General features: G+C 35.9%; 5 protein-coding genes and 1 non-coding gene across 6 annotated transcripts; all 6 read right to left on the bottom strand.

The window, feature by feature from the left end:
- Positions 1 to 477: 477 nt before the first annotated feature.
- LOC145221771 (small nucleolar RNA U3) lies at positions 478 to 680 on the bottom strand. The gene has a single exon (XR_013859230.1). It is a non-coding gene; the product is annotated as a small nucleolar RNA U3 (small nucleolar RNA).
- A 21,075-nt stretch (positions 681 to 21,755) lies between these two features.
- Positions 21,756 to 24,824, bottom strand: LOC145217356 (uncharacterized). Its single transcript, XM_080084610.1, has one exon. It carries the CDS (start codon positions 23,938 to 23,940, stop codon positions 22,996 to 22,998), a length of 945 nt encoding a protein of 314 aa, XP_079940736.1. The 5' UTR covers positions 23,941 to 24,824; the 3' UTR covers positions 21,756 to 22,995.
- A 5,652-nt stretch (positions 24,825 to 30,476) lies between these two features.
- Positions 30,477 to 33,144, bottom strand: LOC145217367 (uncharacterized). Its single transcript, XM_080084629.1, has one exon. The coding sequence runs from the start codon at positions 31,468 to 31,470 to the stop codon at positions 30,766 to 30,768; it is 705 nt and encodes a 234-aa protein (XP_079940755.1). The 5' UTR covers positions 31,471 to 33,144; the 3' UTR covers positions 30,477 to 30,765.
- Positions 33,145 to 34,898: 1,754 nt separating this feature from the next.
- Positions 34,899 to 39,387, bottom strand: LOC145219352 (uncharacterized). The gene is made up of 2 exons (XM_080086726.1): positions 37,587 to 39,387; positions 34,899 to 36,022 (listed from the first exon to the last, which is right to left on the bottom strand). The coding sequence occupies exons 1-2, from the start codon at positions 38,273 to 38,275 to the stop codon at positions 35,242 to 35,244; spliced, it is 1,470 nt and encodes a 489-aa protein (XP_079942852.1). The 5' UTR covers positions 38,276 to 39,387; the 3' UTR covers positions 34,899 to 35,241.
- A 20,410-nt stretch (positions 39,388 to 59,797) lies between these two features.
- LOC145219351 (intelectin-1a-like) lies at positions 59,798 to 62,100 on the bottom strand. The gene is made up of 10 exons (XM_080086725.1): positions 61,969 to 62,100; positions 61,638 to 61,697; positions 61,312 to 61,457; positions 61,114 to 61,233; positions 60,737 to 60,872; positions 60,585 to 60,676; positions 60,365 to 60,527; positions 60,082 to 60,236; positions 59,947 to 60,022; positions 59,798 to 59,881 (listed from the first exon to the last, which is right to left on the bottom strand). The coding sequence occupies exons 1-10, from the start codon at positions 62,066 to 62,068 to the stop codon at positions 59,871 to 59,873; spliced, it is 1,059 nt and encodes a 352-aa protein (XP_079942851.1). The 5' UTR covers positions 62,069 to 62,100; the 3' UTR covers positions 59,798 to 59,870.
- An 8,128-nt stretch (positions 62,101 to 70,228) lies between these two features.
- Positions 70,229 to 71,561, bottom strand: LOC145217378 (uncharacterized). Its single transcript, XM_080084643.1, has 2 exons — positions 71,245 to 71,561; positions 70,229 to 70,935 (listed from the first exon to the last, which is right to left on the bottom strand). The coding sequence occupies exons 1-2, from the start codon at positions 71,307 to 71,309 to the stop codon at positions 70,407 to 70,409; spliced, it is 594 nt and encodes a 197-aa protein (XP_079940769.1). The 5' UTR covers positions 71,310 to 71,561; the 3' UTR covers positions 70,229 to 70,406.
- Between the last annotated feature and the right edge of the window lie 528 nt (positions 71,562 to 72,089).

Raw genomic sequence — 72,089 nt, 5'->3', positions numbered from 1 at the left:
ACATAATAAACACATACATCATTCACTTAACATGATTGGTTTTTAACTGTTTTCGATTGAATAGTATGTGTGATCGATAGGAAAATATGGTTATTGTTTTCTTTTTCATGTTTGTGTTATAACAAAAACGATTCAATGATTATACACATTTTAAATGACGAATTATAATGAATCCACAGTGGTGTTGCGTGACCCATTTCCATTCATTGTGTCATGTCCTAATGACACTCAACGTGCCTGGTACTCCCAATAAACTGGAGTGTCGTTTGATAGCTACAGCCTACTAGCCAACACGACTTATGTTTTTTCACCAGCTGCACTAATGAGACCTCCTTATGGATTGAAACAGTTTGATCTGTCTGCAACTTATTCATCATTATTGGCTTGGTGCTTTTGTAATAATTTACATTAAACCTTTACTAGAATAAAACAAACCTAATGATGTCGTGAATGAAGTCAAGTAAACAACAATGGTCAACTGATCAGAACACGAATCCCTCCTCTTGCAACCAACAATGGTGGCAAAAACAATCTTCAAAGTGTCAGACAAAGTCTTAAAACTCTCTTCAACACCAAGCTTCATGCTCAGAGGAACCCGCTGCGTCTCACCATCGCAGTTGATAGTCTGTCATACTCAGATGACGTTTTCAAGATACATACAATAAAAAAAATGTTTTCACGGGGTTCGAAACCAGGACACTGCCGGGGACAAATCTTGATCAAGACATTTTTTCTGTCTGTGCATGGGTCAGGCGCGCCTGACCATTCGGCCAAGTTCCTGCCTAGAAATGATCCCTAAAAGTGTGACCTTAACCTTTGAAATCGTATTTGGCATCCAAAGGCACTTTGAATGTTTTTTGTTTGCAGTGTATCAATGGAATCTTAAGGATTTGGCTTGGTCACGGGTTGTTTTTCATTCCTGGTTTGCTAAAATGTTTACAATTATGATGTTTTTCATTTCTTTTCGTCGAATGGTAAAATGACAAAAGTTTTACTGGTTAAGTTACTTGTTTAATATTAACACTAAATTGAAATTGTTTGATCATTACTAAACAGTGGTGAGTTTTCTACGGCAAAATGCTCGACGCAATCACCTTATGATCGCAAGAATGTGAGTTTTAATCCCGCCTCGACCTCTTGCTTGTCAATGGGGCAGAAATTTCAGCGACATTGCTCGGACCCAGTGGAATCTAATGGTTAACTGGATCGAATATCCTAACCCTACCTAGTCGACGAAATGTACGAGAATCTACTATGTGTTTAAATCATAGTACAACAGGCATATTAATTTCGCAGCACCGAATCAAGCCGGTCTCCCAAGCATAGCGTGATGAGGCAGAGGTTAAAAACAAATCTAGCATGCGGTGAGATTCAAATACACGTCAGTAGCCTTACTGCATGCTGGCATTCAACGAACTCGCTGCAGAGGCCCTGTGGTAAGTCCGTTGAAAGTCGAATCACAATCACCGTTGTCTGCCTCGTATGCTGCACATGTCAGCTTCGTAGTAGGAGAGTGCCAGACTTACCAGTATCAGTTAAGATTAACATAAATTCATTACTCTATCGGTCCTTAAGCGCCCAGCAAACATCACAGTACGCATATTATTGGGTGTTCATCAGATATACATTTATTCGACCGTGGTCTGATTTGTAAGCTTACCTCATCTAGGATAAAAGTGAACAAATAACAAACAAGAGCAACAGGGTTACAGCCTTGAGGTATTCTCAGATTTCAGTTATATTGTTTAATACACATTCTTACAAACTAACGTTTGAAGTGTCGTTATTAGTCACCTTTTGCTGTTTCTTAGTGATTTATATAAAATTTTCGATTCTTTACTCACGTGACAAGTCACGGCACATTGGTTAAGGCGTCATAAACACACGCAACCCAAATATTGACATTTGTCTCGTGAAACAACGCACTGAGTTGAGCTGATAGTGTGTGGATAACAAGAACATTAAGAACTGATCACTAGTAATGTTGAGGCAGAGTACTTACCAAAAGCGAATTTAATTTTACGTTGAAATGTAGTACACCAGATTTATTATAGGTGGTATACCAATTCAACTGGTCTTTTGCGCTTTTTAGGCCTTAAAATAGGCCTACAGTTCAATGATTTATATAGTGTGCCGTGATTGTTGATTTACATGATCGCTTCATAGCTGCTTCTAGTTATGATTTTCAGCTCATTTTAGGCTAGGTTAAATTACTGTTGAGTTGAGTTTAACAAGCAGTATTAGTTATGCAAGGTATGCAAAAAATATTTTAATAAGCATTTTTCTAAGCGGTTGTCAAAACAAAAATACTTGTCATATAGGATATTGCCGAGTCTATACCACTCCTGGCTGAAGTGTATAAAACTCAAATTGTGGCTGTAACGCGAAAAATCTGTTTTAGTTTTCCAACATGCAAAATAATTTCTGCAAATTGATAGGAAATTGTAAAAAGTGTCCTTTTTCATCACAACAAAACGAAATGTGAAAATAATGGCATTTGCAGAAAAAAGAGTTGAGTACAATTGACAAATTTTTTTTATAACTTTGTTAAGAAAAATTTAGCAGAAAAAAAGCGACCAAAGCATATGTCAACATTTTTTCTTGTGTTTCTGTCAATTTTCGCTGTAGCGAGTTTAACGTTGACGGTGACGTCATTGGCCACGCCTGAGTGGGTAAGCAACAACTCGTCTGGTTTTTCAACTGGACTCAACACGTATTGCAATTTTACTCAATGCTATAGTTGTGGTAAAGGTAAGTTTCCGAACGAGTTTAAAGAAATCTAAGAGTCAACATAAAGCAATCAACACAAAGCATCTACTATTTTTACTAGTTACGTTTGCGGAGGTTTTAGAATTCCCATTTGTGTGAACTCTCGTTCACGTTTTAACGTTGCGCAGCTATTCCTAAGTAGTCGATTTATGTTGTATAATTTTATGCCTACGTTTTTTTTTTCACCAAGCGTAATAAACTCATCTAGGTGGGTAGGTAGATAGTTTGTATTTGCACGTAAATGAGGAAAAAGTTACAACAAAAATATCCATGAAAAACGCAAAGTGCAGGACAGCGAAAGACCGTACGGTCAACGTGTCAGCCACCCCTTCAAAGCAGTAGTAATCACTTTTAATGAATAAAAACATAAAATTAGCGTAATATATGGAGCGTTCTTTGCAAATATGGAGCGTTCTTTGCAACTGGTTTCTTCATATGGATGGCTATCATGTTGCTTTTCGGAAATGTTGTTTTTCATTCCACTGTGACGTTCTGTTCCTGCAAGAACGATCTTGAGTTGAAGCGAAATGTAAAAGCAAGTTTAATTGCGTTCGCACTAACAGGTGAAAACAATTTGGAAGCTAAAACAGTAAAATTTTAACCATTATTTCTAACCTATCATTCTATGATGTTTAATGAATTGCTAATTGTCTTTTGAATGCTAATCTTTCACAGATATTAATCTGCAAATCTTTCACCACATCAACAAATTATTGTTTTGGGTATATTGTTGTTTAACATCCAATTTCAACCTAATATCTTTTAGGTTTGCCTGGAATCATTGCGATGACAATATTCACAATAGCTTACCCCACTCCAGCATTTACATGCGGTTATTCCTACTACCTCGGTTGGTCTTCCTGCTGTGTCAATTACACATGCTCTCTACTGTGTCTAGGGATTATTTTGTGTCTCATATTTTCTTCTGAGAAAACCCCATCTATTGATGTTGAATCAAATGTCTATTGGTTGAAGCAAAACAAAAAATAATGATTAATGAAAAAGACTTTTTAATTTCTCAATAATGTTATTTTTTTTTAGTTTGCATTATGTTTGTTAAGCGTCATGTTAGTTGCATAAGTTTCACAACAAATCTATAATGGTTTTATCAACAATTACTGTATTGAAAAAAGTAATGTCACACTTATTTCACGGCCCAACTTACTGAACTTACCGATGCGGTTTTGTCACTCGGTAATAGATATTAAGAATTATTTTGTAATATAAAAATATTGCATCAGTATATTTGCGTTAAGGCCCGTTTACACTATGCGTAACGCGCTCGCTCAAACCTGCGTAAATTTGTTTGTTTCTTTTTTTCTGTCTGGTTTCGCGCTTGACTGATTTCGGGCGCTCAAGTCTCGTAGAAATCAGCGAGCGATCGCCCACCGAGCGTTTTTCTGCGTATCAAGCTGCTTGAACCTGCGAAAACGGTTTGTGTTATCGCTGCTTGCGGGTTTGTAATTGAAAAAAGTTGGTTCATTTGCCGAAAATAAATGATGGGCGCTATTTGCCTCAAATTTAATTATTTATTACATTGTTATGATTGTATGTTGTGTTTTTTGTGTTCAAATATTGTAATTAAGTGCATTTAAAATGTACATTCTACCCAGTACAGGGGACTACATGCTATAAAAACATGAAAGTGAGATAAACATGCCGTAAATATATACTAAACAATCCTGTATGATTTACCGAGATGCAAAATCATGTTTACTAACAAAATATCATTTAATTTAGATTCATAAAAATCTTTTTCGAATCTAAAATAGGTAACAATGAATTTATGTGATGAATTATGGTCATCGATAGTTGCTGTGAGCTAAAAATGACGTCGGGTATGTTATTTAGTACACTTAGGTACGCGCCGAAAATCGTAGTGTAAACGGAAGGGGTCGCAAGGTTAGGTTAGGCGCCGCTAAGCACAGTGTAAACGGGCCTTTAGGTATGTTAAGTAAGTTAAGTGTAGGCAATACACCGTTTGTGTTTAAACGCCCAGAAACGTATTTGCGTAAACCACAGTTCCATTTTTGTTCTTTTAAAGATTTCTGTAAACATGTGTATTGCAACTAATACAGCTCTCATGTGTCTTTCTTCCAGGTGTTCTGAACTCTGTCAATTAAGTTCCATCACGCTCAATCTGATATCTCGCTGAAATGAACATGCAAGACGTTGTCAACGGTTTTTTAAATCACGACTTGCAAGCTTATTACATTGGTCAAAGTCCTTTGCAGAACACTTTATACTGTACATGTCACAGCAAACGGATATTTTATTTAAGGCAGCAAACACGAGTTGCAGGACATGAAAATCGGTGCCCCCATAAAGTCCCAATATGACTTAAACTAAGTTAAGCCCACACTGTAGGTTAGTGTAGCCACTTAACAGTAAAAAGTCTTAAAAACCATGGACCCAAAATGGTTTGTGATGCAGAGCATGTAGCTCAGTTATTATGTGATGAGTTCACGATGTGATATACTGATATAAACTTACTAAGGAATAAAATGTGGAAAATAAGCGAAAACAAAAAATGCCACAAAAAATGCAAGGAAAATGACACACGAATACATATTTACCCAGTTTATTAAACCTCTTATATCGTTTGAAGCTTCGACAATTTTTTTTATAAAATGTGAAACACACAAACCCTGATGAGATAAAGTAAATTCGAAAGCTTAATAAAAACTCAAACTAATATAGTAAGAGTTATATGTTTGTAAATATTCAGGACTACTGACAAATTTCATACCCAATAAAAAAAAACTACTTTGTGATTGGTTTAACTATAACCGCACACTTTACTTACTACTTCCGCAGGAATAGCGTGACAGCAAAAAACGCATTTTGCAAGCTTTAAGTTGTTCTTCTGATAAAAGTACAACACGATATTACCGCAAATTAGGAAAAAAAAGATGCAAACGAGAACAATGCAAACGAGAAAAAAGCCAATACAAATGCTTCAAGAATTGAAATACATTTCTTATTGTTTACGCAGTCAACCTGAGAATGATTGCAATCGGCCATTTATGACCAACTTATAATTTAAGCCTGGTCGTCACGTAAGACGTAATCAAACGAGATACAAGACTGCAAATATATTTATGATGCAACCACCAATTAACTGCCATTCCCAACTTCCCCATTTACTCATTATTTGAATCTGGTGGCTCAAAGTGTTCAATTCGTTCCAATACAAAGGGTTGCGCAGGTGGTTTCTTCCTACGTCCTTTAACAGTATTGGGTTGCTACCCAGATCCGTCACTCTTGCATGGGAAGACTTTCTTTCTGATGACGTCATCCATGACGCAGTACAGGAGGAATACGACGATTCCCTGCAACCCGTTCACTAAGCTGTGCATGTACATAAACGTCACGTTTGAAGTGTCGTTGCCGATTCCTGTAGAAACAAATATGCTTTTTACAGCAGTGATTCACGTATTAAATTTAAATAAAACTATGATATATAAAATAAGCTTTTCTTTTAGGGGTGCAACGTGACATTCACTAAACCATTAAATTCAAAGTTGGTAAATAGGTTTGCTGCGACATAGCAAAATATGTTTTAAGGTACATTTTACAGGCTGAAAAACCAAAAGTTGTCCTAAGATGTAAACGTTTGGTTATCTAACAAAAAGAGGATATAGCGTTGTAATGTACACAAACGTTACGCATCTTGCCATAAACGGGAGTTAAAATTGCACTCTGCCAAAACGAATACTACGCTCCACACTTCAGTTTGGGAAGTAAGTTTAGAAAAAAGTTGTGTATTATAAAACCAAAACCTGTGAAAAATGCCAAAGTCCATGTTCCACCCAGCATGAGGAAAAAGATAATGAACGATTTTGCTGCCCTCAATGCGTCTTCCGTTCCAGGATCTTCACCTCTGTTGCGCATCCTTCGTGAGTTGAAAATCACATGAGTCGTCTTCACGATGATCATCAAGTTGATAAGGAGGACGAGAGCAAGAGGAGCGACGACCGTTGAATAAAATATCGGGGTACCGGGATCCAACCAGCATCTGTCATACTTGGGAATGGATGAAGACTGGTTTGAATACTTGTGACACTGTTCGTAGAATGGCTGGTGCTTCATATAGATATCGTAGTGAAAACCCACTCCCGCAGATGGCATCACGATGAAAGCTGGAATGACCCAGCCCATCAGAATGAAGATTTTGAGACGTTTATCGGGTTCTTGGCTTCTGAATGTGTAGGGAAATGAGGTGGCCATCAGAAGACGGATGCCTTCCACAAGAAACCAGAATCCTTAAACACAAACAAGTTTCAAGATGAGCTTTAATAGATTTTTGTTCAAAGGTATACTGTAACTTAGACGTATGAGTATTGTCGTTTAACGAAGATGAACAGATGAAGTTACCCTGAAAGGTTCATGTAGACCAACTAGCACGTTACCATTATACACAAATCACAGTACGGCAGGCCCATTCACATGATATTCGACATGCTTGGGATATAAGCTTGAATTGGTATAAACCCTTAAAAAGGCTGGCGCACTATTGTCGTTAGTTTATGATTTACATGCATCTTACCTAATAGTTTATGATTACATGCATCTTACCTAATGACAGCAAGCAATAATGGTTAGCCACAGTAAATACCATGCATGAGGTTTCATGCAGGACGACAAGGTCATGGGATATGTTCACTGCGTGGAGAAGCAGAAGAGCCACTGACAAGTTGATTTGAACTGGAACCCGATCGTTTTCGCCTTTGAAATGGTGAAGGATTGTTATTGTGATTATCAATGCCACAATGGAGGCAATTTCAGTGGTGTAAGATGTGATCTGCATTACATAAAACCTTAAAACATTTGTTTTGAGCTAAATTGATTTGGTAACAGCTCATCAGCCTAATAACATCATCAACCTTAAATAATTCTTTTTTTGCAATACTGCTGTTACCTTTACGCCATGAGGGAGAGTGACTGTTTCCATTGCCATGAGAACACTAAAAACGGTCAGGTGGTTGCACACGCAAGTGACGTCACCTGTTACGTCATTAGTAATTGTGGCGCAACCTAAACCTGAATATTTCCTTAAAGCTGTATCGAAGAAGCGACAGACGTGTTGAAGCTTTGTGATCCTCAGGTTGCTTGTGTTTTTCATTTCTTCTTCGATCTGCTTGCAGACTGGTTGTGTCGATGGTGGGGTTACGACAAAGCTTGCGTTTCCTGGCAACTGATCGCTTCCTGCAGTGTAGTTGGATGCAGGCAGGAAGCTATGGGCATCCCAACCAGCAATAACAATAAACGATGAGTTATCTATAGCAATGTACCGCGTGATAGCGAGTGAACTTCGACTGGGTGATTCGGTATCTACAGTTTTGGTTTGATTGATCTTATAGACAAACACAGCAACAACGATTCGACTAACGTTAATTGTTTGTAGCGTAAAATCGATGTGGGCTAATTCAAGGTCGAGAAGGGAGTTGTATGTCTCTTTATCAATATCGGTAACCACGACATGTAACTGGGCATCTGTCAGGTTGTAGGTTGTTCCGTAGGTATCGGGATGATTTCGGCCAAACTTCTCAATGATGTATTCGAGGTTATCGAACCCAACCCAGTCAGTCGGTTTCTGAACTTGTAGCTTCTGTAAAACTTCTGCAAGAATGTAACAAGTCAAAAAACACTTTTATGGGTTCATCAAATGCACAACTGCACCTTTTCAAACACTTACATTTACAGACCCTTTGGAACATTTGCACAAACTAGGAGTTTTCAACCCGATTGGTTTAAATTTCAATTTTAAATACAATGGTTTCAACTTTAACCCGTTTTTAATTTGGATTTAATTTTTGTAGCATGTATTCTCAGGAAAACATGTTGAAAGTCTAGAACTTTTCTGCTGCTTGCATAGGTAAAACGGGAACTGTTGAATAAAATGTTCTAGAACACTTTAAACGTTGACCTTTTCTCAAGCAAACTTACATCTTAAAAACAAATCGAATTAACATATGTTTTGAAGAAACACGCTACCAATTATCCAATTAGGAAACACGCTACCAATTGTTACCTTCAATTGGAACTGGACAATCGTCGTATTCGATGAATACAAAACCTGAAAATATATATTTATACACTCTGATATCATGGTGTTAACGTGTGTAAAACAAAACTTACTAAGACTGCTGGCGATCACATCTTCAAATGATGAACTAATTGAAAAAATGGTCTTCTTGTATCCTAGTTTGCAAAATGCTTCGGCTGAAGTTTCGCTGACAAATCTTCTACATTTTGGATCTGTAAAAAAATTTTGGTAATACAAGCACCCAGATAATTAATTATAAGTAAGCCGCAGATAGCAAACACTGTTTCCACTTACAAGGCCCAAGTTGTGCGGCTGGTGAGAAGACATTGGGCATTTTGGCCAGTGTAGCCATACAGCACTCTCACACCACAGTTTTTGGGAGTAACACGCTAAAAAGCCATGCCTCGCCAATTCTGTTAGATTCTTGTCACCAGCTACACTGATAAGACCTTCAGTCGGGATCAATTTACCCTACACTGTCCGCAGCTCACTTATATTAGATATTTATTCAAATCGCCTAAGAAGACAGGTCGTGTTTTAGTATGATTTAACGCTGAATGTTTTGTTATAATTCTACGATAGTCAATATAACTCAAAGGCTTAATTCGGCCACTGTTTTCAAAAATTGTCTGGTTTGGAGCGGTTCTGTACTTTCAGATTCACGTAATGAAGTTAGAGCCGCTTACAGGCAGGTATAACTGGCGTTTAAATTGTTTCGTTCTCGCAGCTATCAAAATTGAAAATAATTGCTATTTTGAATTCACCCGAAGTTCACCCGATTCCCTTTGTCAAAAAACAGTAAATTTTTTTGTTTTAAAAATTGTAAATTGTTCTGTAGTTGTGTTGCGAGTCTACTTTCCTTTAAAGATGCGTTTCCTTTCAAGGTAAATACTGTATTTGTCCAAAAGATGTGAATATAAATTAGTAAAGTATTATGTAGAAGATTTTTTATGATAATGTATAATAATATTTTCGTCAATACAGAGTAGTCGCAATCCTAGTAGGAACAAAATGTGTAAAAAGGGCTGTATTATTGATTACAATTGAAGCTTCTGCATCAAAGTGCGTCATTGTTAGCATCGTTATGGAAGCGTTTCATAACGGAACGGAGCGGCACATGGAAACGAAATAAATAATTATTTATAACTATCATTATTATTTTCAATCATCATTTTGGCTTAAATACCGGAACGAAATAGCGTTGTTCACTATTCCTTTTTTTTCGACCTGCGAATTTAACATGAAAAAAGTGCTGACAAATTGCGCCGAATTACTGCAGAAAAACGTTGTAAACTTGTTTCGGTCAAACCGTAAGGAAATGAAAATATGGTTCAGGAACGATATAACGAAATAAATAATTTGGACAGAACACATAACGTCATCTCGTTTCGTTTCGTCCCCGTTCGAGACACAAGATAAAAGGTTGTCAGCAATAAAACTTACACATGTCAAACGTAGACGAGCCAGTATTACTTTCAGACAGTTTATGAACAAACTAGCTACTTACGAATGAACTTGGTGCAGTTATCCAAGCAGTATTTTTTCCAAAGGCCAAATCCTGGTCCGCACCTGGGTCCTGCACAGAATATTAAACTTATCTTCATATCTGACATGTAGGGTAAATGTATGGGAACACAACTACAGGTTTAAAAACACTAATGAAAGCTCAGCAAGTAAAATTCGAATCCCAAAGTAAAGTTTGCAAAGATTAGCGTTCTCCAAGTTGGGTCACCCAAAAATATCACCCTTTTTAGGGGGCAAAAGGGGTAAATACTGGGACTACAGGGTTAAATGCAACAAACAGCTCTTATAAACAACAAATTCTATAAGCTGTCCAAAATTCATTATATTCCGACACTGTTTAAAAACTCACCCATTTAAGGGGTTAGCGGGGTAACTGATGGAGATCTACATCGAAAAGTGTAAAATATAAAACCACAATGACCCTATCAACAATCATGTAAAATTTCATCCAAATTGGACAATGTTGAAAATTTTGACCATTAGAGATGTTGTAAGCAACATGCGTTAATGCTTCTAACGTCATAAGGCTGTTAACACCCCGTAACTTCCATGTGCGAAAACGACCACCAAGCAATGCACAAACACAACTACCGTATGTTCTGTTGCCTTAATTAAACCTTACACCACAGAAATCTTTTGTTTGTGGTGCGCAGCAACATACAAAAACGTTTTACATTTTTGGGGCTAGCGGGGTAAATACTGGGGATATCAAGACGAACAAAGTGGGATGCATATCTAGATGACTATATCTAACATCTGTGAAAGTTTTATTTAAGTCCACCAAAGATTTCATGCCAAAAGGGCATGGACAAACTTCACCGGAGAAAAAAGAAAAAAAAAACATAGTGAAATCAAGATGCGTCCCCTTCAGGGAGGGGGACCCATAATGAGGTAACTGGTCTTAAACTTCCTTTGCGTGAGTATATTTTTTTTGTTAATTACATTTGGTATGTCAAAATATTAATTTGGATTTGACAATGTGTGTATATTTTGAATGAAAGTGCCCAGAAAAACGGGAATAGATCAGTTTATTTCCAAGGTTTAAGAATTCAACTCCAAGGATTAAATCAGGCATAAAATAATATTCAAATGAAAATAAGAGTGTGGTAGCGAAATTGCACTTACCATTGTATTCTGTTCCCGTTTCTGCATCTTAACCACAAACATAAAAAATAGTTTAAAAAACAAAAAACGAAATATTTCGTTGGTTGTTTGTTTTAAAAATTTATTAATGATATGGCGGCTTGCGACAGTGGTAAAAAGTATTTCAATACAGTTTTAGTATATGGTTGCGCCGGGGGACCAATCATCGCACTTTGCTATCATTTGACTAATCACTAATGAGTTTTTACTCAAAATTGACACGCAGCATTATCAATTGGTGCGATAATTTATCACGAAGGTAGGGCAAACGTCTGTGAATACATATTTTAAAAGGTCTAAAACTACTGTTTTTTTTCTGAAGCAAACTTTTATATAACCAGCAATATAAACCCAAAAGCAATGAATGCTTGCGGCCTTTTTACTACTAGTGTTCACATGTATGTAATAGTGCAATCTTACAGGTTAAATGTCACATGTAACTGACATGTAATACATGTAACTAACCATTGCAAACGATGGTACTTCCTATCAGTGGCTCGATAAATGCACTTCGTTTGGAGTGGTTAATGGGGTCGCCTAAACACATTGTTGGTAAGTTATAACTATGTACTTTTTTACATTGGAACACAAGTATATTGAAGCAGAGCTGACTTTCCTCAAACCAAAAGCAGTTTTTTCAAGTATATATGTCGTTGTAGAACGGGTTGTTAAGAGTGCGTTTTTATAACAGCTTAACTCGAAATAAGAAATATTTTCTGCACAAAGCTAGTTTGAATTACAAATATCGCAAGTAGTCAAAAATTTCTACCTTGATTGCATCTGTGTTTCTTGAAACACTCTGAATTTCCATTGTAACTCTGAAACTTGGGGCATTCTGAAAAAAAAACTGCAGTTTTACATTTCCGTTTACACGCTTCGTACATGATGCTGGAAACTGGATTTTACCTGCAATCGTTCCGCTCTCCTCAATGTCACATGGGCTCACGTGAAAGTTCATAATTAGGTTTCCATCTACAAACACAACATGCCATATAAATAATCAAAATAACGATTTTTGATCAGTAAAAAGGCTTAAAATCAACAATGTGTTGACGTTTACAAAACAAAAGATATTCCACAAATTGTGCCCTTTGTTTTTGGCGCAATAATGTTTTAACCGTGGGTGGATATTTCCGCCCCAGTGGTTGTTTAAGTGCAATTGTATCGCAATGTTTTTATTCACATCACAAATATAATTCAACTCAACAATCTAATGAGTACTTAAGTTAATCAATACCCTGTGCAAAACGGTGCTTTGCAGTAACTTGTTAATGCTAATGAGTCGTAAAGACCCTACTTCGGTTTTGTTACCATTAGTGTTAAATGCAAGAAACTGTGTTGTGGAAGTAATTTGCATCTACCTAAAATTACCTATTTTTAGTGAAAAAGGAAAAAAGTTGAATTTTAACATTAAATTTTAGATTTTTTAACAGATATGAACCAGACTGCTAAAGATTTCCATTTTGACTAAAAAGTGTTCCCAGCCTCAAACGCAACCTGTGAACAAAGATCATTAAGTTAGAATTAATACTCTTACTTTTTTCTTCTGTCCAGTATTCTGCGATTTTGAATTTGTAATAAAGTGTTTTATTCACAGACTTCCAAATGTTTATATCTTTAAGTTTGCACTGATGATCTTCTCCTAAAAGCAACAATTTGTATTTTTTAACCGTCTGAACAAAAATGTGCAGAGTTTGTCCTAAAACTTTAAAAGCTAAAAAATAGATAAACGATTTGTTCAATTACATGAGAAAAACAAGGTTTTGACCAAACAAACCAAAAGTTGAGGTAAAAAAGTTATTACTTAAAATAGTTAACACTCCTCTGTAGGTATAATTGTGAAAATTATAATTGTGAATATAATTGTGAACATGCAGAAAGTGAACACTGTTCCGACCGTGACAAAACATTGGCTATATGGGATAGTGTAGCCACCTAACGGTACAACAGTTTTTTCAGATTTGCACGGTTTAAAACCTCAATGCAACCCTTCTTTTTTGTAACCAGACAACCGATTTAAACACTGTACATTTTTAAAGTATGTTTTCTGCTGTGAAGAATAAACGGTTTTCTTCAGAATGCAATAAATAGTTTACCGTCTCGAATTATTCCATTTTCTGATGGATCGTAACATGCCTTGGGGTAATACGAGTAGCAACATTCTAAAAGTACAAGCAAAATTGGACGTTAAAATAACATAAAAATTCAATGAAACTTTCTTTCGCATAATTAAACAAATCAAACTGATTTGTTTGAAAAAAATCAAATAAACAATTTTTTTTCGCCAAAAGCGCGCCATCATAACCTTAAAAAATGCTAGCAGTTTTGCAGTAAACCTCAAAGCACACATTTTGGAAGAATATTATTTTTACCGCTTCAATAGTTTTAGATATCAGATTGTTGTTTCAATTAAACCCTAAATAAGTGCATCTGGCGCATAACATGCAAAATAAAATTTTGTTCTTGCCCTTCTTTGTCGATTCAAAGATGTTTTCGATTGCATAACTATCTTTGTAATTGCCATTCCTGTCAATAGAATTGCCGTTCGAACGCTCATTGGAGTAGCCTGTTAAAACAATGTGTATCAGTGTTGTAAGTAAAGATGATGTAGCCACACTAAGCTTACCAGTTAGATCAGTACAATCTACACCTTCTGTGCACGAACCACTGGGTCCAATAATTTTTGGAAATGAAGTCTCAGTTGTGCAGTAAATTATCTTGTACCCTGAAAATCAAAACAATCACAACTTTAACTTCTTGATGTAAACCATTTGCGTGGTAGCAACAAAACGAATTATCAGAAGATGTTTTAGTGTAACATCCACAATCAACGTAACAAACAGCACTAAAAATAAAGCGAAGTCGATATTTTTATCTGTTTTATAAAACAGATTTTGATTTGAATTTTTTAAGTGTTTCGTTTTATGTAGTTAACAGTAAGGTATAACCACTTAAAGTAGTAAGCATACTATAATTTGTGAACATTATGCAGACTGGTTTTCGGACGCCAAATTTCACGCAACTATAAATTACAAAAGCACCAACCTTTTATTTCCAGAAAACAGCAACCAAGAAAAAGCTGAAATATCAACTTTCTCATTTTGCTCAGTTTAGTAAAAGTTTAATTTTTTCTTTTTTAAATACGAAAAACAAAGGAACGGTGCGGAGTGATCAGGTGTAATTTGTGTAAAGCTAACACGTATTTTAAGTATAACTGTTTGCTTTGCCCAAATTAAACTATTTGTTATCCTAAACTTTTTGCAACAAGATATTCTGTATTTCACGCCTGTGCACGCATAAAGAGAAATTTTTAACGAGCTTTTGGCAGTCAACCAAATCGCTTATTTCATACACTACATTGTACGCTTTAGGCGGGTTCCCTAACGAGTCTCGTGCATTTAACTATAGCTTAGTACGTAGATAGGCCATTTGCTCCACGCTGTTCATCTAAAAAGCTTTACGGCAAACATGAATACCGTTTATACAATGTACTACTTCGTAATATCAAAGTGATTCGTGCAGTCAACCGGCATAGCGCTTACTACATGCACGACTTGCAAGTCTAAAGCGGTTACCCCAACGGGCTTCGTTACGTCATCATGCCAAATTTACAATATTAGACAAAAAAGTGGCAATTAAGCTTTTAATGCACATTTTTTCTGTTATCTCGCGCCTGCAATTTTGTTATGTCCTATCGCAATTGCAAACGAGTCGTACTAAACCCAACGTTGTTAATAACGTTAAATGCATAGACCAACAAACTCTTAGAATAGATCCTTTGTTGTTATTTAGAAGGAATTTGAGCTAATCGCGCCTACGTAGATGTGTAGACATGTCGACTTCCGCAAGAAAAGATGGAAAATCGACCAAAGCGTTAGAAAAGCGTCACTGTTCCTTTGTTACGTCACAGCCGTTCTATAGAGCTAACTAAAGGTGAACAGATTTGTTTTGATTTCAGATTAAGACGCATGCTGCTGCTGTTGATAGCTCTATTGCATTGCGTAATTGGGCGTTGCCTTATTTACCCATCATAAAAATATTGCATATATAATAACTGGACCTGTTCACAATTTATAAAAAGGTGACTACATTGCAGGTATGAATCGCGAGGCAATGATTAGACAGATATAAATTATTTTTTTCGACACCTATTCAATTCTGTCTAAATGTTTTGGGTAACAATGCTAACTTTGCCAAACTAACCCAATTTTCCACACATTTTGACACTCAATCAATCGTGCTTACCAACATTGTGTCAACCTCACTTTCTTGTTAGCCCCAGTCACATAACGCTTTATAATATGGTGTAGCTGCAGCGCGTTTTGGTATCATCCACCAATTGTGCCCTTTACTTTTTTGGCACTCAACCAGTCGTGTTTACCCACACACTGCGTCAACCGCATTTTCTTGTGAGCCCCAGCCACTTAACGCTTTATAATACGGTGTAGCTGCAGCGCCACTTGGCATCATCCACTAACTGTGCCCTTTACTTTTTTGCGCTCAATAACGTTTTAACGTTGCGCGGATGTTTCCAGCTTGGTGGTTGTTTTTAGTGCTATTGCTTCTCTAATTTGTCTTTCACCAAGCAAAATAAACTCAACTCGACTAAGAAAATCTAAACAAGTGTTTTAGACGAGAAGGAAACTGCGTAGCTGCAGCGCGTCTGACATCTATCCATGAATTGTGCCCTTAACTTCCAACGCCTGGACGTTGTGGAACTATTTCCTGCTTGGTGAATTTTTAGCGCATCTGTGTTGCTACGATTTTGCCCGGCGAAATAAACTCAACCCAATGTTGGTGAGTGCCTTGCTACTAAAAAACGGCACGATCCATACAAATCATTCGTAGGTTTGAAATGTCTGAAATATGAGTCCAGTCACACATGAATGAACGTGTGCTAGTGCTGGGCAAAATTTAGGACAACATAAAATGAGTAAGAAGTTTGATAAAACGATATATAAAGTTGTTAACAGACGCAAAATTGGTTTAATTTGTATTCCATACCCATATAATGTCCTACACCTTAAACTTTCAACAGATTTCAGATTACATTAATTTATACTCGATAAGTGTTATAATAGATTGATAAAAGCAACGGTACGAAGATGGTTCCTATAGACAGGTGATTTGAGGCGTAACAGTTTTAAAGGAATAATCATCTATTTATGAAAGCTGTGTAGTATTGGATAATTTACGCGTGCTAACGTAGCGTTTACCAGCGTTGCTTAACATGAGACGTTGTATGTGCGGAAATCGTTGTGCGCTCGTCAACAGGTATTAAATAGTCACCAGAGCATACGACCTGTTTTGCTAGCTGCTATGAAATGACGTACTGTGAAGCATTAAACATAAATTATCGTGGCAATATAGACATAAATCCCATCAGGTAGTAATACCAAGACACTTAATTAGTTTTAACAAAAACTATTTTTATTTTACTTGTTCTTTACAAACCCATATCCAAAAGTAATGCACATATGTACGGTTTTCTGCAATTCCGTCTGGATAACAACCTTGAGTTGTGTGGATATAAACCGGCACCAATACTTTTTTTTATTTTTCAAAGAACATGGCAATTTAAATAATCTACCTACATTCCATATTGTAACCATAACTTCTGTAGATTTTGCTGCAAGCCAATCCAACATCGAATTTACTACTGGATAAACGCTGAAAAAAATGAATGCCTGAATTTGCAAAACTCCTTAGCTGAACCTTTAATAAGTTGCACTGAAAACGTTTACTCGCAATGCAGGCTAGTATTTGAGTCTTGTACGAACTTGTTATTATAATAATTATTAATGACTGACTCTTTTACCTCTGAAAAAACGACAGCAAAGTAAGTGTTTTTTTAACTATTTGTTAATTTCATTGATAATAGTGATTAAAAAATTTCATGCATATTTCCACCTTACCTTTCCATAAATTAGTTTGATATTACAGAAAACGCTGCTCTTTGCTGGCCATTAGTGATGTTCGTTTTGAGAATGACGTAACATAATGTTTTTTCCCTGCAATATTGCCTAGCTTTGAAATTAAAAAAAAGCTTGACTTTTGAAATCTGATCTTTTGCGAGTATGATAATCTGGAAAGTAAAGAAGCACACATTTTGCGAATTTTAATGGCCAGCACACATTTTGCGAATTTTAATGGCAAATTTTAAGCAAAAGTTTATAGGATCCAAAGATAAATTACCGAGCGCTGATTCTGTTATGTTGAAACATTTTAGCATGGGTAGAACTTTAGTAAAGAACTTGTTGGATGTAATGACTTTTGCTGATGGTTTGTTCATCAAAAGATCCTTGTCAAAAAAGTACTGTAAACATTGTTTCTTTGAAACACTTGGTTTTATCGTTTGTTGTTGATGTTGTTGTGCTTGCTTGTTACCTGCAGATTCGTAAGTACTTTATTGTTGATGTACATATCAGAAATGTTTACTATTACCACAATCTGCAACATTATGAATCATTATGAGAAACTACACAGGTTAACATCTGATTGTCTGTGTGTCTTGGGGCAAGAGAATTCCATAAAAGGTAATTGAAAGTGTGCATAGTGGTCACTCAAGTGGCCAAGTAAACCTTAAAATTTATAGAGGGTTTTCAGTGCTTGCCTTTAATATAAACAATCAATTCGCTTTTCAACACTGATTACTAAGGATGGCAGCAACAAGCAATTTGTTGCAGCAAGCATCTAAAGTCAACGATCGGCGCCTATCCAGCCTTTCCGTTCTATTATTACGTCACACATATGTAGCGCAATTAAATACGGCGTTAGACTGCAACGCAAGGTTCGAAATCAAACCCAGATTAACCAATGCAATGTTCGAAATGAGGTCTTTAGACAAATATTGATAATTTTTAATAATTACTTTGCACTAAACTCAAACGACTATCGAAAGCTTTAATATCAGTTTGATATAGCTTTAAATTGCTTAGGTAAAATAGAAATTATACGAAAATGTATCATTAACAAGTTTAACTCATTCTGCAATTGGAACTCTCTAACTCGAAAAATTATTTACTCAAACTGTACCTACATTACAAATCCTGGCCTGCTTATGATAAATACTTTTTTATTGGGCACATTGATAACATGGTATGGTATTGTTCATTGAATCAAGCCCATTGTTTCAAAGGATTGGTAGCTGATCCCATGAACAGTATATGTTGCAATGGATATCAGTAAGGACAACGGTAAAGGGATTTGACACCATCGAGTCAAATTTTTTGTTACACTTCACTGAACAAAACTTGCGTTGAACGCTTACTTATTATCTGCTAACTGGATTAGTTAATAAACGATTTTGTGCACCAAGGGTTTGATCGTACCAAACAGATAACTCAAACAAACAGACACCAAAATGTCGATCTAAACTGACCATTTCGATGTAAAACTTTTTAAGTCCACGAAAAACCACGCCTCTTCCTTGTAATACAATCTAACATGTAACAGAAGAAGTAGAAATACCACAGCAGTTGTTTGCTAACACGAACACCATTGATGCATTTGCAGTGGAATTAATCAATAATACAACAAGCCATCACAACACAACATTATTGCTCTATTACTGTCAAGCAAATTGTAAAATTGTGAAGTAAAAACATGAGAAATTATCAAAATTGCACAAATTGAGCAGCATAAATGTACTGTTGATCAAGAACGGAAAGAAATCAGTAATTAATTCGCGTCAGAACTTGTAAGGGAAAACACTAGTGCAACAACTAACAAAAAAACAACAAGGAGTACAATCACAGAAATAAGACGATGATTACAGTTTTTGAAGACTTCTCCTGAGGTTGATTACTTGGTGGAATTGTATCAGGTTCTGCGTAGTATACACAATGATCCTAAAACTTAGTTCATCGGGAAAAAGTAGAAAGTTAACAAACGTAGAACTTAAGTGTAAATTAAACATACGGCCTAAGTTGTTTTTGTTTCGGTTTTTCAGGTTTTGAAAACTGACTTACCATAATCATGAACAGTTTCAACTGTAGATTTCATTGAAACATATTCATCTGAAATATAATATACAAAGCTTATAAGCTTTGTGTGAACTACTTTAAAAAAATATTTTTATTGATTTATTCTTTATTACGTTGTTATAGTGCAAAATAGTGAGCCTGTCACAGCTTATTAATAAAACTCGGTTAATATGGAATCGTTTCGGAAATCTAAAATATTTTTAACACCCAATGTTTAACTGTCATTTTCGAACAATGTTCATTGTTCCTGGTTTCTTTTTGTTAGTTACAGCTTGTCGAATGTCGCCTCGATTTATCCAATATTTTTGTAAGCACCAGCATCATTATTCTGATAATCACGATTCATGTTTAAATCTTGCCAAAATTTATAAACAGTTATTGGATTTTATCGTTAGCTACGTGGTTTAGTTAGGTTGGTTTAGTATATATTTTGTTTTACACTCTCTCACATTACGTTATACTATGTAATAGTACAAGCTCTGGCTGCTACGCCCATGGCTGCTACGACTCATGGCACAACCACTTTATCAGCTTAGACAGAAACTTAAAATATGTGTTTGATCGAAACCGAGTGTAAACGCCATTTTGTATTTTGTTGTCAACAATTCGTTTATAGATACGATACGAGTAACAAGCTTTATTAGTGAAATAACTTGTGTATTTTTCGACTTGATTCCTAACTGCAATGTTGTCTAGGTCTTGGTCTGTGTTGTGTTTCCTAATATTTATGAAATTGCTTTTGGTAAGAAACATAAAGTAAAGTTCTTGGTATGTGCACGGCATTTCAAACATACGCAAGAAGATTCTGAAATAAATATTCTTCAAGGCACACTTTTGAAATCACTCACGACGCTTTAGTATATTGCAGCACGCAGGTTGAAATATCAATGACAAAGAAAATGTGTTTAAAATATTCTGAACGTTAAGATCACCACTATAATCAAATCAGCTAAAACAGGGTGGTCTTAACGACATTGGACAGTTTGCTAAGCGCATCTGCTTCCTTATTACTTGCAAATAAGTGAAATAACTAGTATTTTAAAAGTAAATACTTCCATCTGTGTATCAAAAAGATTAACAGAAGCGAATAGTAATCATACTATCAACTTAACTTTTTAATATAGCACACCTTCTTTGTCCCTCAACTACATACTGCTGTCAATCCAAACAAGTGCGTACTTCCTTCAACACAGGTGTCGACAATCATTGTCACGCGTTGCACGGATGGCAGATGACATGATTACTCATGGCACGTCAGGTGACATCCTTAAACAAAAATACAATACTACTTTGATTTGTTTGGTTGGTTATTTTATGGTATCGTTGCAAAATAGTTTTGTGTCAACTTTGTTTTTTGAATATGAACAACTTTGTTTGAGCATAAACGACAGAAAGCGCATGCTATTCGCCTTTTTACAAATATTCTTTGAGGTAATCCCGTACGTTCGATCTAATTTTAGCGTTGACTTGGCTAAACATACTACCTTGCAAAACAATTTTAGGAATAAACATGATCTATAAAAAGCTTGCAGCAACAAAGAGATGCCAAACTTGATTTTTTGTTTTTTACAGTGAAACTAAATTTCACGGAGTAAAAGGTAGCGTTTAAAGTTTATTATAAAGTATTATTGAAAAAAAGTTGACAATAAGTCTATGAAAAAAACCCTAATGCGTAACTTATATTGAAAAACTGTGTTAACAATAGTACAATGAACAGTTTTGCAAAAGCAATGTGTTGATGTAACCTTTGAAATCTGCAAATAACGCACCACCAGATTGTGACTCAGCACTATAACTCGTAATCGTGATCCCCTAAATAAGTTTGTTGAACAGTCATTATCAAATTAGTAATAGGCCCTTGGAGATTAAAACGGCTTTCCAGTAAAGATTTGATAGCAACAATGTAGTTGCCTAAAGTGCTCAGGACTTTCTGCTATCGCAAGGAAAGACATTTTAAGGACCAGTAAGTATTTTTCCACCGATCTTGTTGTCAAAGTAAACATAAAAAAATCGCATTGCGACTTTCGAACGAGAAAGTTACCATTTTAATGAAAGAAATTTTTTTTTGATCTGAGAAAAAAAATCCACACCATTAATTTGGATACCGCTACCTTAGATCATCTTTTATGATAGAGATATTTGTTCTTTAAATAATTTTAATAACTTTTTGATGTTTAAATTACTTGTTTTAATGTTTATTAATTTTCCATGAAATAATTTCCATTTCTTATCAACGTCAAGTTTGCATAAGAGTTCTTAAAAACAAAATTATATTGCTTATTTGTAGGGACTTCTGAAGGAATTTTTCGTGCACCATCCAAACAGGTAAGAACAGAAAAAAGTTGTTTCACTTTTTCTTTTTGGGTAAATTTGACAACTACTTGTTTGGTGGGACTCAAACTGCATCATTTGTCGAGTTGATTGCCATTTTGCAGATGTGTAAAAACTTTTGTTTGATTAGATGGTCCAATTGGTATTTTGGAGGTTTTTCCATGGCTTATTTGAGGAAAAATAACCAATAATTTTTGTCAATAAAAGCAAAACATGGAGTTCCTACACACAAGATTACAAGTTTACGTAATTTAGATGGCATTTGAAACCTTCTTACAAATATTTTTTCTGTCTTGCACAATTTTGCCCTATCTTAAGCTACCATGTCGCCGTGCAGCAAAGAAGCCCATGCTCACTGCAGCAATGAGGAAGAAAATGCTTTAACTTTTTTTAACAAATACCGATGTTGGACAGCTGCAAAGTGAAGAAAAGTGATGTTTATTGATGAAAGCACTTTTAAACTGGTTGATTTTGTTACAAAAAATCAAAACACCTCAACAATGTAAATACGTTACGTCAGTTCAGGTTGTCGTTCCATATTAATGATTTAGACAGATATTGAACTAGACCGGAATAGGAAAGTTTTGTACAGCATGAGAATGAATTGTGAAAACAAAATATTTCTGTTTTCGAAGCAGATGAGCTGATTTTTGTCCTTCGTTTATGGAACAAACTACGGATTGATTATCGAAACTGGTTTTTGGATATAATTTTGATATACAATGTATTAGATCAGGTACACTATTTTGCATGAAAATAGAGATGGTCACACATACACATTATATACAAAAATAATGCTGGTCTGCCATGACGTTCAAAACGAATATGTTGTTTACTTGCGTTTGTGAAAACCGACAATGCATTGCTTGGTTATGATTGATTTTATTCAAAAATTTTCGACAGCGTTTATAAAGCAAATGATTGCGTGATTGAAGCTAAGTGTTGTTTTTGTAATACTGTGAATAAATTCCTAATGTACAGCAATCGAATATCCCACGGACTGGGGCAGAACTTAAATTACTGTAGATTAAAGTAGTTAGGTGAACAACGTCAAATGTAGGCTACATGGAGTTACCGTTTCTATTGTTACTTTGTGTGGTACATGTTTTTTTTCACATTGTTTAGAATCAAAATCCATACAAAAGGCAACTTGGAGCCTACGTTAACCTTTTAATGAACATCACAACGGTAAAGTTACTTTAGGTTGTGAGCCAACACGTGTCTTTTCAAATTTGAAATGTCACTGAAACTCTTTCCACAAGCATCACATCGATGTGGTTTCTCTTTAGTGTGAGTCAACATGTGTCTTTTCAAACTTGAAATGTCACTGAAACTCTTTCCACAAGCATCACATCGATGTGGTTTCTCTTTAGTGTGGGTTGACATGTGTCTTTTCAAATTTCCACTTCGGGAAAACTTTTTATCACAAATTTCACATCGAAAAAGTTTCTCTTTAGTGTGAGTCAACATGTGTCTTTTCAAATTTGAAATAATACTGAATTTCTTTTCACAAACATCACATCGATGTGGTTTCGCTTTAGTATGTGTCAACATGTGTGTTTTCAAAGTTGAACTGACACTGAAACTCTTTTCACAAAAATCACATCGATGAGGTTTTTGTTTAGTGTGGGTCAACATGTGCGTTTTTAAATTTGAAATGATACTGAATTTTTTTTCACAAACAACACATCGATGAGGTTTTTGTTTAGTGTGAATCAACATGTGGGTGTTCAAGCTTCCTCTTAGTGTAAATCTTTTATCACAAGTATCACATCGATAAGGATTGTTTTTGGCGTGGGTCAACATGTGTCTTCTCAAATTTGAACTAAAATTGAAACTCTTTTCACAAACATCACATCGATTAAGTTTCTTTTTGGTGTGGGTCAACATGTGTGATTTTAAGTATACACCACGAGCAAACCCTTTATCACAAACAACACATCGATGTGTTTTTTCTCCAGTGTGAGTCAACATATGTATTTTCAAAGTTCCACTTCGGATAAAAGTTTTTTCACAAACATCACATCGATGAAGTTTCGGAAGACAGCGTTTCAGCTTATGTCGTTTTATATTTCCACGTTCAATTAACCTCAGGTCATATACATCACTTTGCTCGATTTTAAAATCCTGAAATTCCATCTCGTCAAATTAGTTGTCCAGGTATTATAACAAAAAGTTTTCTCTGAATCATGAGTACTATGTTATGACCTGAAGAAAGTTGTTAGTAATTTTACTATTGTTCTGAATGCTTTAATTGCTGTTCCGAAGTTTAAAACATGGAAATGTTATGTGTAATATTGTTTGACATAATTTTAGTTGAACAAACTTACTACGTACCGGAAAGTAGAAGCAAACCTATATCGACTTCATACTACAAATTTCCAACAACATGTGTGCAAAGGTAAATATATTGGATAATACTACACTTGAGTAATGAGATTCAAATATACAGAACAAACACTAATGTGATTAACTATCTACAAAGCATAATTCACAAGTGAATTTCCAACTAGCTAGTACAGCGGCTCCCAACCGGGGAGGAATTCCTCCAAAGGGAAGAAATGAGTTCAGGGGAAGTGTTTTTTTAATACATTATTATGTCCATTATAATTTGGACCCGGTTTAAATTTGAAACTAGTTGTAAAGGATTCTGAAATGGACATCCCTAGCTATAAGGTCTATTTCAAATTGTTATAATTTTTTAAGTTATATTTGTTTTTCGTCTTATGGGGAGGAATGGATAGTTCGAAAATGGGCAAAGGGAGGAATGTAGCAAAAAAGGTTGGGAACCACTAAACTAGTATCAACTACTTAGCGATGTGGCAGCCAGCTATTTAAAAACTTCCTTTTCCAGCGTGTAGATTACCCCTCACTTATATTGGTTCGAAACTAGGACAAACCAACTGAGGGAAAATCAAAATTATTTGACAAGAACTTAATTATATGTCAGACTCAACCAGTAACAAAATCCAATAACAAAAAGAATCGATTTCTTCAAACTTTAGGATTCTATAATCGATGAAGTTGGCAATTTTTGTTCTAACTATCAAAACACTGGAAGATTTTGACGTACAAAGAGCATTGTGCGCGTTGTTCGTAAGCAGCAAAACAACAAAACTTTGTTGACAGCAAAAAGTAATACTTCATATTTTTCATGTTTGTGTACAGTTACTAAAAGCTCAATGCTTCTTTTAGTAAAAAAGGTAGTCTGATTTGAAGCAATTTTGAAACAAGCTGCTTATATTTTTATGTCAGAATTTAACAAAATAAAATAAAATGTAAGCCATCACAACAAAGAAACGAAACTTTTGTGGACCATTTCTGGACTTGCTTTGTTGAAAACATTACAAAGTTAACAGAACCAAACACAAGTTTTAAACAGAACAAACACTTAATTACGTATGGACTAATTTTCGACTGAAGTGTTGAGCGATCGGCATTATCTTGCTTCGCAATGCAGCAGTCAGCTGTGCAACAATTTCCTTTTCCAGCGTGTCAGATTACAAGCGTTAATTATAATGGTCCGGGTCCGAACTGGGCCAAACCGTTATACAGTCCACTGTCGCTGGTAAAATCAAAATGCGTTGTTCAGTACTTTCATAAATCGGGTATTTAATTATGCGCGATATCCGTGTAACTTTAACCTAAAGCAACTCCCTGTAGCCAATGTGACAAACAACCAAGTTTTTAAACACACGTGACAAAGTCTTTCTTATTTTTATTTTAATATACCATAGAAACTTTTTTACTTACTGCGACATACTTGTTTGTGTGAACTAATGTGACACAACTGACATACAAGTTGCTGATCAAGCTGCCTGACTATTTGCTAATGAGATTTATTCTAACTTACCGTTTTATCGTGCAGTAGATAGTATCGTGTTCAATAGAATCCTAATTCACACGCTTTCGGTCACAAATATTGTTTGTGGAACAAGGCAGTAAAATAACTATGCGTGTGCTTATTAACATGGTTTTACTTAACCGCATTGTGTCTCATACGTGCTGATCTGATCAAGTGGCTTAGCGACGCGGCAGTCAGCTGTGCAACAATTTCCTTTCCCAGCGTGTTCAATTACAAGAGTCATTTATAGTGGTCATAAACTGGGCCTGGGGACTGGTAACTGATTAGTCAAAACGGTTAATTAAGACATGTGAAAAATCATTTCAGTTGGTCAGGTACTAACACATCGGTGAAAACACTTCTGCGCCGATTTTATTACATTTGTGGAAAATATTACAAGTGATACTAACTTTCGCTTTATTTACAACTGCAGTCATATTACACACTCAAATTAACCTAACTGCTGGTCAAATATGAAGCCTGTGAAAAAATCGTCTTAACAAACCAATTAAACTTTCCACTTGCTTTGCCTCGCTACTGAAAATCCCTCAACAGGGCTACTGTTTCCATTTGCATCGCGTTCACAAACTAATTTAGACAGTAATCAGTTATGCAGCTGTGACCTCCGACGTTTTCACTTTTTTGTATTACAGGAAGCAATTAGCTAGTTTGACCAAGGGCATGCATGCAGTCAGGGACGAATGGTATATGTGGCGTTTTTTTCCAATAGAACGGTTGGCAGCGTATGCTTTGACTGGTTTTTGAATGACAATTTAGGTGTCAACTATGCGTGATGTTACACACTCATTCAGCTACAGTGACGCGTGTGAACACTTTGCATGTGGTTGTACACAACAGTGGGACGAAGCGTTTTTCTGAATAGGGAAACGAAATTGCACAAAGTGTCAGTTAACACCTCAAATTGCGTGATGCAAGCCAACAAGTAGTTTACAAGTTGTTTTTCCAAATGTTAACTATTTGATTACATTTATTCGTTTTTATATTATGCAAAATTAATTTTCAAACGTTTTTGCTTTGTGTGTTACGAAAAAGTCATTTACTCGTCATCACCAAACTGCTGACGAGAAGTGTACAAATCGGAGTACCAGAGAATCCTCAGCCGGGGTTCATTTGCCTGTTATTAATGCAGAAAAATTAAGGGTTGTTAGTGTTTATTTAAAAGTTAAGTGTTGAAAAGTGTTGCTTCTAGGATATGTTCTTACGAGCGGAACCACGAATCTTAAGTATATTTACAACGCAAAGAAAAACTGCTTCAAGCTATACCATATTTTAAAACACTGATGATGCGACATTGTTCAGCATAAAGGAAAAGAAATTCAGAAATTTTCCACATAGAAATTAAGGCAAACTTTGAAACAATTGAATTTTAGGAAATATTACCATCAAGAAACATAATCAAACGAAATACTGTAAGACATTAATTGCAATATCTGACAATCACGCTTAAATTTGCACAAGGAGCAGACCAGAAAAATCTAACATGCGATGGAATCCCACGACAGGGATTTAATTATACTTTGTTTTAACAAATTCACAGATATAAGAGACCTTTGCGTTACATTATAATGTTTTCTAAGCCTAGCATCGGCCTTATATCTGCAAGTGAAATTTCTTAGCTGACGTTTAATCTGGCTTACTATGACCAGTTGTTGCGCGTACACAAAATAATGTAGACAGAAATTAGTTGTGTAGGTGCGATCTCCGACGTTTGTACGAGTTTGTGTTACAGTAAGCTATTGACTAGTTTGACTCAGAGCATGCAGTCAATCAATTAACGTTTAGCAGCGTATACTTAGCCTGTGCTTTGAATTCCAATTTAGGTATCAACTACGCGGCGTGATGTTACACACTCATTCAGCTGCTACGGTGACCGGTCTGTTGAGCGAAACGTTGGCAAAAATACAAGTTCTTAATAAAACAACTAGCATTTGGTTTAGCATTACACCACGTGAACGGCAAAATAAAATATGCAATTTGCTATCAGCTAAAATTAAAAAAAGCTTACAACGCTGTTGATACGATTATAAACTGTCACAAAATATTATTTGGAAAATAAAAATATATCACATCCATGTCAATTTCGGTTACGGTTTTCGTTTTGTTTTAGGCCGAAAGTGTTTTTATGTTAACACGTGCCGTTAAACCCATTAATTCCGCGTGTAGATCAAAGTGTTCGTAATGCTGCGAACGTTAACATTACTTTTTTCGACAGTTTGATTCATAATCGTATGGATAACAATTTTGATTTGGGTTAAAGTAGATCTACAGTACATTACGCACTTTGTTAATTGTTCAACAAAATCATCAACGTTTAATCAACTTACTCCAATTCTGTAATCGTTTCCAAACAAATTGCCATCCTGCAGCCTGGAAGGGTGGGTGCCATAGACGAAAGGATAGAAATCAGAGAGTAAACTTCCCAAGCAAAAATGTATGACCGGGCCGTGTCCAAATACGTATGGCTTACTGGTGCAACCATGTCTGGGTCGGACATGACAACCGTGTCTCAACCTTATATGAATGTATGGCTAAGGGTTGACATTGAAACACCCCCATGCATGGGGCGTACGTCAGGATTATGTTTGATCAATGTACGTCCCGTGCCAACGGCCATACAACGGTACCCTCGCCTGGTCCATGCCTGACAGTCCCTAGCTTATTGCGTCGTTACGCCACGCTTTGCCTAACATGCCCCGGACACCCACCTTGCTAGTTTTTCTATCGGCTTTCCGGATGAGTACGGACTATGACTCACATATTGCTTTTATCTTAATTTTATTGCCACAAATACGAACGGAAAAGGAAAAATCATCAACATTAAACGTACGAAATACTGTTACTCAAAGTCGACGCACAATATTCGATTTTGCAGCGCTGCAGTCGTCAAATTGTCTAAAGACGAGCGGTTGCACCTTGTGTTAATGAAGGTTTTAGGAAAATGTCAATCGTTCACATCTTTACTTTCCCCGCTGAACTGAGTTTGACGTGCGCCCCATGAAGATATCTAAACAAAAAGTAAAATAGATATAATCGATTTTACAAAACATTTTTATGGTACAAATAAAGATACAACGAAATCTATAGGACAACAAGTGCTTACCTTTTCATGCATAAATAAGTTGACGTCCAGCAACATGTTGCAGTTCGATTAGGCAAAATAAAGTATATTCCTGAAGTTTATTCCGAAAACTAGACTTAACTGAAAAGCTGCATGCTGCCTCAACAACTTAACTTTCACTTTAACACAATGTGTTCACAGAGCTAAGTCATACCACTGAACTAAGTTCCTTTTTCGTCGATTGGCCAATAGCACTGCTTGAGCTTAAACGCGCCTTTGTTCGAAAGTTGCACTGTGGCGCGAAAAGGGAGAGCAAAACTTCAAAGGCATGATTGATCGACGTCTCAAAACTGTGCGATGGTCGGCCTTTGTAGCTACCAGCGGGGTGCGTCACTTACGGCCAAAACATAACGCCCTTAGCTGAACAATTGGTTGATAAATAAATCTTTAAAAATTGCATTAACAGTTCGGCACTATTCACGCGATTTCGTAATAAGTGTCGACGGAACGTCAAAACAAAAACTTTTTTACGTTTATGCAAACCATCCATTCAATTCAACACCTAGCTTTATGTAATATGAAATTCATTCTTTAAGCAATTATTTAATTACAAACTAGCCTATATGTTATGTTATTCCAATAGAGATTAGTACTTTTTTTTTCCTAATAGTCAAACTTCTGTCTTTATGTGACGTGCATCGAATCAATGAAAACTGTAGTGTTTACAAGCAACATCTACGACGCCGTACAAAATTGTGACATGGCCATGCTTGTCTTTTTGTACCATAATCCTTTGCACCAAACCGCCATTAATAATTAATCAGACGAGGGCGGTGTATGATTATGCCAAGTCAGGACCAGGTATGGAAATGCCATCGAAAAACTTGACTTATATGAATGGGAAAAGTTAGGGGCTGCCGTTCAGTGCACAAGAGGCCAACGGCCGAGCGTAAAGGGTAGATAATTTTTGCCTGGGTTATAATTTCTGTTGATTTTGCATTAAGTCGATCCAACGTCGAATTTACATCGGGATAAAACACTGAAAATATTTGGTTTAATGTCAATTAACTTTACATGGTGCTGCATTAAAAAGCTTTAAACGATCGCTGATAACAAACATGTAATCTGGAATTGAAAAACCACGTAAGAACAATTTTCGAGTGGAGAAAATAATCTTTTTCACCCATAACATTTTTGTTGTTTTTTGACGACGTAACAAACCACAAATTAGTATAACTTTCATCCAAACCTAAATCATTATCGTTGATAGTGGGTGCGAGAATCCATCCACCGCCAGAAGCTATTATGTCACAGTAAACCTAACTACAATAAAGACGTGATTTAGGGAAATGAGTGGTAAGTGGTTAAGGCCATTTCTGAAGCCTTCAAAAAAGGACAAATCTTAAAAACAACGACGGCCTTGCAATCCTGTCTTTAGCGCACTAACGAAACCATGGTGAAGTATTTATATTTTCTGCAAAGGAAGAAATTCAACGTCCACACGCTTGTTTTTAGGTAATTGTCTTCAATTATTTGTATCTCAACAACTTTTTTAAGATTCATCGAACAAACACTTGTGCAACTGTTATCTTACAATGCAATTGGATACGAAACTTGGCAAGTACTTTGACTGAATGCTGACAATTCATCCATTGCAATATAGGAAAGCTCAAACACAAAGTGAACTATCTCATACTTATTGTTTAAACAGACGAAAATTTGTAGATTTTATCCCTTCATCAAACAACACGATGCACCTCAATTTTTAAGTCATGTTTGCTAAAAGGTTCGCTGTGCAACACTTACGAGATGTAAATTTCGCTGCGGATCCAATGATTGGAAACAGATGAAGACGTAGAGCTATAGGAAGTATCTCATAATATCCCATAGACTGGCACCTAATGTTCACATAATTTGCAGTGGATTCAAATGGCGTTTGTTCAACGTTAAATGACAACAAATCGCAATACTTAAATGGAGCTTCTCTTTAGTGGTTAATTTTCAAATCTCCACTATAAGCAAACTTTTTCACACAAACATCTTATCTATGAGGGTTCTCTTTAGTATGAATCAATATGTGTCTTTTCAAAGTACTACCACGAGCAAACCGTTTCTTACAAACATCACATTGATAAGGTTTTTCTTTAGTGTGAGTCAACATATGTCTTTTCAAATCTATACCACGAGCAAACCGTTTCTCACAAACATCACATCGATGAGATTTCTCTTTAGTATGAATTAGCATGTGTGTTTTTAAATTTCCATGCTGTGTAAATCCTTTATCACAAACATCACATCCATAAGGTTTCTCTTTAGTGTGAATCAACATGTGTTTATTCAAATCTCCACCACGAGCAAACTTTTTTTCACAAACATCACATCGATGACGTTTCTCTTTAGTGTGAATCAAAATGTGTCTTTTCATATTTCCACAGTGTGTAAATCTTTTATTACAAAAATCACATCCATAAGGTTTCTCTTTGGTATGGGTCAACATATGTCTTGTCAAATCACCACTTTGGGCAAATCTTTTATCACATGTATCACATCGATGCGGTTTCGCGTTAGTGTGAGTCAGCATGTGTTTTTTTAAAATCCAACTCTGGGTGAAAGTTTTTTCACAAACATCACATCGCTGAAGTTTCTCAATGCAGTGTTTCGGCATATGTCGTTTTACGTTTCCTCCTTCCAAAAACCTTTGATCACACATATCAGTTTGTTCTGAGCCCAAAACCGTTGATGTCATCTCTCTTTAAATTAGTTATTCAGGTATTATAACGAAAGTAGTTCAACCGATTTACGATTAATATCGTATGAGCTGAAATAAAATAGACTATTTGGTTCAACTAACAAATGTAATACGCGCTGTCTACATCAGGGTAATGTCAGCTTCCCAACACAGTCGCTGTTATAACACCCGGGGAGTGAGCATGACGAAGACACTGGCCCGATAACGAAGTAAAAACGTGGGTCAAAATCGTAGATTAACATACCAGCTGATGTTCTAAAGTCAATTAGCTATCAGTTGCTTGGAACTGGTGAACGAAGGTTTTTATCTACGTTTTTGAGCCAACGTCTTTCTGGTGTTTACTCTCAGGGTGTTAAAGACTGCATTGGATAGCTGACATTATCTTGGTGAAGCCAGATGTTCAAAGAAACGTGTTTGCAATATGCGTGGTGCTGGTAGTAACACTATATTCACTGAAACAAGTTGTTGGGATATACACAATTGTTTTACACATTTTTGGCTATTCCAGCAGTTTTTATTTTAATATGCCGTCACTTCGATGTCCCATACGATAGGGTTGCCATATTTTATGAAACACAATCCCTGACAAAATTTATCTCGGTTGCGTGAACCCAGTTTTTCTCAAACTTTAAGTCTAAATGTGTTGACGTAAGTCTGAGTGTGTATTTCAGAAAAAGAAAGTTGATTGCAGGATTTTAGCTAGTTATGCAAAATTGCGCATAACAATGATCCAAATCTGACATCACAGACAAGACAAAAAACATTACAATTGTGCGCGAACAATTGCATTTTTGTTAGTTGTCATGCAATATAGCCAATTGTTTAACAATGGAGACGGTCGATTCTCACTTGAACTTTGATTTCAACTTATCCAGTTGCACAACCTGACGCCAAATAAGGATATACAATTACTTCCACCTTTTCGAGGTCCGCGCAAAATGCCCTAAAGGACCGCGGACCCCAGTCTGAGAACCGCTGCATTGACCATTTTTGCGATCCAAACACTTCTATTCCGGAATGAATTAGAATATTGGGAAGTCACACGGACAGAGACACGAGAAAACGTTACATACGATACTCTGATCCTTGTCAATTAGCTTTCTGCGCACGCTTCTGTTTAGCAAAAAAAAAACAACGATGGGATTTACAACTTCACAAGGACCTTTTCAAATTTGAAGAAAAATGCCTCTGTAAAAATGTTCTGATGTCTCACGCATTCGACTTTTAGTTGTTACTTAGGTCCCTGCATAATAGGTACACAGTTAAATGAAAGTTCCCCCGTTCTCATGTAGCTTCGAATGCTGTGTTTTCTTGAGACGCGGATTTTTATTTGTGTATTTAACGCATATTGTTAAACATATAGTAACAAACAGGTATTGTTACGCGCGCACACACATCAAACAGTAACAGGTACGTTAACCTGCGCGCCGCCAGTTTACCTCTTATCGTCTCATGGTATAGACGCGGTTGCAGCTATACTAGAAACTTTCTCCGTTGGTACATTAATTTTATAATATATACAAATAATTTTTCTTAAATTCCGGACTTTTAGGTACATTTTAACATTTCTCCCTGACACAGATTTAAACACTAAATTCCCTGACATGTCAGGTAAATCCGGACGAAGGGCAACCCTACCATACGAGACATCTTCAGCAGGGTAATGACAAAAATTGAAATCTCAAAAGTGTTATATAACGACAAGGGCGGTACAACACACACGTGGTAAAAACGCAATGGTCGAGTGATAATCACATAACACCGAGCTCAATGATGCAAAAGCGGCAGATAAGTAATCGGCATTAGAACGTCCGTTTTAACGTTCATCGTGTTGGTGTAAAATGTATGTTCCACGAATCTAGAAAACCTCGCTGGTGGAAGTCAGTCTCGCTAACACCTTAGCAGCAGAAAAGTTATTTGTGTGATTATGTAGCATGTTTTGCTAATGCCGTTTTTTTTGCCTCTTCTTGGCCACAGTTTATTTTTGAGCTCGTTTTGTTTACCAATGATGCATTTTGCTTGCACTGAGCCAGGAAATAGGTGTAGAGCTTGAAGTTTTGATCAAGGGTCCCGCGACAACTTGTTGATTGGCGCATAACGAGATTGATTATAATCAATGAAACTATTAAAAGCACAAAAATAATTAAAGCTCAAATGGGGGTTCGTAATTAGATAACAGTAGCGAAATGGGACCAAAAAGGCACAAACGTTGCACTCAGACCTACAAAAAGTTAGCTTGCTTTATTTTTCCTGTCTTTGTTTTGCGCTAAACAGATTTCGGGCGCTCATATCGCGCAGAAATAAGCGAGAGTTTGACTACCGTGCGTTTTTTCGCGTGTCAAGCAGCTTGAACCTGTGGTTCATGGTTCGTTGGCAAAAATAAATGATGATTATCTATTTGCCTTAAATGTAAAATGATGATTATCTATTTGCCTTAAATGTAAAAAAAAAAAACAATTTAATGCGCTTAATTAGCCAGTGTTACAGCATGCTACTCAGCACTGGGGACTATTTGGTATAAACGCATGAATGTATGATAAGCATTCCACCAATCTAAGCAATAACATCCAATAAAATCCTGTATGATTACCAATGTACAAAACCACGTGATATAAAGCGATTTTGGTTTGAAATTATATAACAATACAGATTTAATGATTTATAGCCCTAAACTGTTATGTGAGCTAAAAATGACGTCGAGCATTTTATTTAGAAAACTAAGGTGCTCGCCGACAATCGAAGTGCAAAATAAAGGGGTAACAGGGTAAGGATAGACCACCAAGCATATTGTCAATGCGTTTTGTCGGTCAGATATTAATTTGATCAAACTAATATTGTTGCGAAAACGAACATGAGGAAAAAATTTTAGCATCATGTTTAAACAGTTTTTTTTTTATTGCACACACTTATATCTTTCAGTCCCTAATTGTACAAACCCAAGCAGTAACTAGTGATAACCATTTGTAAAAGGTTATGTTGTTCAATATTTATGTACGTGTCTGACTACGTTACAGTTTTTTAATATAGTCTATTTATACTATAGTCCAGACCATTACTAATTTCACATAGTAATTTTATTATTTTAACGTTTTTTTACGAGCTTGGGCAGGTTCCATAAAATCCAACAAAAACGCTTTTGAAAAGAATTGAACAGAAATTAGTCAACACCTCATACCGATTCTTTAACTTGCCATAAACCGAAGGCGTATGAAGCGACAAGAACTTGCTTCATTGGAGACCATGTCCTAAAAGCTTCTCACTGTTCATCCCAGAATTTTCTGATACCAATGTGTTTCAATTTAATCTTGAATTTTCTATTTAGGTTTGTCTGTTTAAACATTTTACCCAATGTCAAACTAGAGTTAATTGGTTTAAACTGTTAAACATTCAACGCCTATAATATTATAAAAATTTTGAAAGTAATGTACATTATGTACAACGTGTTTATTGTTGTTCAATCCCAGTAAAAAGTCATTTTGAAATACGACCACTGAAAATACAAAACAGCACCAAACGAGAATTTTTTTTGTAATATTGTAAAGGCATTCCTAATTTAAAGCAATCGGATATTTCATTGACAGCTGCCAAATTTCCCACATAATTTATGCAAGATTTGAATGGTTTGGTGAACAACGTTAACTGTACATAGGGTGACCTTTATTATTGTTGCTCTGTGAGATACATGTTTCTTGTTAGGAAACAAAATCCGCACAAAAAGGCAATGTTTTAGCCCAAGTAAACATTTTTATGAACATCACACCGGTAAAGTTACACTTTCTGGTGAGTCAACATGTGTCTTTTCAAATTTCCAGAGTGGGTAAATGTTTTGTAACAAACATCGCATCGATGAGGTTTCTTTTTAGTGTGAATCAACATGTGTGTCTTCAAATTTCCATGTTGAGTGATTTTTTTACCACAAGTATCACATCGATATCGTCTCTCATTAGTGTGAATCAACATGTGTTGTTTCAAATCTCCACTACGAGCAAACCCTTTTTCACAAACATCACATCGAAAAGGTTTCTCTTTAGTGTGGGTCAACATGTGTGTTTTCAAATTTGAATTAATCCTGAATCTCTTTTCACAAACAACACATCGATAAGGTTTTTCGTTAGTGTGAGTCAACAAGTGTCTTTTTAAATTTCCACTCTGTGTAAATCCAGTATCACAAAGATCACATCGATAAGGCTTCTCATCTATGTGAACCAACATGTGTTTTTTCAAAACATCTTTACGCGCAAACCGTTTTTCACAAACGTCACACCGATGAGGTTTCTCATTGGTGTGTGTCACCATGTGTTGTTTCAATATTCCAAGCCGAATAAATGTGTTTCCACAAACAGTACACTGATAAGGTTTTTCTTTGGTGTGAGTCAACATGTGTCTTTTTAAAGTCGAACTCTGGGTAAAAGTTTTTTCACAAACATCACATCGCTGAAGTTTCTCAATGCTGTGTTTCAGCATATGTCGTTTTACATTTCCACCTTCCAAAAACCTCTGATCACAAATATCAGCTTCATCCACGCCCAAATCCGTTGATGTCATCTCTCTTTAAATTAGTTATTCAGGTGTTATAAAAAAATCGTTATGCTGATCTGCGATTGGTACGTTGTGAGCTGAAAAAAGATAGACTTTTCTTTTGCCTGGCAAATGTGAACAAGTCATACGGTGTTTCGACCGCTTATACGGGGGTCTACACCAGGGTAACGTGAGCTACCCAAACAGTCGTTCTTATAGCACCCCGCGAGTAAACATAAAAAGACACTGGCGCGAAAACGGCGATAATACGTTGATAAAACGTGGATAAAATTCCTAGTTAAGTGTTGTAAATGCGACCTATAGCTAATCGGCATTAGAACATCTGTTTTTATACTCATTTTAAACTGTAGGTACCTTGTAATACTGGTTCGTTTGTGATGCACGCTTAACAAAAGTGTGCCGTCCAGGAGTCTCGAAATTTCTGTATCCAAGAATAAAATATGCTCGTTTTTGTCTAGAAACTAACCAGCACATCCAGTCTAGAAACTAACCAGCACATACGGTTGAAGTCCTACCACGGTTTAAACCAAAGCCTTTGTATATCAAAGTGCCGGACAGATCAGCGAACGGGCGCCTTTCCCTCGTCAATACCTTGGCACCAGAAAAGTTAATAGTGTAATTATGGACGGTAGCATGTTATGGGCAGTAAAACTGAATTGCGAAGGGTACACGAGGCCCTGCAGTTAAACGGCTACCCGAACTGCATTATCAGTGACCGAAAAACTAAGGTTGCACGGAAAAAGATTCAGTCCAAAGAGCGTGCTTTTGTCACTTTGCCTCACCTTCCTAAGTTAACGAATATAATCAGTCGCATGTTTACCGATTGTGTGGTCTGTTTACCGAAAGTTTGCAAACGTAACATACAGATTCGTTGGAGCATTGTAATGTTTTCTGAACAATGCACCGGCTTGCAAACTGTGCAACAATTTTTTTCTAGAGTTGATTTGATTAAACTATTAAACACTCAACACTTTCAATATTTTCATAACCACTGAATCATCATCATACGATATAAAATTTAACATAACTTATATATAATACTATAAACGACTGCGACCTGCTGACTCAACGTGTTACAAATTCTAAACCAAAGGTAACGTACATCAACGTGTTTATTGTTGTTCAATACAAGTAAAATATCACTTTTTCGCCCAATTGAAATTCAAAACAATATTAAACGAAAACATACACAATGCTGAAGCTTACCCGGGTGTGTAAACAAACTCGAGTTTTATTTGTGTCAGTAAAAATAAACAAGGTAATATTTCGTCGTTATTGATTTTAACAAAACATTTTTAACCGAGTTCATCAAGTAAAACATAGCGTAATCGGATCAAAGTGTTTTTTGTAATATTTTGAAAAAATTACTAATGTAAAGGAGTCGAATATCCCATCGACTGGCGCCGAACTTAAACTACAGTAGATTCAAATGGTTTGGTGAACAACGTTAAATGTACGCAGAATCACCGTTTTTATTGTTACTTTGTGTGGTACATGTTTTTCAAAAACTGTTTAGAAAGAAAATCCATACAAAATAAAGCAATTTCAACTAACCTTCACACAGATAAAGTTACCTTTTGTTGTGAGTCAACATGTGTCTTTTCAAATTTGAAATGTCACTGAAACTCTTTCGACAAACATCACATCGATGTGGTTTCTCTTTAGTGTGGGTCAACATGTGTCTTTTTAAACATCCCATATGAGCAAACCCTTTTTCACAAACATCACATCGATGAGGTTTCTCTTTTGTGTGGGTCAACATGTGTGTTTTTAAATTGGAAATTGATCTAAAGTTTTTTTCACAAACATCACATCGATGAGGGTTCTCTTGGGTGTGGGTTAACATGTGTCTTTTTAAATCTCCACATCGAGCAAACCATTTTTCACAAACATCACATCGATGAGGTTTCTCTTGGGTGTGGGTTAACAAGTGTTGTTTCAAATTGGAAATGAAACTGAAGTTTTTTTCGCAAACATCACATCGATGTGGTTTCTCTTTAGTGTGGGTCAACATGTGTGTTTTCAAATCTCCACATCGAGCAAAACATTTTTCACAAACATCACATCGATGTGATTTCTCCTTAGTGTGAGTCAACATATGTTTCTTCAAATTTTTACTTCGGTCAAAAGTTTTTTCACAAACATCACATCGCTGAAGTTTCTCATTGCTGTGTTTCAGCATATGTCGTTTTACTTTTCCACCTTCAATAAGCCTTTGATCACAAATGTCACTTTGCTCTGAGACCAAATCCGGAGATGACATATTTTTTTAAGTTTATTCTTTAGGTATTATAAAAAAATGTTTTGTCTTACTTGCGACTACTGTGTTTTCAGCTAAAACAAGATACCAGGAACAAAATTTTTTATGTTTGGCGCTCATATGTTTAGAACATCCGAATCCTATCTTTAAAATCGTTTGTCACAAATCTAACTGAACAAACTTGTTACGCTCAAGAACGTAGAGGCAAAAATATATTCACGTAATACTACAAATTCCATAAATGTACTGCATATTCCTTTCCACGAAGTAATGACCAAAATACGAAGCACTATGTAACAATATCAAGTAAATTCAAACTGAATCCCAATACACATATTAGGCGTTAAGCAAAATGACTTGACAAACCTGCTGTGCGGCGCAAAATAAGTTTTTTCGAAACCAAAAATCGGCCTAATCCTAAAGGTATAAACTAACTGGCATTAACTGGCTTCGCGATGTGGCAGTCAGCTGTGCAACAACTTCCTTTTCCTGCGTGTCCGATTACGTTTGTAACTTATACCGGACGAAAACGGCAAAATAGTTCGTACAGTACCAAACATAGTGTTTTGTATGTGTCCGATAACAAGACTCTATACTATACCAAACCAACTAATGCAAAATCAATCTATAAACATGACCTAGTTCCACCAAGTAAATTTTATGACACACAAGACACAAGGCTAAAACATTCAACTGCCAAAACAACTGCAATCTGGCACTCAGCTCAAAGTAACTAAATCCAACAACCGTACAACTCTCCGGGAAACAACACTGTGCAATCAGCCCAGCATTCACACTGGACGACTGTCCCGAGAAGAACGCGTTCTCTTTTCGTAACGAAAACGGGAACGTATAAGTACTATATCGTAGGTATGCGAACGCAAGAACGGGCGATTGCATGTAAAGCACCAGCAGAAGATTGAATAATTACACAAAAATAGTGACACGTTCATTTGAATCACAACGTTTTGTAGACTAATTTGGTAATGTTTACGTCACAGAGATTTCTCCCGGGTGTACATGACGCCTTGTTTCAGATTGTTAGGAAACTAATTATAATTGGTTATAAACAAACATGTTGGTTTAAACGCAAAAACGTCTTAAGTTTATAATAACTATTCCGTGAATACACTTACGGCTTTTAAACTGCCAAAAGAAATGAATAGCTTAACATTAAAAGTATTTTTTTATGAAGACATTGATCTAACGCATTATATTGTTTACAGAATCAAACAAAGGCCTAACATTTATGCAATAAACTTTTTGCTAAGCCTTATTTTCCACTGAAGGCACAAGCTTCCTGGCATCAACTGGCTTTGCAATGTGGTAGTCAGCTGTATAACAATTTCCTTTTTCAGCGCGATTACAAGCGTCATTCATGATGGTCCGAACTGGGTCAAACCACTTAGCGGACACAGTCCACTGGCGCTGATAAAATCAAAATGCTTTCCGAATTGCTTGTTGGTTTTTAATCGAGTATGGGTGCTTGTTGGTTTTGTCCTAAAAGCGCGAGAGTAGCGAAAATTACGTACAAACGTTTGATTTTTGCAGACAGTTTATCCAACCAATGTTCATAATATTCGCAATACGAAACGAATTTGTTTTCCAAATAATCTAAAGCCCTCAAGTTACGTAAATTAAAGCTCCCCTGAATGTTTACAATGTGAATGTATATATTATATAATGGCCGATATGTCCACTTTCAGCGAATGCAATATTTAACACTACTGTTTACTGACTCCAATAACTAAACATAGCTAAGACTTAAATTACCAGTTTCACAAGTTAAACAAAAACAGATTTCAATCTGGCGTACCAGGACTTCTGTAATCTTCGTATGGGAACGGCCATAAGGAGCATTCCACGGGGCTATCGAGAGACGTACACGCCGTGTATGGACAGCGAATGCGAACGCTATTATAGAGCCTTTTTTACTGCATCATATGGTAACGAGACGGAAGCATCTGCCACACTACAGCTGTCCTATATTAACGAGCAACGTCGACATCGCTTGAGAGAAGCGGTGGAGTCCATTGACTTTACACATTCCAGCCGTAAAACATGGATCATTATTAATAGACTCACTGGCAGGTCGTCAACTCTCCCGGCAAAGTGTTCCATTACGGCAAACACCATCGCTTCGCAATTGGTCAAGAACGTTTGGCGCATTTGCAAGCTTACCTTAAGATTGGAACCCCACCCTCTTTCCCTAACACGCGTGGTTAGTTTAGAGGGCTCACACGACTTGTTCCACCAACGTCCCACCTCCAGTTGTTTTTATTCTCAACGCGCCAACCTCACTTTCTTGTGATCCCCAGACACTTAACGCCTTATAGTGACGGTGTAGCTACAGCGCGTTTAGCCATCATCCACCATTTGTGCTCTCCACTTATTTGCGCTCAATAACGTTTCAACTTTGCGCAGTTATTTCTGGCTCGGTGATTGTTTTAGTGCAATTGTGTCGCTATGTTGTCTTTCACCAATCGTTTCTACTTTTCATTTCGAAATTGTGCTTCATAGTGTAAAAAAGTGATTGTTGAGAGTGTGATTTCCCTTGTACCAAACACTTAATTCCGTATTTTGTCAATAAGAAACAACCTGAACACATTGATGATCCTAAAAAAACAAATTTCCAGCGATGTAAAACAAAACGTATTCATTTTATGAAACAGACATCAGTGAAAATAAGATGTACGAGCGGAAACAAGCGCGTTTATATTAACTGTAATATAAACCCGCTTGTTTCTGCTTGTACATTATATTTTCACTGATAATGACAACCGTTTTTTTGTCAGCTTCTATTTAAGTCTGTGTCTTGTGCACATTAATCATAAAAAAATATATACAGATAATTTATTTATGAGTATTCCATTACTAGAAGGTATTTTGCGTAAAAGCAGCGGTTAAAGTTTCCCACAGCAAACAAGGCAATTATGGGATGCGTTTTTCGGCTTGATCGGCTTAATCGCATCGTGTTGCCCAAGTTCACATATTCTGTTGTTCAGAAAAACGTAAACATACAAGTAACTATTCGCCATTCTGCAGCCTTTAGCCACGTCCCCCAGCGAGTAAGCACTGGCTGTGGCGGACTGCTGATCATATTAAACTTGTAGCGCCGGTGCTTGTTCTTCACTGTCACCGCCTTGACTGTTGCAATGATGTTGTCAACCTCTGGGAAGTTACCGCGCACTTTCTCAGCGCAATTGTGCAGAAGATGAGCCAAGCAGTTGACGTGGAAGAGTCGCGGGAAGAGGATTTTGATTGCGGTAGTGCAAGCAGTCATATACCTGGCTGCATCGGAAAGCAGAAGAACGAAATTGTTTCTTTCAATGTCCAGCTTCTTCAGTGCGTCGTCAATCTTCATTGCCATTACGTGCTGGTTCACTGTCTCCACAAGTCTGCAATCTAAGATGTGTGTCTTTTCTGGAACTGCAATGTCACCAATGAGTATATTAAAGTATTTTCTGCCGACATCTTCGCTCTCGTCAACTACTAGAAATACTTGCTTGTCATAGAGGTGCTCCTTGATTAGATTTACCTCGCCTACAGCTAACTTGTCTACATGCGCACGACAGGATTCCTCAGACGGCACTGGCTGCCCAAGGTCGGTGAACAGCTGTTTAATCTTTAAGTTTTGTAGCTTTTACAAAGGGATGTCTGCCGCTAGGAAGGCCCCAACCAACTTAGTCTTGAAGTCCTTCTTTGAACTTTGAATAAAAGACTGCATTGGTTTACTTGTGTCGGCAGGCTCCGTCACTTGGAGCAGTTTTTGATGTTTTGCTGAGCACGGTGGCTTTACACTATGAAACGCTTTTCACAGTTTACTAATTGGCAGCAGAGGACGCAAAACAGTTCGCCATTCGGGTTCCTGCAAATCTCTTTTGGACACTCTTGCATGTAAATCCTAGTTTTGTTTTTGTGTGTATTTGATATTTTCGGCATTTCGAAAATTACAAACAGCTATAAAAATTCAGCAGCCTTTATTAAAACAACAAGATCCTGGTTATGCTCGAATCAAATTGCTGAGTAAACAGTTAATGTGCAAAAGTCTAACTACCTTAATCTGAACACAGACCTAGCCTATTCTGAAAAGGAAAATGAGCTAATTGCAATCACTACCAAAAAACTGCAGCTAAGACACTACGAAAACTGTTCTAAACTGAAGATACATGAAGTATCTAATGCAAAACCAAAACAAAAGCTGCACCAAACCCATATCTGCCTTAAAATAATTTAATTAGGACCAGCCAAAAATTTTACACGTGTGTTCAGCATCACACCATATCAACCTAATTATTTCACTTATTGGTTTATGATTCACAATAAGCAGACAATGGGCCATTTACAACAGTATAAAGTAGGTTACAAAGTGTAAAATAAAAAGATAACTAACAGTGCAACCTCTACAACACCACAACAATGCAGTTTGTAAACAATTTTGACTTTATAAAAAATTTTGACTTTGTAAACAATTTTTGACCTATTCGATAAATTTTGACATTTTTTTGACTTTTTTGGACAAGTCAAAAAATAATTGCCTTAGTTATTACATTTAGTTTGCTGAATTATTTCGCAATTTGCTTTCGAAACGTCATGTTCTACACAAATATATTGGCTTGTTTGTTTCTCGTTATGTAGTATTGTATGCAGTAAAGTGTGTATATGTAATATAATTTGTTAAACAAATCAAGGATCATTCAAAAAACAAGTTCAGTTGAAATATTAAGCACAACTGCATTGTTTAAGTGCATAAATGCACCGCAACAAGTACGTACGTTTCAAACACACATGTTAGCATAAATTTCTTGCAATCGAAAGTTCTTGTTTGTGCGGTATGCGGTCGACTAAAAAATGCAGAAATGGAGAAAATAGTGCACCCTCGAAACTTAGTTGTCAGTATACATTAAAGCAGTGCTTCCCAACCTTTTCCAACTCACGGCCCACTTCCTAAAAAAAAAATTTTGGCGGACCACCGTTTAATATTGCGACAAAATCACAATGGAAAAAGAATTATAATAAAGAAAGAAAAATAATAACCGCACAGGCAATACTTTTGTTAATGTGAAGCCTGAGCTTGATGATTTGACAAGATAAGACGATTCCGTTATAGTTACTAATACAAGTAGTGTTGTGAAGCAACAATCGCAGTTTAATTACTGTTGTGACGTGACAATTGCATTTTGTTAGCGTGACAAAGCTTTCTTTCACGTGAAATCTTATGCGGCTTTCATAGCAAGCAATATTATATTTTAGAAAAATATAGATACCTTGAAAGTACGTTTTCAGTGAGAACTTCTTACGAACTGTGTAACTTTTTAAACTTCCATACTGGTATGGTAATAATTTGAAAAGCTTCGCGGCCCACGCCCACCGGTTGGGAAGCGCTGCATTAAAGCATTATACAGTATCACATAGCTAAAATATATTATTGGTGAGCCCAACTTTATGCCACAATTTGTTTACTTTATGCATTTCATGTGATGAGTTCACGATGTGATACACTAAGGAATAAAATGCGGAAAATTAGCGAAAACAAAAAATGCCAGAAAAAAGGCAAGGAAAATGACACACGAACCATAATACATATTTACCCAGTTTATTAAACCTCTTATGTCGTTTAAAGCTGCGACAATTTTTTATAAAATGTGAAACACACAAACCCTGATGAGATAAAGTAAATTCGAAAGCTTAATAAAAACTCAAACTAATATAGTAAGAGTTACATGTTTGTAAATATTCAGGACTACTGACAAATTTCATACCCAATAAAAAAAACTACTTTGTGATTGGTTTAACTATAACCGCACACTTTACTTACTACTTTCGCAGGAATAGCGTGACAGCAAAAAACGCATTTTGCAAGCTTTAAGTTGTTCTTCTAATAAAAGTACAACACGATATTACCGCAAATTAGGAAAAAAAAGACAATGCAAACGAGAAAAAAGCCAATACAAATGCTTCAATAATTGAAATACATTTCTTATTGTTTACGCAGTCAACCTGAGAATGATTGCAATCGGCCATTTATGACCAACTTATAATTTAAGCCTGGTCGTCACGTAAGACGTAATCAAACGAGATACAAGACATATGCAAATATATTTATGATGCAACCACCAATTAACTGCCATTCCCAACTTCCCCATTTACTCATTATTTGAATCTGGTGGCTCAAAGTGTTCAATTCGTTCCAATACAAAGGGTTGCGCAGGTGGTTTCTTCCTACGTCCTTTAACAGTATTGGGTTGCTACCCAGATCCGTCACTCTTGCATGGGAAGACTTTCTTTCTGATGACGTCATCCATGACGCAGTACAGGAGGAATACGACGATTCCCTGCAACCCGTTCACTAAGCTGTGCATGTACATAAACGTCACGTTTGAAGTGTCGTTGCCGATTCCTGTAGAAACAAATATGCTTTTTACAGCAGTGATTCACGTATTAAATTTAAATAAAACTATGATATATAAAATAAGCTTTTCTTTTAGGGGTGCAACGTGACATTCACTAAACCATTTAATTCAAAGTTGGTAAATAGGTTTGCTGCGACATAGCAAAATATGTTTTAAGGTACATTTTACAGGCTGAAAAACCAAAAGTTGTCCTAAGATGTAAACGTTTGGTTATCTAACAAAAAGAGGATATAGCGTTGTAATGTACACAGACGTTACGCATCTTGCCATAAACGGGAGTTAAAATTGCACTCTGCCAAAACGAATACTACGCTCCACACTTCAGTTTGGGAAGTAAGTTTAGAAAAAAGTTGTGTATTATAAAACCAAAACCTGTGAAAAATGCCAAAGTCCATGTTCCACCCAGCATGAGGAAAAAGATAATGAACGATTTTGCTGCCCTCAATGCGTCTTCCGTTCCAGGATCTTCACCTCTGTTGCGCATCCTTCGTGAGTTGAAAATCACATGAGTCGTCTTCACGATGATCATCAAGTTGATAAGGAGGACGAGTGCAAGAGGAGCGACGACCGTTGAATAAAATATCGGGGTACCGGGATCCAACCAGCATCTGTCATACTTGGGAATGGATGAAGACTGGTTTGAATACTTGTGATTCGTAGAATGGCTGGTGCTTCATATAGATATCGTAGTGAAATCCCACTCCCACAGATGGCATCACGATGAAAGCTGGAATGACCCAGCCCATCAGAATGAAGATTTTGAGACGTTTATCGGGTTCTTGGGTTCTGAATGTGTAGGGAAATGAGGTGGCCATCAGAAGACGGATGCCTTCCACAAGAAACCAGAATCCTTAAACACAAACAAGTTTCAAGATGAGCTTTAATAGATTTTTGTTCAAAGGTATACTGTAACTTAGACGTATGAGTATTGTCGTTTAACGAAGATGAACAGATGAAGTTACCCTGAAAGGTTCATGTAGACCAACTAGCACGTTACCATTATACACAAATCACAGTACGGCAGGCCCATTTACATGATATTCGACATGCTTGGGAAATAAGCTTGAATTGGTATAAACCCTTAAAAAGGCTGGCGCACTATTGTCGTTAGTTTATGATTTACATGCATCTTACCTAATAGTTTATGATTACATGCATCTTACCTAATGACAGCAAGCAATAATGGTTAGCCACAGTAAATACCATGCATGAGGTTTCATGCAGGACGACAAGGTCATGGGATATGTTCACTGCGTGAAGAAGCAGAAGAGCCACTGACAAGTTGATTTGAACTGGAACCCGATCGTTTTCGCCTTTGAAATGGTGAAGGATTGCTATTGTGATTATCAATGCCACAATGGAGGCAATTTCAGTGGTGTAAGATGTGATCTGCATTACATAAAACCTTAAAACATTTGTTTTGAGCTAAATTGATTTGGTAACAGCTCATCAGCCTAATAACATCATCAACCTTAAATAATTCTTTTTTTGCAATACTGCTGTTACCTTTACGCCATGAGGGAGAGTGACTGTTTCCATTGCCATGAGAACACTAAAAACGGTCAGGTGGTTGCACACGCAAGTGACGTCACCTGTTACGTCATTAGTAATTGTGGCGCAACCTAAACCTGAATATTTCCTTAAAGCTGTATCGAAGAAGCGACAGACGTGTTGAAGCTTTGTGATCCTCAGGTTGCTTGTGTTTTTCTTTTCTTCTTCGATCTGCTTGCAGACTGGTTGTGTCGATGGTGGGGTTACGACAAAGCTTGCGTTTCCTGGCAACTGATCGCTTCCTGCAGTGTAGTTGGATGCAGGCAGGAAGCTATGGGCAACCCAACCAGCAATAACAATAAACGATGAGTTATCTATAGCAATGTACCGCGTGATAGCGAGTGAACTTCGACTGGGTGATTCGGTATCTACAGTTTTGGTTTGATTTATCTTATAGACAAACACAGCAACAACGATTCGACTAACGTTAATTGTTTGTAGCGTAAAATTGATGTGGGCTAATTCAAGGTCGAGAAGGGAGTTGTATGTCTCTTTATCAATATCGGTAACCACGACATGTAACTGGGCATCTGTCAGGTTGTAGGTTGTTCCGTTGGTATCGGGATGATTTCGGCCAAACTTCTCAATGATGTATTCGAGGTTATCGAACCCAACCCAGTCAGTCGGTTTCTGAACTTGTAGCTTCTGTAAAACTTCTGCAAAAATGTAACAAGTCCAAAAACACTTTTATGGGTTCATCAAATGCACAACTGCACCTTTTCAAACACTTACATTTACAGACCCTTTGGAACATTTGCACAAACTAGGAGTTTTCAACCCGATTGGTTTAAATTTCAATTTTAAATACAATGGTTTCAACTTTAACCCGTGTTTAATTTGGAATTAATTTTTGTAGCATGTATTCTCAGGAAAACATGTTGAAAGTCTAGAACTTTTCTGCTGCTTGCATAGGTAAAACGGGAACTGTTGAATAAAATGTTCTAGAACACTTTAAACGTTGACCTTTTCTCAAGCAAACTTACATCTTAAAAACAAATCGAATTAACATATGTTTTGAAGAAACACGCTACCAATTATCCAATTAGGAAACACGCTACCAATTGTTACCTTCAATTGGAACTGGACAATCGTCGTATTCGATGAATACAAAACCTGAAAATATATATTTATACACTCTGATATCATGGTGTTAACGTGTGTAAAACAAAACTTACTAAGACTGCTGGCGATCACATCTTCAAATGATGAACTAATTGAAAAATTGGTCTTCTTGTATCTTAGTTTGCAAAATGCTTCGGCTGAAGTTTCGTTGACAAATCTTCTACATTTTGGATCTGTAAAAGAATTTTGGTAATACAAGCACCCAGATAATTAATTATAAGTAAGCCGCAGATAGCACACACTGTTTCCACTTACAAGGCCCAAGTTGTGCGGCTGGTGAGAAGACATTGGGCATTTTGGCCAGTGTAGCCATACAGCACTCTCAAACCACAGTTTTTGGGAGTAACACGCTAAAAAGCCATGCCTCGCCAATTCTGTTTCATTCTTGTCACCAGCTACGCTGATAAGACCTTCAGTCGGGATCAATTTACCCTACACTGTCCGCAGCTTACTTATATTAGATATTTATTCAAATCGCCTAAGAAGACAGGTCGTGTTTTGGTATGATTTAACGCTGAATGTTTTGTTATAATTCTACGATAGTCAATATAACTCAAGGGCTTAATTCGGCCACTGTTTTCAAAAATTGTCTGGTTTGGAGCGGTTCTGTACTGTCAGATTCACGTAATGAAGTTAGAGCCGCTTACAGGCAGGTATAACTGGCGTTTAAATTGTTTCGTTTTCGCAGCTATCAAAATTGAAAATAATCGCTATTTTGAACTCACCCGAAGTTCACCCGATTCCCTTTGTCAAAAAACAGTAAATTTTTTTGTTTTAAAAATTGTAAATTGTTCTGTAGTTGTGTTGCGAGTCTACTTTCCTTTAAAGATGCGTTTCCTTCAAAGGTAAATACTGTATTTGTCCAAAAGATGTGAATATAAATTAGTAAAGTATTATGTAGAAGATTTTTTATGATAATATATAATAATGTTTTCGTCAATACAGAGTAGTCGCAATCCTAGTAGGAACAAAATGTATAAAAAGGGCTGTATTATTGATTACAATTGAAACTTCTGCATCAAAGTGCGTCATTGTTAGCATCGTTATGGAAGCGTTTCATAACGGAACGGAGCGGCACATGGAAACGAAATAAATAATTATTTATAACTATCATTATTATTTTCAATCATCATTTTGGCTTAAATACCGGAACGAAATAGCGTTGTTCACTATTCCTTTTTTTTTGACCTGCAAATTTAACATGAAAATAATGCTGACTAATTTCGCCGAATTACTGAAGAAAAACGTTGTAAACTTATTTCGGTCAAACCGAAAGGAAATGAAAATATGGGTCAGGAACAATATCACGAAATAAATAATTTGCACAGAACCATCGTAATCTCGTTTCGTTCCGTCCCCGTACGAAACACAAGATTTTGTCAGAAATAAAACTTACACATGTCAAACGTAGACGAGTCAATATTACTTTCAGACTGTTTATGCACAAATCAGCTACTTACCAATCACCTTGGTGCAGTCATCAAAGCAGAATGTTTTCTAAAGGCCAAATCCTGGTCCACATCTGGGTCCTGCACAGAATATCAAAGTTAACCTCATATCTGACACACAGTTAGGGAAATGTACGGGAACATAACTATAAGTTTGAAAAATACTAATGAAAGCTCAGCGAGTAAGTAAAGTTTGCGAGTACCAGCGTTATTCAACTTGGGTCCCACTATTTTGCTAACGTGCAAATTAAAGCTAATGGGGTAACAGGATCTCCCTTTCGGGTTCGTAAAGTGATTTCGGCGGTAGTAGCAAGTAGTTGTTGGGGAAATACTTTTCTAAGGGGTTTGCCCAAGTACAAATTTGTTTTCGGCTTTGTATGTATAATTTAGAGCTAAAGAACTCGTGTAGACCGCTATCAGTTTGTTTTCAAAGGGTTTAGGAATTCAACTACATTAAACAGGACAAGCTTAAAATATTTTGTACATGGGAATAAAGGTGTTGTAGTTTAATTACACTTACCCGTGTGTTCCATTCCCGTCTTTGTATCTAAAACACACACATAAAATATATTTTAATGAGCAAAAACAGGAATATTTCGTTGGTTGGTTGTTTTTACGTTTTTATTGACGAAACAACACATAAAGGCTTGCGGTCGTGATTGAAAAAAATGTTTTGAGATAGTTTAAGTATCTGGTTGAGGCGGGATGCGAACTATTAACCATTTGGCTAATTAGTAAAGAAGTTGTACTTAAAATTCATACGCACTATTACAGGGTTTGCCCAACCTTTGTCATAATTTATTAGTATCTTCCAAAGGGTTAAAAACTACGGTTATTCTGGAGTAAACTTTATTATAACCAACAATATAAACTAAAAAGCAATGAATGCTTTTGTTTTATGCATGTCACTAACCATTGCAAACGATGGTACTTCCATTCAGTGGCTCGATAAATGCACTTCGTTTAGAGTAGTTAATATCTTCGCCTAAAACACATTTTTTTAAAAACTAAAAAAGTATGTTTGGGGCAACTGGGCTAAGTCTCCATAACCAAAAAATGGGTAGCGAAATCTTTTGCAAAAAAAACTTTTTTGGTAAACAGATGATGCAGAGTGCCTCAGTAATTGCGGCAGCGTTACTCGAAATTTGTGATTTTTTGCACAAAGGTAGTTTATATAGCGCATGTAAAATATCATCAAACATTTCCACCTTGATGGCAGCTATGTTTCTTGTAACACTCTGAAGTCCCGTCGTAACTCTGAAGTTTGGGGCATTCTGAAACAAGAAACTGCAGTTTCACATTTCCATAGATAATGCTGAAATATGGCAATTTTTACGTTCAATCGTTTCGCTTTCCTCAAGGTCACAGGGGCTCACGTCAAAGTCCATAGTTAAGTTTCCATCTACAAACACAACATTCAAGATAAATCATAATTAAAAAACGATCCATAATCGCTAATAAGGCGAAAAACAACAAGGCGTTTACAAAACAAAAGATATAAACAAACCAGTCAACTAAGATTTAAATAACCATACAGTTGTTAAACTGCCATAACTTTTTTATCCAACACTAGTGGTTCGGCGATTTGGCTGCAACACGTTTAGCCATGTTTTACGAATTGTGCTATTTGCAGTTTTGCGCAATAATGTTTTAACACTGGGCAGATATTTCTGGCGCTGTGGTTGTTGAGTGCAATTGTGTCGAATGAATCCCACTAGTACAATTCAAATAACTTTACGGGTACTTTTAAAAAAGTTAACCAATACCCTACGGAAACAATTCTTTGCAGAAATTTAGTAATGCTAATGACCATACTTCAGTTTTGTTGTTATTAGTGTAAATGTAAGAAACTGTCTTATGGATGTAATTGTGCACCTACATAAAATTAGTTTTTTTAGTAGGAAAAGACGAATATTGAATTTTAATATAAAATGATACCACATTGTTTGAGATACAGGTACGAACCAGATCGTGGAGTTATTTGTAAATACCTAAGATTTTTATTTTCTTCGAAAACTGCAATATATGGATATTTTGTTGCCAGCGCCCACCCAACCTACTAACTAAGGTCATAGAGTTAGAATTAACATTCTTACTTTCCTCTTCTTTCCAGGTTTCTGAGATTCTAAACTTGTTATAATATGTTTTATTAGCAGATTTCCATTCTTCTATACCTTTAAGTTTGCATTCTGGAACATTTTCTAAATGCAACAAATAGTATTTTTTATTGGACAAACACAATTATTTACAGAGTTTGTCCTACAACTGTGAAAGATAAAAGAAATGGATAAACGATTTATGCAATTTATACAAGAAAAACAAGGTTTAGGCCAAACAAATGAAACTTTGAAAGTTAAAAATTGTTTTTACTTGATATGTGTACGATTTAAACATACCAAGCCTACTGTCGATTTTTTAGTTTGTTTCTAGCTGAGAAGAATAACTGGTTTTCTTCAGAATGCATAAAATAAATTACCGCTATCAATTATTCCAGTCGCTGATGAATCGTAACATGCCTTGGGGTAATACGTGTAGCAACATTCTGAAAAGTACAAAATTAATCATGTTAAAATGACATAAAAATTTAATAAAACTTTCTGGCGGAGTTTTTTAATCTCTTAAAAAAATATCAGACCTGATTTTTTTCAAATAGTGTTCCGATTATTATTCATTGATAACAACGGAAATCAAATTGTCACATTATCGGCGAATGCGCCCCATCCTAATCTTAAAAAAGCTAGCATTTTTCCAGTGAACCTCATACCAGACATTTTGGAACTTTATAATTTTTTACCGCTTTGATACAAATTTTCAGATGTCGGATTTTTGTTTTAATTATACCCTAAATACACGTGCATCTGGCGGAGAATATGCAGAGTATAATTTTGTTCTTGCCTTTCTTTGTCGATTGGGTGTTGTTTTTGATTGCATAACTATCTTTAGATTTGTCATTCTGGTTGACATTGAAATAGTCTGTTAAGACAATGTGCATCAGTGTAGTAAGTAAAGTGTATGCACATAAAGTTTACCGGTTAGATCAGTACAATCACTTCCTGACATGCACGGTATGGGCTTGATGCTTGGAATTAAAGTGTGTTTTGTGCAGTAAGTTATCTTGTACCCTGAAAATCAAACAAAAAACTTTACTAACTTACTTCTTATAGTAAAGAATTTAGCATTGCAGCAATGAAATGAATTATCAAAAAAAGCTTCAATATATCACCCATAATCAACATCACCACCGAAACTAACAATGAAGTGAAAATATTATTTAAATCTTTTTTTATAGAACAGATATTGGTTAAAAATTAATAAGTGTGTCGTTTTATGTAGTTAACAGTAATGTAGTACGCAACAATATATAATTATTTTTTTGTCTAACCACTTAAAGTAGCAAGCATAATATCATTTCTGAAAGTTATGCAGACTGTTATTCGAACTATAAATTATATAAGCACCGACCTTTGATTTCCAGAAAACAGCAAACAAGAAAAAGATGAAATATCAACTTTCTCATTCTGCTTAGTTTATCAAACCATTCATTTTTTCTTTTCCAAGTACGAAAAACAGAAGCAGTTATTAATGGTGTGATCAGGTGTAATTTGTGTAAAGCTTACACGTATTAAGTATAATTTTTCGACTTTGCCCTAATTAAATTTTTTGTTATCATAAACTTTCTGCACCAAGATATGCTGTTATTCACGACTAGACACGCTTAAACGAAATTTTCTAACGAGCTTCGTGCAGGCAACTATATCGCTTATTGCATACAGCACTTCGCACGCTTAAAGCGGGTTCCCTAACGAGCTTCGTGCAGTCAACTGTAGCTTAGTACTTAAAAAGAGCGTATGCTTTACGCTGTTTAACTAAAAAGCTTAAAGGCAAGCAAGAATACCGCCTACACAATGCACTACTTCGTAATATAAAAGTGCTTCGTGCAGTCAATCGGCATAGCATTTGCTACATGCACGACTTACAAGCCTAAAGCGGTTACCCCAACGAGCTCCGTTAAGTCACATTTCTAAATTTGCAATATTAGACAAAAAATAGCAATTAGGCTTTAAATGCACATTTTTCCTGTTGTCTTATTGCCTGCAAATTTATCACGTCCTATCGCAATTGCAAACAAGTCATACTAAACCCAACGCTGTTAAGTACGTTTAATGCATAGGCCAACAAACGCTTATAATAGATCCTTTGTTGTTATTTAGAAGGAATTTGAGCAGATTGCGCCTACGTAGAGGTGTAGACATGTCGGCTTCCGCAAGAAAAGATGGAAAATCGACCAAAGCGTTCGAAATACGTCACTGTTCCTCTATTACGTCACAACCATTGCATAGAGATAGTTAAAGGTGAACAGATTTGTTTTGATTTGATTCCATATCAAGACGCCTGCTGTTGCTATTGATAGCTCTATTGCATTGCGTAAATGCCTTATTTACCCATAATAAAATATTGCAGATATGATAACTGGGCCTGTTCACAATTAATAAATGAAGGTGACTACATTGCAGCTACGAATAACATCACGATAGGCAAAAAGGGCACGGTTGTATTTTAAATATTTTTGACACCCTCTTAATTCGGTCGAAATGTTATTGGTAACAATGCTAACTTTGTCAAACTAACACAAGTTTCCACACATTTTTCCACTTAATAAAAAAAATAGTGTTTCAGACGAGAAGCAATGTTGGTGTATGTCTTGTTACTAAAAAACAGCATGATCTATACAAATCAGTCGTATGTTTGAAATGTCTAAAATATAAGAAAAGTCAAGCATGAGTGAATATGTGGTAGTGCTTGGCAAAATTTAAGATTACAAAAATGTGAAAGTTTAATGAAACGATATATAAAATTGCCAACGGTTGCAAAATTGGTTTAATTTGTATTCTATACCTATATAATTTCCTACACCTATAACTATCAACAGATTTCAGATAATATTAATTTGTACCCGATCGTGGTTATAATAGATTGACAAAAACAACGGTAAACAACGGTAAGATGGCCTATAGACAGGCGAAAGAGTTCACTTATGTAAAGCTCTATGCTGTGTAATATTGGCTAATATACGAGTGCTAACGTCGCAGCTACCATTATTGCTCAACATGAAACGTTGTATGTGCGGATATCGTTGTGCGTCCGACAACAGGTATTTGATAGTCACCAGATCATACGACCTGCCGAGGTAATAAACAATAACTGTTGCATTATTGCTATCTGCGACGAAATAACATGAACCGCGAAGCATTATACATAAATTACCGTGACAATATAGGCATAAGTCCAATCAGGTAGTAATACTAAGACACTTAGGGAATGCCAGCTTTACCCAAAAAACTGTTTTTGCTTTACTTGTTCTTTTTTTCCGCAAATCAGTCTGGATAACAATCTTGATCTGTGTTTGTGTACACCTGCACCAACAATTTTTCATTTAAATTTCATAAAAAAAAACATGGCGATTTAAATAATCTACCCCATTCCATGTTTGTCACCAAACAATTTACTCATGCAGCTCATCAGGGTAATAACTACTGATCTCTATAAACCCTGGATTGCGCTACTGGCCGTCACGGTTGAAGCAAATTGAAGCCTAATGGCGGCTGCAAAAGGAAGCCCCAAAAATGCATTGCGGGCAATGGGGAGAGAGTGGAAAAATGTCGATAAATTTTGTTTTAGGCATTTTTATTGCGATTTTTTCAGATATGATTAGTAGTTTAATAGGACGCATGTCTTCCAGTGTGTAATAACCAATAAATATGCGTAGATTGACTGTGAGGTGTATGTATGTGTACTGGAAATTAAAACGTTTTTAAGTTAGTGTTGAAATAAATCTTTACTGAGTGGTAATCAATGTTTCTTGTGCAATATAAGTAATTTCCGTGCTTTTTTAAGTATTTAGGACTTAAATCCGACAAGACGGCTATTTTTTTCACACAAGGTGATGTGATACTTTGTGTGACATTACCTTGCTTATCCAAACTGCTGTTTTTGATTGTCATCAAACTCCAGGAAATTTTGAGGAACAAGTGGTTGGAACGTTTTGATTAAAAACGTAAAATAATAATAAAATATTTCAACTATTTTGCTCCAAATATTTTTAACAGTATTTGACTTTTTTTCTTAAATGAGTGCATTTGATTTGGTTGTTTATTATCTAATATAAAATTGGTGTTATTATAAGATTTAAAAATTCTCATGAAGTTGTTTCTAAACATTTCAGACACAATCGGGTTTATGTTTCTCCAATAAGCAACATTAATTGTCTTAGGTAAAGTCCACTGGAAATGTTTTAGTCTCTTCCCAGATAACTGAAGCAAACAAACAAACAGACACCAAAATATCGATCTAAACTAATCATTTCGATGTAAAACTTTTTAAGTCCACGAAAAACCACGCCTCTTGCAATCTAACATGCAATAGAAACGCAGCAGAAATACCACAGCATTTGTTTGCTAACACGAACACTGTTGATGCATTTACAATTGAATTAATCAATAATGTAGCAAGCTATTACAACACAACATTATTGTTATTGATTAAGTAAATTAAGATTAAAGCGCATCAAATGTAACAATAGACAATTGCTAAAAACATGAGAAATTAATAAAATTATACAAAAAACAAATCAAACAATATAAATGCAATGCAGATAAACAACAGAATCAAGAATCAGTGATTAACTCGCGTTAAAATTTGTAAGGGAAAAGACTAGTGCAACAACTAATAATAAAACAACAAGGAGTACGATTACAGAAACTAAGACGATGATTACAGTTTTTGAAGACTTTTCTTGAGGTTGAATACTTGGTGAAATTGTAACAGGTTCTGCGTAGTATACACAATGAACATAAAAACGTTCATCAGGAAAAAGGGAAAACGTTAACAAACTTAGAACGGTAGTGAAAATTAAACTTATGGCCTAAATTGTTTTTTGTTTTGTTTTAGGGGTTTTGAAAACTCACTTACCATAATCATGAACAATTTCAACTGTGGATTTCATTGGAACACATTCATCTGAAAAATAAGCCCTGTGTAAAACACTTTCATAAATAACGTTTTTAGTACTTAATCCTTTATTACGTTTTTATAGTGCAAAATAGTGAGCCTGTTAAAGCTTATTAATAAAAATCAGTTAATATGGAATCGTTTTGCAAATCTAAAAATATTTTTAACAACGATTGTTTAAATGTCTTTTTCGAACAATGTACCTGTTTTCTTTCTGTCAGTTGCAGCTTGTCGAATGTCACCTCGATTTAATCCAATATTTTTGTAAGCACCAACATCATTATTCTCATAATCATGATTCATGTTTAAATTATACCAAAATCTGATGAACGAAACAAACAATTACAGGATTTCATCGTTAGCTACGTGGTTTAGTTAGTTTGGTTTAGTATATATTTTGTCTTACACTTTCTCACATCACGTGTTACTATGTAATCGTACAAGCTCTGGCTGCTACGGCCCATGGCTGCTAAGACTTATGACTGGCTGCTACGACTCATGACACAACCACTTCATCAACCAACAACAGTTATCTTAAACAGAAACTTAAAATATGTGTTTAATCGAAAAGAAAAAGTATCGAAAATAAAATCGAAAAAAGTCCCACGCTTCATTAGAAAAATGACTTGTATATTTTGCAGTCTTGGTCTGTGTTGTGTTTTCTACGGATCATAAAAAAGCAATTTGAAAAACTATTTTGTAACTTTATTGTAATTGATGACATTGCTTTTGGTAAAAAATTTAAAGTAAAGTTCTTGATATGTGCAAGGCATTTCGAACATGTGCAAGAAGATTCTGAAATAGCTTTTCTTCAAGGCACACTTGGAAATCACTCGCGATGCTTTAGTACATTGTAGTACGCAGAAAAATGAACAAAGAAAATGTTTAATAATCAAATCAGCTAAACTAAAACAGGGTGGTCTCAACGACATTGGACAGTTTGCTAAGCGCATCTGCTTCCTTATTACTTGCACATAAGTGAAATAACTTGTCTTTTTCAAGTAATTACTTCGATACGTACATCGAAAAAATTAACAGAAGCGAATAGTAATTACACTACCAACTTAACTTTTTAATATAGCACATCTTCTTTGTCCCTCAACTACATACTGCTGTCAATCCAAACAAGTGCGTACTTCCTTCAACACAGGTGTCGCCATTCCTTGCCACGCGTTACACGGATGGCAGGTGAAATGATTACTCATGGCACGCCAGGTGACATCCTTAAAAAATGCAATACTACTTTGATTTGTATGGTCGGTTATTTTTGGCAGCATTGGTAGCGTTGCAAAAAAGTTTTGTGTTAATTAACTTTGTTGTTCTTATTTATGTTTGCAGTGCAAAAAACACAGAAAACGACTGCTATAGCCGTTTTTATACAAATATTTCTTGAGTTCAGCCAGTATTTGCGAGTTAATTTTAGCGTTGACTTCTCTATATATACTTCCTTGCAAAACTATTTTAGGAATAAACATGATTTTTAAAAAGTTCGCAGCAATGAAGAGATGCCAAACCTGCTTTTTCGTTTTATAATTAACTTATATTTCCGGGAGTAAAAGGTAGCGTTTAAAGTTTCTTCGAAAACACCAGTGAAAATCGTTTGCCCAAAAAACTAGACAAAAAGTGAATGAGTAATATATATCAATAAAACTGTGTAGAGTACAATGAACAGTTATGCATAAACAATGTGTTGATGTAATCTTTAAACTTTTTTAAAAACCTACAAATAACGTACCACCAGAAAACGCGAGATGTGACTCACCAACCTAATTCGTAATCGTGACTGAACTGACGCGCTTTAAAGAATTGGTGGTGTTTTCCCACTCGAAATCTCCTAGATGTGTTGAACTGCAATTATCAAACTATGAATAGGAGGTTCCAAAGGTTTTCCTGTACAGATTTGATTGCAACTATGCATTTGCCCAATGTGGCTATACTGCTATATACGGTTAGTGTCTTGTTATCAGCCCCTATAAGTCGTGTGCATAGTGAATATTAATTCTGTTTGCAAGGCAGCAGAAAAATTATTAACTGACTCAAAACTGGAAGTCGGTCAAAACTGGTGAGTAGCTCAAAACTGGTTAAAGTTTATAGAGCTCTACACTTGCCAGAAAAGCTCTATAAACTTGATATTATGCCTAGCAGCAATAGCTTATATGTCAAATCTGGTATGTAACTTAAAACTTGTAGGAAACTGAAACTTGGAGAATAACTTAAAAACGGTAAGTAACGTTTGTGTTTGCAATTATAATGAAAAATCTATTTCCATACCCTACATTTGTTTTCAGCAAGAACTGCATGAAAAATATATAAACTACACAATTCAATTGCGTCATGTTGTAATTTACAGATTGAAGTGGATTCGGGTGATACTTTTGAGATACCCTTGCAAACAGGCCACAGCATTTTATAACAGCACAAATGAAGTTATGTATTACAATTCAATAAATCAACTAAGCAAACAATTACATTTACACAATGCCTAATCACGTCTTTTCAAAACACATTATCTACAATTTAGATTCAAATAAAACAAAATGTCATGACACAAAGTTGTCAAACGTATAAAAAATGATTAACAAACTCATTTGGTGAATACACATCTGATATATCCGAATGTTTATTAATAATTGAAGTCTATTAAGGAATGGAATTTAGCGATAAAATATCATAATTGTTGATTCTAAGTCTCTCTGAGAATGAGAAAAATCAACTGGATTCGTTTCATTCAACGAGGTTTGCGGAAATCCGTTCCAATCTAATTAAACACAGACAAAATTTTAAAATATACAAATTACAAAAAAGAAAATATCAACTGTTTAAATTTAATTTCAAATAAATTACTTGTAAAATCATTACAGTCATCCAAATAACGAGAATCTGGGTTCTTCGTACCTCCAACACAAACGTACTCACTTCGCCAATCGTTCACTCTAAACTAATGTCCGTTTTATTTGACTGTTTAAACCAAATATTTGTAGCGGCTTTACGTAACAGCAGGACACATTGCGTAGACGCTCCCAGTTTGTCCATTAGCACGAAACTGAACAACACCGGTCGGTAGAGGTTTTACACTTGGTGGCAGCATCGATTTAACCACTGAATCGTTTCCGATGGAAAATTTAACTGGTACTGAAAGTACGTCATCATCATAATAACAATCCGGACCTAGAAATGGGCAAATTTTTAGGTTGAAATGATAAGCTTACTTAATTTCGCAGTTACGCAAACACAATACTCACACAACTGATTTTATTCTGAGACAATTTCCAATATTTTGTGGGTAAAGCCAGTGATCTCTGTTTCGGGTATCAATCTCCCATCTCTCCTAAAGGTACATTATTTATGAAACTCAAACGCTTTTTGAATGATGTTGGATTAAATCCAAATAAAAAGTACTTCCAACTTTAAATTATACTTTACCTCGATATCATTGAGTAACCAAAAAGTATGTTGGATACGGGTTCTTTGATGAACCACTCAAAATAATAGTCTTCGGAATTAATATCGTGATCAACAACTAGAATTGGCCTACCAGATGATTTCCACATCTGCACAATGTACAGCAAAAAAAATGAAATATACGTATAAGTTTTAAAATTTGTTTGATAAATACAAAGCAAATGTTTAACAAATTGAGATATTTTATTTTGGTAAAACTAACAATAAAATCGTGCTGTTTGCCTCCGGAACTCAAGTTTGGTTGAGGGCTGTAATAAAATAGTTAAAGTAACGAAACACAATACCTCATTATTGATGACGTAAAACCAAACATCACACAAGCTGGCATTCGACGAGCCAGTTCTACATTGTGCTTCATAATATAAGTAGAAATTATTGCGAGTGTGATTTCCTCTGTACATCAGCTTTCGATCCGTAGATAGTCGATAAGAATGTACCTTGAAATACCATATAGTAACAAATGTTTGGAGGTACAATACATTAACGTATTCTCACGTACCCAACATCTTAAGTTTTTGAAGCAGTGATCAAAGTTTCCCACTGCAAACAAGGAAATGAAGGGATGCATTTTTCGACTCGATTGCATTATGCTGCCTACATCGCAGCTATATCATTCAATACAAACGTCAACCTTCAAATGTGTAGGGACAGAACAAACGTTCAAACATACCTAGAATCTTTTCCATATGTAATGTAGCCATGGAAAATAAGTCAGTGTGGCAACTTTGACTAATCGAAAACAAGACCTTTATGCAATAATTTTGTTAGAAAAACGTAGAGAAACTTTTAAACTTTGGTAACTTACCCCCATTCCATAACTGCTACCGAACAACTCCTTCTCATACAGGAAAGTATTATGGGAATCATAAACGTAAAAGTAGAAATCAGTAATCAGGTACGTGAGTTCTGAGGATCTTGCCTCAAGTCGATCCAACGTTGAATTTACATCGGGAAAAAAGTCTTAAATACAAAAAACTGCACAACGCGACGAAAAAAATACCAACAGTTTGAAATTGGAAAAATATAGTCTCGAACGCATAGTCCATAGATGATCAACAAACACTGACAAAAATGTTACTTTACTTTACCGGTTGTTGGTTTTAGTGGAAAATAATTATTAAAGAGTTTATGCAAATTTCCTCCATAAGTTTCCATAAATCCGTTTTCTGTTTGATATTGCAAAACACTCTGCTCTCTGCTGATCTCCAGTGGTGTGTTGTTTGGAACATGACGTAACATTATGTCTTTTCCCTACAAAACGTCCACTGTGTCAAAATCAACACATTTTCCTTACCAGAAAATATTTGCCTGATGTTCAAAATAACTCTGACTTTTAAAATCTGATTTTGTGCAAGTTTCAAATGATCCAAACAAATTTGTGTTCATCCAACTTTGGTAAACTAAAATAAGACAATATCGATAAATTTGAGTTGGTTTTGCAAGTAAAACAACGAATTTACCTAACACATTATCTTGATTGTTTGACGACATAAGGAACCACGATCCACCATAAGCTTCTGTCATGTTGAAATTATTGTCGTTAACTGTGGCCGCGAGAATCCATCCACCACCAGCAGCTATCATGTCACAATAAGCCTTAGAACGAAAAATAAATACAAACCTGAGACAAGACACACATTCGAAATTAATGTTTTAAGTTGTATATTAATTTTATTTAGTTATCCGACCAAAAAACAGTCCTCATTGTTGTATAATTTTTGAACACAGCGCTCAGATTTGACTTTGTTGACTGAATTAACAATAAAATTTACCTTTTTAGTGAGTTTTTAATAACTGCCCTTGCTTGAAGGCGACAACTGTACCAATGTAAAAATACCTCAAACGGTGTTAGTGACGGTTGTATGACGTAGAATCCATCTTTAAACCCAGCATCTCTCAGTTCAGCACATGAACGGGCAGGATTGGGGAAAGTACCAAGTGGCGATTTTGCCATTTTCTGAAGCAATTATTAAAATAAGGAACTGGTATTTAGTAAACAACATGCATGCTAATTAAATTGACAAACCTCACATACCCCGTCTCTTGTAAAGTTGAATATCTCGAAAATCAATCCCGAAGCAGCCAGGATTGCAACCGTACACACCAAGACAATAATAACATGGAACAACTTTTTTGATGATGGTTTTAGACCTTTGTCAGTCGATGGCAGCGTAACGTTTACTGCATGACATAAAATTATATGCAGTACCTGGCGCACATTTGGGTTAACGGTCTGCAAATTAGTGAGAAAAAGGGCAGAGCTTACGGTTTAACTTTACCAGTTCTAGAACAAGATTTCTCACGGCATATTGGGCAAATGGAGTAAATGAATATTAGTTTTTCATTTAAAACAAAACTTACCATAATCTTGTACAGTGTCTACTGTAGGTCTCATTGTGGGATTCCTTTCATATGCGTTTTCTGCAAATGTCGAACTGTCATACTGACGTTACAAAAATCGTACTCCAACCAGGATTTATAGTTACGAATTACAAGCATTTCGTAATGAACAATTTTGATAAGTTTTTTATCCTTAAAATTTAACATATGTTGCAAAATATTTATTTTGTTGAGGCAATAAACACAATCCTATTACGCTACCGATTAAACGTTTATAATGAAGATTGGCAACACTGATTTACGGACACTTTCCTAAAAAAAATATATTTAATAATCAGAAAAACAAATTTACCTGGTTGCCTTGTACTCCCCGTAGCATGTCGAGCATGTCTATTTTTAAACTCGATTGTTTCATAAGTGCCAGCATCACTCCTTACATTCGATTGATTCATGTTTTAAGTTTACCAAAATCTGACAACGTATTTTTAATAATAATAATTAATCTGTAAGGTAATTGTTTTACATATTTCAAACTTTTCGTTTGTTGTAAAGAAATGGCTTTTCATTTTTTTGCATTCTGTCCCCGAAATACTGTTTGTCAGTCCTCCACGGCACTAACTGGTTCTTTTCTGCCCTCGGAACATCTGCAATGTGCTGCAATTTAGCTGTTACGTTTGACTGAGATTAGAACCACTACCGCTACGAACATTTTTTTAAAACTCTTTTCTTACATTTTCCAATTGACGCGTTTTATTTATTTTGAAGTTAAAGCGAAGTAAGCAAATCTTTAACGTATAGTTTGTCCTTACGCTTATCACGTTTTGTTATGCCACCATGGAACGTTTAGATCATGCGTTGACTCAAGTCAAAACAAGCGTGCCAGTCAACAACCTCTGCCAATTTCCGCCTACCGAATAAGAAAGTGACGAAAGTCTTGCGAAATTGTTAGGACAACGGTAAACTTGACGCATTTGTGGATATTCCATTCAAATATATTGGTTAATATCCTGAAGATTTTACTGTTGGATATTAAAAAGTTTTTCGATTTTATTTTCTGAAGTGACAATAAGTACTTCTTGGTTTTTGCACTTGACAGTACTAAGGGTGTTGTTTCTTCAGGTTGACCAGTTACCTAGGATGATTTTTTTGTGTTTGTACTCTCGTGTGTCACAGTAAAAACAAGCAAAGAAAACAAACAAATGTCAACACAAATACAAACTACAGTAATTATATTTTAAATTTAGGACTAAATTTGTTATTTAGCAAATATTTCAACTGTCGCGCAACCATTTTATGAATATAAAGCTTAAGCAATCTCAGTCTTTGATCAACAGTATGTTTCTCATAGACTGAGCGTTTTTGAAAAAGCTGAATTTGCACTAATGTTGAAAATGCTTGGGTAAAGTTTTGAAGTAAGTTATCATAAATTACAGATCCATTAAACATGCGACTTTCAAAAAAAAATCAATTGGGTACGCTTACTAGTCATCAACATTTGATTTCTTATATGCAGAAAATGTCCTGTGTTTCAATTAAATACATAAAACTTTTTCAACAATAACTTTATTCTGCTTGCGAAGCTGCACGACTGAAAGAGACTTGTCACTAAATTATAAAATGTTACCGCATTTATGCAATATTACTCTTTGCACTTTTTCTGCAATCATTCGTAGTTTTTCTTGTAAACAAATTACTTCCTTTAGTACAGAGGTCGCTAACCTTGGCACGCGTCTCACTGATGAAACGTGGGTTGATTATACAGGACACGCCAAGCGACAGAGTTTATGTTCCAGTGCTGTGTTTCAATTTAATTAAAACTATTACACTGTTTGTGTTCAGTGTAACAGAAAACAGTTTCACGCAATGTAAGCACTTGATTTGATACCTGGTTTAAAATTAAACTGTCGAGGGAGAATTGATCATTTTGTGTGAACTTGTTGGTTGTTTGCAATTTTGTTTCATTTAATTGTTTTTTATTTATTTTTTAAAATTATTAGTTAGTTAGATTTGAAAATATTTGCACTACTACTCGATTATCACCAGAAACCTAAACTAACCACTCAACAATAGTCTTAAGTGCAGTAATGATAGAATAATAGAGTTTCGTGGGTTGTTTCGTCCAGGGCCCAACTCATTTAGAACGGATTGGTTCTTTGCTTTGTTTTCCTTTCCAGCCCTACCATTTTAACACAGCTGGTTTGGTTTTGGAACTTTTCGATGGGCCCCACCAACGTTTTTCCACAGTGATTGTCTCTCTAACTATGAGCTCCCGACACATAATCCTTTATATTAGTAGCTGCAGCGCATTTAACCATTACCCAATTGTGCCGTTACTATTTTGGACTTCACAACACATTATTTCAACTAAAATACGCTTTAAAATTGGTGAGAGTGTCTTTAATTAGTAATCAAACAGCCTCAATATAGCAGTAAGCATTTTACTGGCATGTCGTTGTTGCATTTGCACAAATTGTTTAATAAACGGTAACAAAAACACTTACAGTGCACAAAGTTGTTATTAATATTGGACAAAACCATGTTGAATGCCAATCATACAAGGTTAGTGGTTTTAATTTGACTGCGTATAAGTATTAGGGATTGTATTGGAACAACTAGCTTTGCAATGTGTAAAATATAACTTTATGTTCTGTCAAAGATATATTTTCAATAAACAGATGTTTTTGACAATAAACTGTTATTACTTGGGAGAACATTATTCTTATCAACACTTACTGTCTGAATTGACTTTGCAATCGCCTGCGGCGTATTTGTTCGATATCTGCACTCACTTAACAGCAGGACACATTGCGTAAACGCTCCCATATCTGCCATAAGCAGGAAACTGAATAAAACCTGTCGGTAGAGGTTTACCACTTGGTGGCAGCATCGAGTTAACCACTGAATCGTTTCCGATGGAAAATTGAACTTGTACTGAAAGGACGTCTTCATCATAAAAACAATCCGGGCCTGAAATGAAAAACTGAATAAATTGATTGTATAATCCAAGCACACTAAAAAAAGCAGGAATTATACTGTTTTTCGGTTCCGAAGTAGTTTCGAATGCAAAAATGGTGGCATGTGTCAAAAGAAATACTTACAAAAGTTGTCAGTTTCTGAAATAATATTTTGTACATGACAATTTTGATCTCTGTATCAGGTATTAAAACATCATATTTTTTACAAAGTAAAAGCGTTTGCCGAGTAGTCACATATTCCGATATTTGTAAGAGTATGTTAAAATTGCTGAGGCAGTAAACACCAGATCACCTTAAAAGCATAGTATAACTAAAAAGCGCGTTGGACTCAGCTATAACCAAAAAGCGCGTTGGACACAGGATTGTCCATCCAAAGTAATAGTATGTTGAGTATGGGATGTCGAATAATGCTATTGCTGGCGTTTTGGAGGGTTTCCAATTTAACGCGGTAAACAGCAAAACTATTGTTACAATCCTTAAATTTTCAACATGTGGATCTGATGTAATGATCTTTCTAACAAGGAGTAATGCTTTTTTTAAAACAATCGTCAAACCTTTTTAAAGCTTCACGAATTCTGCCAATACGAACCCAACGTACCTCAGTATTAATGACATAAAACCAAACATCACACAAGCTGGCATATGACCAACCATATCTACACTGTGCGTCATAATGTAAAACGAAATTGTTGACAGTGTTGTTGGTCGTAACGATCTTAACCAAAAAAATATTAAAGATGCAAAATCATTTGAAAACAATGCTTTGGGACAATATTGGTTCACCTGAAAGTGGAATTTTTCTAAACAGTGATCAAAGTTTCCTACAGCAAACAATGCCAAAAGGGAACGCATTTTTCGACTGGATCGCATCATGTTGCCAAGATCACATCTTTGAAGTTGAGTAGAAACTTAACACTCAAGAACAGGAAACATAAAAATTATCTGGCTTATCGGAAATCCAAACCACAATCCATTTAACCAATTGGAAAATTTGCTTTATATTCGCATGAATAACAATTTTGATTTGAGTTAAAGTAGATCTACCATAACACACTTTGTTAAGTTTTTAACCATATAATTACATTAACGTTGGATAAACTTCACTTTGTTAAACCTACTGCCATTCCGCAAGAGTTTGCAAACAAATTATTATCCTCCAAATTATTAGGGTGAGAGCCATATACGTTAGTCGTGTTGTCACGTGGTATGTTGTTCAACGGCATACCTGCAGTGTTGTTTAAAGCTGCAGTTTCGCGACACACCTGGTGGTTGAAACCACTGGGACAACACACATTCAATAAATTATCAGATTAAAGTACTCGCAAAAACAACATGACAAGTGTTTGTCTTACCATTTCCTGGTTTAAGTGGACACCGAAAGTTAAATATTTTATGCAAATTTCCTCCATATAGTTGCATAAATCAGTTCTCTGTTTGATATTGTAAACACTTCTCTCTGCTGGCCTCCAGTGGTGTTTTATTTGGAGCATGACGCAACATAATATTATTTCCCTAAAAACTAGCAGTTGAACAAAAATCCAATGAATTATACAAGAAAATAGATATTCATAATAAGTTTGGCTTTTGAAATCTGATCTTGTGCAAGTATCGAATGTTCCGAATGTACTCGTGTTCATCCAATTTTGATCATCTGGAATTTAGGAAACACGTAAGAACAATTTTCTAGTGGTAGTGGAAAAAGTATTCTTTTTCACCCATAACATTATCGTTGATGTTTGACGACGTAACAAACAACAAATCACTATAACGTTCATCTAAACCAGCGGTTCCCAAACTGGGGTCCGCGGTCCTTTAGGGGTCCGTGAGGCAATTTTCAGGGGACCGCGAAGCGGTTGAAGTAATTATATAATATTATTTTGGCGTCAGTTTGTGCCACTAAATAAGTTTAAATCAAAGTAGAATTGAGAGTCGACAGTCATCATAGCTAAACAATGGCCTTTATTGAATGACAACTATCAAACATGCAATTTTTCGCGCACAATCGTAATGTTTTTTGCCCTGTTTGTGGTATAACATGTTGTCTTTGGATGAATGTTACGCGCATTCTTGCATAACTAGCTAAAATCCAGCAATCAACTTTCGTTTTTTATGAAATACACATTTAGGCTTAAGGACCGCGAACCTCCCAAATAATGGCAATAGGACCGTTTTGAAAAAAAGATGAAAAAGTTTGGGAACCACTGATCTAAACCTAATTTAGGATGGATTAGTTTCTGTTAAGACGTGAATAACCCTCGAACGATGTCAATGACGGTTTTATGACGTAAACTCCATCGTTAAACCCAGCGTCTCTCAGTTCAACACATGAATGAGTAGGATTGGGGAAAGTACCGAGGGATGTTTTTTTTCCACTGTTGTGTTTGGTTTCAAGTTTGTCTGGCCAGTTTTTCTGTGTTGCTTTGCAAAAGAGCACAAATGTTAACGTACAGTTGTACACGCCAAGAATCATTATGAAATTGAGGTGTTTTGTGTGGCTAACAAGAATACGCAAATTTAGGTTGAGAACACTTGTGATATTTGACTTACTTCTGCACATTTCCTCATTTTCGGTCTGTAACATCAAAAATTATGCAATTAGAATTAAATAAATATTTCGCTGTATGTTAAACAAACATCACATACCTGGTCTTTTGTAAAATTAAGTATTCTAAAAAAATATCACACACCAAAATGATTGTCACATACAACATTTATGAGTTGTTTGTAGCTTTTTTTGTTTGTTCGACAGTTTCTACAAAATATTATAGATTTGTTTGGGTATTATTCAAGCAAAATTAACAGCAACTTCAAAACACAAAACATTTCTATCCACACGCTTGTTTCTAGGTAATTGTCTTCAACTGAGTTCAGTTGAGTTTATTTCGTCGGTGATACAAATCGTAGCAACACATTTGTGCTAAAATATTCACCAAGCCGGAAATAACTTTTTGTATCTCAGCAACTTTTTTATCTCAGCAAAGATTCATTCAACAAAACTATTGCAACTGTTAACTTACTATGCAATTGGATGTGAAACCTGGCGAGTACTTTGACTGACTGCTGACAATTCATCCATTGCACCAGCGACAAACATGGGAAAACTCAAACACAAACTGAACTATATCATACGGTTGTTGTTTAAACGGTCGTACATTTGTGAATTTTATCACCTCATCAAACAACACGATGCACGTTAATTTTGATGTCATGTTTGCTAGAAGGTTCGCTCTGCAACACTTACGAGATGTAAACTTCGCTGCGGATTTTATGATTTAACAAATCAAGATGTACACAAATAGGATGTATCTCATAATATCCCGTCGACTGGCACCTGCTTGTTCACATAAATTGCAATGCATTCGAATGGTTTGGTGAACAACTGTACAAAACGTAACCGTTTTTATTGTTACTCTGTGTGATACATATTTTTTCACGTTGGTAAACATAAACGTCCGCAAACAAGGTGATATTTCAGCCTAAACAAGCCCTTTTACAAACATAACATGGGTATAGTTACGGCTTATGTACGTTAACAAGTGTCTGTTCAAATTTAAAATAACATTTAATCTCAACAATAAATCTTAGAGTGAGTCAACATGAGCAAACAATTTTACACAAACATCACATCGATGAGATTTTTCTTCAGTGTCAAACAACATGTGTCTTTTCAAAGCACTACCACGAGCAAACAGTTTCTCACAAACAACACATTGATACGTTTTTTTTAGTGTGAATCAACATATATCTTTTCAAATCTATACCACGAGCAAACCGTTTCACACAAACACAACATTGATAAGGTTTTTTTAGTGTGAATCAACATATATCTTTTCAAATCTATACCACGAGCAAACCGTTTCACACAAACACAACATTGATAAGTTTTTTTTTAGTGTGAGTCAACATATGTCTTTTCAAATCCATACCACGAGCAAACCGTTTCTCACAAACATCACATCGATGAGATTTCTCTTTAGTGTGAATCAACATGTGTGTTTTCAAATACTACCACGAGCAAACCGTTTTTCACAAATAAAACATCGATAAGGTTTCTCTTTAGTGTGACTCAACATGTGTGTTGTTAAATTTTCCATGAGAGCAAACCGCTTCTCGCAAACACAACATCGATGAGGTTTTTCTTTAGTGTGAGTCAACAAGTGTCTTTTTAAATTTCCAACACAAGTGAATCGTTTTTCACAAACACCACATCGGTGAGGTTTCTCACTGGTGTGTGTCAGAATGTGCTTATTCAAATCAAATTTACGAGCAAACATTTTTTCACAAACGTCACATGGATGCGGGTTTTCTTTGGTGTGAGTCAACATGTATCTTTTTAAAATCGAACTGTGGGTAAAAGTTTTTTCACAAACATCACATCGCTGAAGTTTCTTTATGCTGTGTTTCAGCACATGTCGTTTGACATTTCCACCTTCCAAAAACCTTTGATCACAAATATCAGCTTGATCCACGCCCAAATCCGTTGATGTTATCTCCCTTCAAAGTTGTTTTTCAGGTGATATAAAAAAAAAACGGTTAAGTTGTTTCACGATTTATGTGTTATTAGCTGAAACAATATTGGCTTTTTCTTTCTTTAAAAAAATGTAAACAGGTCATTCGACGTTTCGACATCTTATCTGCTAGCCAAGCACTAGTTCTTATAACAGCAAAAGAGTGTACACGAAAAAGACACAGCCGCGAAAACGACGATAAACCGTTGATAAAAACGTGGATAAAAATCGTAGTTAAGTTCAGCAAATGCGACTGATAGCTAATCGGCATTAGAACATCAGTTTTTATAATCATTTTGAACTATAGGTACCTTGTAATACTGGTTGGTTTGTGATGCACGCTTAAACAAAGTGTACCATCCAGGGTGTCGAAATTTCAATATCCAGGGTTAAAATATTCTTGTCTTTGTCTGCAAACAAACCAGCACATCCAGGTACCTTTGATCACTAGAGTTATTGTGCAACTGTAAGGTGTGTACGCAGGTATCTGCGTTTTGACGTTTCAGTGTATTATTATATTGTAGCTAAATTCCACGCTAATATAAGTGATCGAAACACTTGCATCACGTTTTACGTGTTACACTCGTAATTTCATCGTAATTTGAAACTCTCGAAACTCAAATAATTGTAAGATGACGCAGCACCACCCGTTATCTCATTTATAAATAACTGATGATGGGGGTTTTGGAACCATTTAACAACGGGGCAACACTATTATCATCAAAACAGACTTGATGCTTACAGCTTGCTATAGGCTGCTGCTCAAAGATTAGGGACACAATCATTGTTATCGCGTAGTGTTTTCGTTATGACGTGCTTGGGTTCAATTCTTTTTATCTTTGTTTTTCGTGCCTTCTACTACGCGCATTCAGTGTTATTTTCCCCGATGAAGGCGAACTAAAATGTATGTTATACCCTCATGAAGGCGACCTATATGTATCTCGTAATATTCCATCGACCTACACCTAATTTCTTACATAATTTACAGTGGACTTGAATGGTTTAATGAACAGTGTAGCTGTACTAAAAGTAACCGTCTTTATTGTTACTCTGTGTGATACATGTTTTTTTTTTCAATTTGTAAAAATAAAACTCGAAGAATCAGGTGAAATTGCAGCCCAAACAAGTCTTTTCACGTTGAGTTACTGTTTATTGTGAGTTAACAGGTGTCTATCAAATTTAAAATAGCATTAAATCTCAACACGTCAATGGGGCTTCTCTGTGATGGGGTTAGAGTGAATCAACATGTGGATTTTCAAATCTCCACGACGAGCAAACTTTTTTACACAAACATCACATCGATGAGATTACACTTTAGTGTGAACTAATATATGTCGTTTCAAAGTGCAACTTTGGGAAAACCGTTTCTCACAAACATCACATCGATGAAGTTTCTCTTTAGTGTGAGTCAACATGTGTCTTTTTAAAGTTCCAACACGAGCGAATTGTTTTTCACAAACATAACATCGGTGAGGTTTTTCGTTGGCGTGTGTCAGCATGTGCTCTGTCAAATCACCTTTACGAGCAAACTTTTTTTCACAAACGTCACATCGATAAGGTTTCTCATTGGTGTGTGTCACCTTGTGTGTTTTCAATATTCCAAGCCGACCAAATGTCTTTCCACAAACAGTACACTGATGAGGTTTTTCTTTGGTGTGAGTCAACATGTGTCTTTTTAAGTTCCAACTCTTTTTAAAAGTTTTTTCACAAACATCACATCGATGCAGTTTCTCAGTGGTGTGTTTCAGCATATGTTGTTTCAGATTTCCATCTTCATAAAACCTTTGATCACAAATATCAGCCTTGTCCACGGCCAAATCCGTTGACGTCATCTCTCTTTAAATTAGTAATTCAGGTATTATAAATAAAAAAAATTGCTTAAGCTGTTTTACGATTTATGTGTTATGAGCTGAAACAAAATAAGCGGCTTTCGTCTAAAGAAATGTAAACAAGTAATTCGACGTTTCGACGTCTTATACTTTGCGTCTACCCAAAGGTAACGTCAGCTAGCAAACACGGAAAAGACACTGACGCGAAAACGACGATAATACGTTGATAAAAATCGTAGTTAAGTGTCACAAATGCGACCGACAGTTAATCGGCATTAGAACATCTGTTTTGAAATTCATTTTAAAGTGTAGGTACCTTGTAATACTGGTTGGTTTGTGATAAACGCTTAACAAAAGTGTACCATCCAGAGGTGTCGACATTTCTGTATCCAGGAATAAAATATTCACGTTTTTGTCTACAAACCAACCAGCACATCCAGGAACCTACAGTTGAAGTCCCACCACCGTTAAACCAAAGCCTTTGTATATCAAAGTGCCAGGCAGCTCATTGAACGGGCGCCTGAAGGAACAACAAAGAGATTTTTTCTTTATCATACTACACATCAACACATTTGTAGCTCTTGCAGCAGTTGTTATTTAATATGCCGACGTTTCGATGTCCCATACGAGACGCCTTCATCACAGTAATGACTTTAATGGAAAACACAAAGTTGTTATATAGCAACAAGGGCGGTAAAACACACACAAACGCGGTGGTAAAAAACGCAATGGTCGAGTGATAATTACATAACACCTAGCTCAATGATGCATTAGAAAACGTCCGTGTTGGTGTGAAAATGTATGTTCCACGACCCTAGGAGACCTCGCTAACACCTTGGCAGTGGAAAAGTTATTGGTGTGACTATGGACAGTAGGGTGTTTGCTAAGGCCGAGTTATTTGCATCTTTCAAGGCCACAGCCCTATTGTGTTCTCTTCGGCGTGTATTTAAAGACCCCCCCCCTGTGACTCTGTGCGGTAGATGGTTTGTTACATTGTTGGACACCAAAGCCGTACATAGCCAAAGCAAACATGTTAATTCACATTAAATCGGTAAAGGTACTGTTTGTTGTGATTCAACAAGTGTTTGTTCGAACTTAAGATGAAATTGAATCTGTTTCCGCAAACAACATATTGATGGGTTTTTGTTTTGTATGAATCAA

Source organism: Phallusia mammillata, chromosome 3 (genome assembly GCF_965637545.1).
Source record: "Phallusia mammillata chromosome 3, kaPhaMamm4.hap1.1, whole genome shotgun sequence".
Classification (NCBI taxonomy): Eukaryota; Metazoa; Chordata; class Ascidiacea; order Phlebobranchia; family Ascidiidae; genus Phallusia; species Phallusia mammillata.
The sequence above is the reverse complement of the archived record's forward strand: the minus strand, read 5'-3'. Positions and strand labels throughout refer to the sequence as shown.

Coding starts and splice junctions, on each gene's coding strand:
- LOC145217356 (XM_080084610.1), bottom strand. CDS start 23,940: ATGGAATTTCAGGATTTTAAAATCGAGCAAAGTGATGTATATGACCTG.
- LOC145217367 (XM_080084629.1), bottom strand. CDS start 31,470: ATGACATCAACGGTTTTGGGCTCAGAACAAACTGATATGTGTGATCAA.
- LOC145219352 (XM_080086726.1), bottom strand. CDS start 38,275: ATGTCATCTCCGGATTTGGTCTCAGAGCAAAGTGACATTTGTGATCAA. Junction 36,023..37,586: donor ATGTTGACTCACAACAAAAG/GTAACTTTATCT, acceptor ACTAATTTAAAG/AGAGATGACATCAACGGATT.
- LOC145219351 (XM_080086725.1), bottom strand. CDS start 62,068: ATGAATCAATCGAATGTAAGGAGTGATGCTGGCACTTATGAAACAATC. Junction 61,698..61,968: donor GGGGAGTACAAGGCAACCAG/GTAAATTTGTTT, acceptor CGACATTTGCAG/AAAACGCATATGAAAGGAAT. Junction 60,528..60,584: donor AGAGTTATTTTGAACATCAG/GCAAATATTTTC, acceptor GACGTTTTGTAG/GGAAAAGACATAATGTTACG.
- LOC145217378 (XM_080084643.1), bottom strand. CDS start 71,309: ATGTCGACACCTCTGGATGGTACACTTTTGTTAAGCGTTTATCACAAA. Junction 70,936..71,244: donor AAACCAACCAGTATTACAAG/GTACCTACACTT, acceptor ACTAATTTAAAG/AGAGATGACGTCAACGGATT.